Source organism: Gossypium hirsutum, chromosome D06 (genome assembly GCF_007990345.1).
Source record: "Gossypium hirsutum isolate 1008001.06 chromosome D06, Gossypium_hirsutum_v2.1, whole genome shotgun sequence".
Lineage (NCBI taxonomy): Eukaryota > Viridiplantae > Streptophyta > Magnoliopsida > Malvales > Malvaceae > Gossypium > Gossypium hirsutum.
In genome coordinates this window covers 9,027,568-9,099,656 of record NC_053442.1, presented here as the reverse complement: position 1 = coordinate 9,099,656, position 72,089 = coordinate 9,027,568, and the positions used below count along the sequence as shown (strand labels likewise).

The 72,089-nt window shown below is 32.8% G+C and overlaps 5 protein-coding genes and 1 non-coding gene across 13 annotated transcripts; 4 read left to right on the top strand and 2 right to left on the bottom strand.

The window, feature by feature from the left end:
* Window positions 1-4,850: 4,850 nt before the first annotated feature.
* LOC107901283 (F-box/kelch-repeat protein At1g55270) lies at window positions 4,851-8,733 on the top strand. Of its 7 annotated transcripts, none has more exons than XM_016827217.2 (4): window positions 4,857-5,147; window positions 5,820-5,955; window positions 7,147-8,308; window positions 8,432-8,733. In XM_016827217.2, the coding sequence occupies exons 2-4, from the start codon at window positions 5,929-5,931 to the stop codon at window positions 8,530-8,532; spliced, it is 1,290 nt and encodes a 429-aa protein (XP_016682706.1). In that variant the 5' UTR covers window positions 4,857-5,147; window positions 5,820-5,928; the 3' UTR covers window positions 8,533-8,733. The 7 variants fall into 7 exon arrangements, with proteins under 7 accessions (XP_040951184.1, XP_016682706.1, XP_016682705.1 ...); XM_016827216.2 differs by having other exon boundaries at window positions 5,223-5,955; XM_041095250.1 differs by having other exon boundaries at window positions 4,851-5,147; window positions 7,147-8,733.
* A 386-nt stretch (window positions 8,734-9,119) lies between these two features.
* Window positions 9,120-14,175, bottom strand: LOC107901286 (probable ethanolamine kinase). Its single transcript, XM_016827221.2, has 11 exons — window positions 13,933-14,175; window positions 13,630-13,721; window positions 13,221-13,327; window positions 12,748-12,853; window positions 12,270-12,392; window positions 11,895-11,986; window positions 11,127-11,211; window positions 10,189-10,294; window positions 10,011-10,077; window positions 9,523-9,615; window positions 9,120-9,427 (listed from the first exon to the last, which is right to left on the bottom strand). The coding sequence occupies exons 1-11, from the start codon at window positions 14,133-14,135 to the stop codon at window positions 9,311-9,313; spliced, it is 1,191 nt and encodes a 396-aa protein (XP_016682710.2). The 5' UTR covers window positions 14,136-14,175; the 3' UTR covers window positions 9,120-9,310.
* Window positions 14,176-25,730: 11,555 nt separating this feature from the next.
* Window positions 25,731-27,767, top strand: LOC107901287 (uncharacterized protein At2g34160). Its single transcript, XM_016827222.2, has 5 exons — window positions 25,731-26,128; window positions 26,356-26,404; window positions 26,913-26,975; window positions 27,088-27,152; window positions 27,358-27,767. Exons 1-5 carry the CDS (start codon window positions 26,009-26,011, stop codon window positions 27,451-27,453), a joined length of 393 nt encoding a protein of 130 aa, XP_016682711.1. The 5' UTR covers window positions 25,731-26,008; the 3' UTR covers window positions 27,454-27,767.
* Window positions 27,768-29,582: 1,815 nt separating this feature from the next.
* On the bottom strand, window positions 29,583-33,417 carry LOC107901288 (signal peptidase complex catalytic subunit SEC11C). 2 transcript variants are annotated; one of them, XM_016827223.2, is made up of 9 exons: window positions 33,036-33,274; window positions 32,852-32,962; window positions 32,641-32,753; window positions 32,476-32,544; window positions 32,356-32,391; window positions 31,738-31,783; window positions 31,316-31,403; window positions 30,244-30,301; window positions 29,583-29,828 (listed from the first exon to the last, which is right to left on the bottom strand). In XM_016827223.2, the coding sequence occupies exons 2-9, from the start codon at window positions 32,919-32,921 to the stop codon at window positions 29,778-29,780; spliced, it is 531 nt and encodes a 176-aa protein (XP_016682712.1). In that variant the 5' UTR covers window positions 32,922-32,962; window positions 33,036-33,274; the 3' UTR covers window positions 29,583-29,777. The 2 variants fall into 2 exon arrangements, with proteins under 2 accessions (XP_016682712.1, XP_040951180.1); XM_041095246.1 differs by having other exon boundaries at window positions 32,852-33,417.
* Window positions 33,418-39,411: 5,994 nt separating this feature from the next.
* On the top strand, window positions 39,412-41,355 carry LOC107901289 (NHP2-like protein 1). The gene is made up of 5 exons (XM_016827224.2): window positions 39,412-39,571; window positions 39,659-39,779; window positions 39,895-39,998; window positions 40,835-40,966; window positions 41,073-41,355. The coding sequence occupies exons 1-5, from the start codon at window positions 39,569-39,571 to the stop codon at window positions 41,097-41,099; spliced, it is 387 nt and encodes a 128-aa protein (XP_016682713.1). The 5' UTR covers window positions 39,412-39,568; the 3' UTR covers window positions 41,100-41,355.
* A 4,578-nt stretch (window positions 41,356-45,933) lies between these two features.
* Window positions 45,934-46,015, top strand: TRNAS-AGA (transfer RNA serine (anticodon AGA)). The gene has a single exon. It is a non-coding gene; the product is annotated as a tRNA-Ser (tRNA).
* Window positions 46,016-72,089: the final 26,074 nt, after the last annotated feature.

Sequence of the window (72,089 nt, the reverse complement as noted above, 5' to 3'; positions counted from 1 at the left end):
GATTTTAAATAAAAAGTTCACTCTCGAGAATTCGATACGTTATATCCTAACGCATTGAATACGACATGTTGTTTTCTCGAGACGAGAATTTTTCTAAATAATGAATAAAAATAAAGGCAATATTCGATATTTAGGAATTTTGTGAAATTGAACTCTAACTTACTGGGTTTTGATTTTCTCATTTGACCCAAATAATTGGAAATCCTTCTCAAAATGCATAGGTTTTAAAAGTCAAGAGATAAATTTAATTTTGAGGATTTAAAATGTTGCACTCTAACTTATTGAGTGTGACGATTTATTTCTTTGAAATAAGTGAGTCTCATCGTCCATTTCATTTTACTCAAAATTTCTTTTCAAAGGATCGTATTTTAAAATCTTTTCAAAATTTCGACATTAAGACATTAAACAATCGATTCGGTACCAATTTTGGGCGTTACGAGGGTGCTAACCCTTTCTCGTGCGTAACCGATTCCCGAACCTATTTTCTCAAAATTCGCAGACCAAAATTGTTTTTAAAGGTGAACCGATCACACCTCAATAAAGGATCGGTGGCGACTCCCATTTCCCTTTTTAAAAGTTGATTTCCGTTTTTCAAAATTAAAAATGGTTTCGACAGTCGATGTCAGTAATGTTTTTTTGAATGGTGATCTCACCGACGAAGTATTCATACAACAACCTCCAGGTTATGTTCATTGTGGTCTGACTGGTGAGCAATTGGTATGTCGTCTAACAAAGGCATTATACGGGCTGCATCAAGCACTACGTGCCTGGTTTGATAAATTGAAACGGTTTCTTGTTTCTACTGGGTTTCTCGTATCCAAATCTGATGTGTTTCTGTTTGTTCGAGTAACGATCGAGTCTGTCATCTATGTTCTGGTTTATGTGGATGATATTATTGTTACAGGGAGCACGATTGACAATATAAATAGTTTTATTCAGTTGTTACATAAAGAGTTTTCCCTAAAGGACATGGGGGATCTCCACTACTTCTTAGGTATTGAAGTCACTCGATCTTCCACTAGGAGTCTACACTTATACTAGCGTAAGTACATCAGAGATCTTCTTGACAGGAGCTCATTGACTAATGCTAAGAGTGTTCGTACACCAATGGTCAGTTCGTCCACGTTGTCTAAAGATGAGGACGAGCGTCTTGTTGATCCTACGGAATATCGAAGTCTTGCTGGTGCACTTCAATATGTAGTATTGACTCGGTCTGATATTGAGTATGCTGTGAATCGTGTGTGCCAGTTTATGCATGCGCCTACTTTAGTTCATTTTGTGGCTTTAAAAAAATTTACGGTATTTACGTGGGACTATTGATCATAGTCTGATTTTTCGTCCATTCGACCGACTATCTTTCGTCGAGTATACTGATGCGAACTAGGGGTTGGATTTTGATGATCGCCGGTCTACGACAGGATATTATGTGTACTTTGGCATTACGCCCATCTCATGGTGTTTGAAAAAGCAACAAGTTGTTTCTCGATCAACAGCAGAAGCAGAATATCGAAGTCTTGCTGCCGCCAATAGTGATATTACATGGTTAGTCTCCCTGCTAACGAAGTTACAAATTCATTCTGTCGACTCCCCTAATGTTTGGTGTGACAATTCTAGTGCAGTAGCGGTTGCTGCCAATCTAGTCTTGCACACCAAGTTCAAACATGTTGAACTTGACCTATTCTTTGTCCGTGAAAAGGCTGCTGACGGTTCACTTGTTGTTGGTGAGGTACCAGCCTATGACCAAGTTGCTGACATTTTTACAAAACCGTTATTTGTCTCTTTATTTACTCAGTTTCGTAATTTACTTTAAGTCTCACCTATTGAGAAGCTGGGTGAATGTTAAAGTATGTGAATGCATTAGGTTGTTAATTTGTTATCAAGACTGGTATATTGTTAGTAGGTTAGTTAGCAGCAATTAGCTTTATTTCTCATGTATATAAGCCCTATCTCTATACTGATACAAACAGATTAATAATACAAACTATTCAGTCATTCTTTTCAATTCTATTCAACTTTATAGAGTTACTAACACTACCAAATAAAGCTTAAAATTTTGTTTAAAGAGTAAGATGATACATCAAACTTCTGCATCAAAATAACATCAACTATAAAAGAATGTCAACAGATGAGCTTTGGGTGTCAGATTGGTCGGATCACTTGTAAATTTACAATCATTTCTTAGGTGTGGAAATAAAAGGAACCAATCAAAATTTAAACTTAATTTATTGATGGCATAATGATGATTTAGTTCTCCTACTTTTAAAAAAATTATTTTAATTTTTTAATTAATTTTTTTTGTCAGATCACAACAGTTTACCTCCATCGCTAACCCCTTTTATTTTTAGAAATTTTGGTGATGTAGAACAATATCAAACACTTTACCATCAACATGGCCACCTCCTACTAGAAAACATGCAGCCCAAAATTTCACTCCTTGCCTTTCAATTCAAGATCTCACCACTATTTCCATTCTACAACACAATATTAATACTTTGATAACTCAATTAAAAGGTTTTAAAGTTTAAAAAACAATTTAGAATTTGAGACATACGATGCAATTAACCCCAAACAACTATAAGGCAAAATATAGAGGGAGGGACCTTTCCCTTACATTAAGGATCTATGCCTTTTTATCCAATGCATTGCATCTTTATTTCATGAAGTGAATGATACCTTTTCATTCCTTGTTTTTTATTTACATTTACAAACCTATGAAACACTTCTACTTCACTCTTTTTCAATAATTTCCAAACCATGTAAGAAGGAAGGTTCATTGCATATAGTTTGGGATCTAATGGCCATAGTTTTCTTAAAGTCCAATTCTCCAAACCAAAAAGCAACAAAGCTAAAGTGCACTTCCCTCCTTGGAGAAAAAAACTAAAAGTGAAACTATTTCGGCAACCAATTTTTAATCATACGAGTTGATCATATTTAGGGTCTGTTTGATTGAAGGAATTGATTTTCCGGAAAATCATTTTCAACTTTTCCAGCGTTTGATTGGCGGAAAACATTTTCCATTTGGAAAATGAACTCCAAAACAAGGGAAAATGGGTTACATTTTAGGGAAAATGTCTTACCCTTTCAATTTCCATAAGACATTTTCCGTGCTCTCCTCTCTATCGCCTCCTTCATTCCTTCCTTCATTTCTGGTAGAAAATTGCTTCTATTTATCGATTTTCCAGTAACTTGTTTTTTTAATTATTCAATACTTATTTTTTAACACAATTACAAATAATTTATTTGATATTAATTTTTTTCAATTTATAACGATTAATATTGTGGCTTAATAATTGAATATTATTATAAATAAATCATTGCAATATATGTAAAAATAATTTAAAATATAAAAATTTATTAATATATATCAATATATGTAAAAAAATTCGAAAAATATTTCCAGGAAATCTGCCAAACAGCCGAAAATATTTTACACAGATTCAATCAAACACCAGAAAATATTTTCCAGTAAATAATTTTACAGAAAAGTAAAACATTTTCCCGAAATCATTTTACGAAAAATATTTTACTGGCAATCAAACAGACCCTTATTCTTATAATAATTAAAAAATTTTGAATTTAAATATAATTTTCTTTTGATTTAGAATTAAATTTTGTAGTGAAGAATTGAATAAGGAATTGGATAGAAATTAATGTTATAGTTACATTAATGTATCTAATTTATGAACATGTGTTGACCAGCTGACTGGCATTCAGTTTTTCTAACAAGCAATTTGCAAGTTCCCTAGTCCACCATCTTTAAATGCATTCAAAAGAAAAAACCTAACACTCTCAATTCTATATTCTTCATTAAAATTAAAAGTCAGAAAAGGGTTTCTTTTTTTTCCTCAGAAAAGAATAAATCACTGATTTTTCTTGGAGGGGGATTGAAAATAATATTCTTCGGAAATTGGGGTATGCCTGACTAATTATTTCCTATTCAAATTTTATAGAAAAGTAGTTTTTTTAAGTTGTCGGATTACATTTTACCTTCTTTATTAAAAATATTGGATAAATTAGACCTTATATATTAGACCAAAGAGCCGTCTATTAAAAATTTCATCTGTTTCTACTATTAAAAATTGGTCCATGTATGTCAATATGAGGCACACGTGGCACGCCACATATAATTAATTATTTATTTTATCAGCACTGTCATTTTTTTTAACGGTAAAGTGGATAAAATTTTTAATAAAAAAATTAGTTTAATTTTTAATCTAACATACACAGACGAATTTACTTTTTTTATTAATAGAAAATAAAAAAATAAAAAAATATAATTTAATTCTTACTACCAAAAGCTTCCATGATACATTTAGTGCCAAATAACCCATGGTTAGTTCTAATTCAAAATTCCAACCTACCAAGTTTACTTCTATAATGTAAAAGAAGAAGAAAAAGTATATTTATTAACAATTAATGATGAAGTAATTATTATTTTAAAATAATTTTTACTTGTATTAATTCAGAAGCATACATTAAACCATTAATTATATTTTTTTACATAAATATCATCTAAAGCACACTATTGAAGATTATCATTTGAAACAGAAAACATTGTGTATATGCAGAGTAAAAATGGCTTCAAATTAAACAGTCCGAAAATTGGAAAGAAATATGTGTACATACATATATAATATTTATAAAGTTGATAGCTCTGTTTGGCAATCAGAATCCAATCACTGTGATCTCAGATCTGAGTAAGAAGAACAACTAGGGGGCTGGACCCATTTTGATCAATGATCATGATTTTTAGACAAGATAGAAAAATGGCCCAATGCTCCTTTGTGGAGTAGGAACTAGGAACTAGGTGATGTGTAATAAATTTGGTGTAGTCGTCTAGCATGTACCATTTGCTGGAGTTGTGGAAGGTGTGAGACCCACTGTGTTTGTTTTTGAATCTTTGTCCAGTTCTCTGAAAATCTGTGAGAAATAAATAAATAAAATAACAAAATCTTTGTCTCAAAACTAGAGGGGGGGGGGATTGGATTGCTTGTTGAATGTTCAACAACAGGCAAGGGGCAACAGTTATATTCCTATTTGTGATTTGCTATTAAAGTTTCTCTTCTCTTCTCTGCTCCCCATTACAACAAACCACCAAAGTGTCATCATTTAAGCCTCATCTTTCTCTGCACCTTTTGATGTTTTAGGTTTGCTTTTCTTTCTTTCTTTTGGTCTCTCTTTCTCTCTCTCTCTCTTGTTGAATAAACTCTTTTGCTTGGTAGGTTGTGCCGTTGAGGTAGATGGGCCCTGAACTCCACTGATACATTTTAATGGGACTCTTTCTTCTCTTTCAGTGCTCTCTTTGCCCCCATTTTTTGTCCTGTCTCGCATCTTATGTTTTCTTTTCCTTTCCCTTTCCTCTTTTGAGTTCTTAATACCAAAAAGATAAGATTCTGGGGTTTCTGTTTTCTCCATTTTGAGTCCATGGCAAGTCGTTTTATGGGGCTTCTGTATTTGGTTTTTTGATTTCACGCATGGGTTTTGGAGATTACCTGTTTAAAATGTTGGATTTGGATGGTATTCAAAAATTTTGACTGATTCTGGTTTTTGAGCCCGACCTCCCCCTTCATATTGCAAATTCCCCTTTTTTTTTTCTTTTGATAGATTGTTGAGGTGTTTGATCGTTAAGCTTTAGGTGTGTTTATATTTAAGATTTTCATTCAAGCTGTGGATTTTGGAAAGATTAAAAGTTAGCCCCTTTTGATTTTGGTTCATAAGAAACGATTCCTTAATCTGTATAGATCTCTGAGATTGTTGTTTTGAAAATGGAAAATCTTTGAAGGGAAATGATGACGATAGTGAAACTTGTTTATTTGTAGTTGATGTTTTGTTGGGTGGAAGAATGATGATTGAGAGATAGGACTTGATTCTGGAGGTTGGGTTGTGGGTGAATTTGGTGTTGGCTAGTTGTTGTTGAACCAGGAAAGCATGGATAGAATGATTCAACCTCCATTGGTAAGTTAATTAGCCCCTTCCTTTCTGCTTTTCAATTCAATCTTATCATCTGTTTGAATAAATGCTATTTAAATGGTTTATGGTGATAATAGCTTATGCTTGCCTTTCTAACAACTTGATGCTATGCTGGTTAAGAGCTTTTCTTCAAGTATCCATGTCCAACACTCTAGTATGATGATCCTTCAAATATTGAACATACTCGATGTTGAAAACATACTTGTATCTGACTCTCATATTGCAGTGTCTCGGCGGTCCAATTCGTTGTTCTATATTTTGATTTTTAAACTTAGCAAACAACATGGACCTCATATTTCTTAGAGGCTGGAAAGTTAGCTCTCTCTTGACTATTGTGATTGATTTTGCACCATCCTTCTTTGATTGATGGTTTGACCATTCTTAGCTTTAGTCTGTCTCAAAAACTATTCTTCGGTAGACTCATTTTATTGTTTGGCTGTGCGTGCATTTGTGGATGAAGTGGTGAACATAATAATATTGGAAATATATACAAAAACTTGTTTGCCGAATTTACAGTCTTCATGGCTTTGTCTTAAACTTCCAAGCTCTTTTTTTTTTCTGAATCATTATGGACTGTAAGTACGTAAAATGTGAAACCAAAGCGTTAACCAACTCGAGGTTTTTTTATGGCTTTGAATAGTTGCAATAGATACCTTTAGGATGCTGTGAAATTAGGTTAGAAGGTGCATTACTATCCTCAATGTTGAAATCTGTTCTCTTTCAACATCTTATTTTGTGTTTAGGAGCTTTTCTATCAAATTTTGTTGCTCTTTTTTTGAGTTCAAGCTTGTATACTTGACTGTCTAATACTATCAGTATGACCCTTAATAGAAAAGGAATCCAAGGTGCCCTGCTTCCACTCACAAGTCTTGTATTCCTTTAGTATTATTGGAATTGTCTTTGATTCTTATGGTTTGGATTGTTAATTGGATCTTGAAATACTGTTCCCCCGCCCCCTTTCATCGTACTGACTATAGAAAACAGAGTGCAACATCTACTCAAGATGGTAATTGTTGCTTGTATGTTGGCATCCGGGGTTTACAATAAAAGATGTCATAAATCAAGTATTAAACATTGATAAGCAGATCATGCATGCTAGAAATGTCTTGATCATCATAAATAAATGATATATTCAGTAAGATAAAAACTCTCACTAATTGTGAATGTTCTTGGCAGGTTGATACAACAGCTTGTTTATGTAGAGTGGATGCTGGACTCAAAACTGTTGCTGGAGCCAAAAGATATGTACCTGGTACAAAGTTGTGTCTCCAACCTGATATTAAACCATCCATTCATCCGACAAGGAGCAAGGCAACACGTGGTGATAGGAGCCGTAACCAGTCTCCTCTGCTTCCTGGACTCCCTGATGATCTTGCTATTGCTTGCCTAATACGTGTCCCACGGGTTGAGCACAGAAAGCTCCGCCTGGTCTGCAAAAGATGGTATAGACTTTTGTCTGGTAACTTCTTTTATTCACTCCGTAAGAGCCTTGGAATTGCTGAAGAATGGATATACGTAATTAAGAGAGATCGAGATGGAAAAATTTCTTGGCATGCCTTTGATCCTGTATACCAGCTCTGGCAGCCACTCCCTCCTGTCCCTAAGGAGTATTCTGAAGCCCTTGGCTTTGGATGTGCTGTCCTCAGTGGTTGCCACCTTTATCTATTCGGTGGTAAGGATCCATTAAAAGGATCAATGCGACGAGTCATATTTTATAGTGCTAGGACAAACAAATGGCACCGTGCCCCAGATATGCTTCGTCGAAGACATTTCTTTGGTTCGTGTGTTATAAACAATTGCTTGTATGTTGCTGGTGGAGAGAATGAAGGGGTACATCGATCATTGAGGTCCGCTGAAGTCTATGATCCCAACAAGAATAGATGGTCATATATTTCAGATATGAGCACGGCAATGGTGCCCTTCATTGGGGTTGTATACGAGGGGAAGTGGTTCTTGAAGGGCCTTGGACCTCACCAACAGGTAATGAGTGAGGTCTACCAACCTGAAACCGATAATTGGTACCCTGTCTATAATGGAATGGTTGCAGGCTGGCGGAACCCATGTACTTCCTTAAACGGCCATCTTTATGCTTTGGAGTGCAAGGATGGTTGTAAGCTAAGGGTTTATGATGAAGTGACTGATTCTTGGGGAAAGCATATCGATAGTAGGATTCATCTGGGCAATTCTCGAGCTTTAGAAGCAGCAGCTCTCGTTCCACTTAACGGGAAACTCTGCATCATTCGGAATAATATGAGTGTATCTTTGGTCGATGTTACAAAATCCGACGATCTGAGGGGAGCTACAGCTGAACATTTATGGGAAACCATAGCAGGGAAGGGTCAGTTCAAGACCTTGTTTACAAATCTTTGGTCTAGCCTTGCTGGGCGGAACCGGCTGAAAAGCCACATTGTTCACTGCCAGGTTCTCCAAGCTTGATTGTAAATTTTGTTTTCCAATATAGGGTTGGGCTCTGTAGCTGAAGCCTCTTGGTATCTCTTGGAATGTGATGGGGTTGAAGATCCAGCAGCATTGTCAAAGTCAAAGGATCGGATACACCATTAAGGTATGAAGGTGATATTAATGAGGAATTGTGGTTTTGCTAGATTTGGTAGGAGTATAAACATTTATATAAATACATCGTTGTTACATTACATGTAGAAAGTTGAAAAAGCTTGTTCTTCACTTCTTTCACAAATTTTTCAACATAATCAACATGTATTTTAAATGTACAAGAGATCCTGAACCCACTATGGTTTTGTGCCATGATAAGGTCTTACTCTTCTCCCATGCTATGCTTATCTTCTTAAAACTTTAAACCTTGGGTCACAGCTTGAAACGACATTTGCCACCACCTCTCATAACCTTCACTCGTAATACAACTATTACATTGGTTATTATTTTTTCACTCAGTTTTAGTTACTTAATTGATTTGACCGCCCACTTTTAAAAATAATTGATCTTATCAAATTTATTGAGTTAAATTAAATTAATTTATATATTAATGTCTATTAATTCAATCATTTTGGTTATGGATTTCATTACCCATGAATTTACCCGTTTTAATAAACCTTAAATTGACACAACCGAATGCATCAATTGCACCTATTTTTGGTGATCTGTAACCCAATTTGAACTTGAATTTTGGATATGAACGTTTAATATTTAATAATCACTGTAAATCTACTAGTTTTCTTTCAATCTTGTTTTTCAACAGTGTGTCTCAAAAATGGGATACAAAACAATATTTTACAAAAATAAAATAAAAATAAAGTGCTCTTTCAAGTCCATGACATACATGATTTTGCTATTTGGGCATGACACTATACAATCTTGTGCTTTTTTAGACTGACAAGTGAGATTGTGCAAGTGAGACGCACATCTGCTTCTCTTTCTCGTATTGATTATACCGCAAGAAGAAATAACCCAGATAATCAAAATCTATGGCAGACATCTTTGCCTACAACAATTAGCAGGAAAAAACAAAAAAGATACGACTTAGATATATGTTATGGTTTGTTGGGTTTGGAAAGGCTAGGTGGAGAAAAGGAGTACCTGAATTAGGGCCCATAAAGCCCAATACAAGTGCGAAGCTAGCATGAACGTGTTTGTCTCGATATACAGAGCTTTAAGATCTTTTTCTGGTACCTGCGGTTAAACACAAGGAGCTTTGAATGTAGATATTTTTCCAAAATTGGATTTAATTTTAGAACTAAGTTACTCTAACTCTTCATTCTCTTAAAGTACTCGCATCCGACATGTGTCCGTAACATACTCAAATAGGAAAACTAAAAAAAATTGAGTGTACCCATAACAGATACACATATCCAAGACTCATCACCGAGTCCGAATAACATTGGTTTAAATGAATAACAACTCAATAGATACCCGTATCCAAGACTCATCAATGAGGCTGGATAACATTTTTTTTAATTGATAAACATGTTCTTTTCATACAAATAAAAGAAAGTTACATTCATGTCCAAGTTGAAACCTCTTATTGCTCAAATCACATATGCAACTAATCAGATACCCTTACATACCTCATATGGTTTTTCAGGTTTTAAATAATGCCTGAAAAAATGGTACTGCTCATCTTTACTAGGATACCTACATTAACACCATGTTCAATATCAGTAGGTATCAAGCTATTCAAATACACAACTTGGCTGCAGAAAAGAAACACAGAATTGTAAGGCAGAAAATATAGAGGAAGCATACAAGCTATAATCACATTCATAGCCTGCATATTCATTGAAGTGATTTCCGATGTCATAGCCTCTGTAACTGTATGAACCGTACTCGAAATCTATGAAGTAGAGGTTATCTGGGCATTGACAAGATAAACAGTTAAGTGAGCATACTAAGAAATTGAAACAATTTATAGGTTAGGGAAGCATAAAGAAACTATTCTTGGATTGAATCCAGCAATGAGGAACCAAGGTAACATCAAATTCTTTTGTTTTGAGGTTTTGATTTCTCATTACATCCTATCCTATGTGTTTATCATGGTGACAAGGCCAGTGTCTTTATTAGGAATTATAAGAAGAAAAAAAACCCTTATCATAATGATAAAGCCAGATTTTCAACCCAGTAATGTCTAATCGAGTAGAACACCATTCTATGTATCCATACATGTCATATTACACTCGACTATGAACATGTAGCAAGTTGTGTTCAAATCAGATGAAAACATAGGCACTACAATTTGGACGCTAGCTGGTGCACAGTTGACAGTGGCCACAGTTTCAAGTAAAACAATATGAAAATACAGACAGATGGCACTTTATGGTTCTTCCCTGTTCGTCTTTCGATTCTTAAATGCTCTGAAGTGTCTGATAATGACATCTCAATCATATTAGACAAACTTATTTTGGCTGGAAATAGGCAATGTTCAGAAATAGCAAAAGAAAGGTCCATGGGGATTTATTATCCATCTCTTGAATGTGGCCTTAGGTTAGGTTTAACAAGAAAGCAATAAAACCCAGTACAGATCACATTTTTTCGAGATATTCCACATTGCAAGCAGCCTACGCCTCCCGGCAACCTAAGCTGAATAGTATGTATGTATGTATGTTCTTCCAGTATCAACAGAACAAGAGGAAAGATGCCAGGGTAACAGATCATTCAAACTCAATATTATAAGTTCAGAGACATACCATGTTTATCATCAAGCATCAAATTTCCAGAAAGTAAATCATTGTGAGAAAACACTACCGGAGCATTAAGTCGATCTGTTAATTCCTGGTCCATCAAGAGATACTCTCATGAACTGGGATAAAGTTCTTGATCTTACAAGAATCAATATATAATAAAAAATAAAAGACAGAACAGCAAGACTTCCTGATAGGGCTGAGTATTATTTGGTTAAACCAAAAATACAAATCAAACCCATTACTTTCGTTTGGAGTGGTTTGGTTTCGGAGTTAAAATTTTTCAGTTCGGAAGCAAACCGAATTATATATTAGTTTCGTAATATTTTAAAGCCTATCCAAATTCCAAACCAAAAACCAAACTAAAAATAAATAATATAATATATACTATTATTTTATTATCTTATTTGAGGCAGTTTTTTACATATTTATTTATATCTAAAATATATAAGCATTATTTAGATTAGGATTTCCTCTGAGGAGAAGTTATACACACTCCAAATTTAAGGGATGACTTTTTCTTTCATTATTTTTTCATGTCATAATTTACATGATTTTGACTTTTGAGGCCAAAACCAAATAAGAAACCAAACCAAGCCAAATTCTTTCCGTTTTGTCGGAGATGATTCTTGTTGTAATTTGGATTGGTTTGAATTCAAAAATTTAGACACCAAATCACACCATAATCATCCTTATTTTCCAAGCCAATAAACATGTAACACCTTCCCTTCATCTGCATGAGATGAATAAACCATATATAAATAGAGATTTTACCTTCAGCTGTGTAACTTCCTCGTGCACTTCCTTAAATGAAATTGTCTCATATCTCCTCTGCATATCGGGAGCTTCAAACCGGAGAGAAGATGCTGCAACAGAAGGCCCCAAAGCATTAGATTACATCGTGTACTGCTAGGCAATAATCTTGAGAACAAACTAAACAAGTCCGCATTAGTGAGGACCATCGACAATAGCAGACTGTAATCAGTCCAAACTCCAGACAATGAATGTCTCTCTTAAAAGCCAAAATTGGAAAATAAATGAAAGAAAGAAAACGGGTACTGAAGTCACTACAATGGAAGACATACTTAAAATTTATTTTAGCTGTAAAAAACTAACATAAAATCATGTGGAAAAAGTTTGTTCCCAAACCTTTCTCAAAGAACTTGAAGATGTCAACCCATAGCTGAGGCTCTTTAGAACCAGGAATTTCCACTTGATGGAATCTACGAAGTTGCTTAGCAATTTCTGCAGCCAGCTTAGGCTTTTTCATGTCTGTCAAGGGGAAAGATAAAATTATCAGTGCAAAGATTGCAGGCCCAACGATAGCTAGCAGTTGAGTTAAAGAACAATTTCCAATATTAAAGGTAGTAATTACTTGCAAAGAAGTCAGTGTCTTCTTAAATTAAATTTAATATACTTTGAGACTATGTCAATATCAATAATAGTTATACAATAAACAGGGAAATAAAAGGCTTTAAGAGAGGAAGACAAATTTCTTGAGCATGCTTCCAGCGCAAAACATGAGATTAAGCTGCTCAAAGGCATAAATCTTCTCAAATTTCTGATTTCTAAAGAACACAATTTCAGGTGCAGTTTTACTCCCATGGGTGATCTCTCTTATGCTTACCTGCTGGGTTTAAGGTACGTGCATTTATAAAAGACTGCACCATGCCATTTCCAAAAACTCCAAGCAATTTAGCACCAAATCCTGCAGCCGAGAGGTATTTGATTGCCTAAACACAATATGAAGTGAGCAATTAAAAAGTAAAGAAAGGAAAGAAAAGTGTCATCAACTAGAAAGATGGTAATGAAACCAAAAAAATAAAAGATTGGGATGAATTAATAATTATAACTAGCTAGAATTTAGTTGAGCAGAACATCAAAAAGAATTACTAAGCATATCTTTGCCACCTCAATTACATGCATGCAAGAAACATATTTCAAAGGAAATCCTAAACCAAGTCCAACAATCCCTTTAAGCAAGGTTTGAGCATTATGAAGGTAATATTATGCGCACCAATATCATTCAGCTAAAAAATACGATATTTTCGAAGACAATATTCTACAGAAAGAAGCGTCGAACAAGTATAGCGGGAATACCTGCAACTCACGTTTCCGATCGATGACATATTCAGTATTAGGTCCATATAATCTAACTGTTACAGCCACATTATCTCCATTTCCTTCCTTCACAGAAACCTTTAGCACTGCATTAAATTTATTCACGCTTAGCAAATAAATTGCCACAAAATCAACCAAAAACCGCAAAAAATAAAATAAAAGAAAAAGAAAATATAAAATAAACACGAGAACAATCAATAAACCGATCTCTAGCCTCGTACTACGGACTTCTTTTAAAAAAATTCTAGTTCATATTCTTTTTCCCATCTGAAACACGATAAGAAAATTGTGCTAGAAAAATCGTTCTAATAACTACGAACAAATTAACTCTCTCCTCTACGTAGAACGAAAATTTTCCATAATAAACAACAAAAAGACAAGGGCTCACGAAGATTCGTTATGCCGCCTGATACTGTCTCGACGGAGAAACGAGAATTTTCCAACTTCTCCCATTTCCTGAACAGTTTCTTACACACGTCGCTGTATAAATATATAAACCGAGAAAAATGTCATTAAAAACAAAATAAATTCGAAATTCCAGGCGTTTGAGCTTGTCATACTTAGCTTAAAAGCAATGAAATAAAACTTGAAGATCCACCAAATAGAAAATGAAAATGAAACCATAAGACAATGCAAGCTAAGAGCTGAAAATTAAATTTTACAAGAAAAAGAGAACGGGGAAGAAAATAACATGACGCGATGAGACATGACGGGGAAAGAAAGAGCGGTATCGACGGAGAGAGGATGGTGAGGGATTGAATCGTGGATAGCTACGCTTGGTGCGATGTCCATGGCGGTCCAGATATTTTCCGTTGCCCCCATTGTTAATTCTTGGAGCTTAAACTTAAAAGTTTGGCTAAATTTCCAAGACATTTTTGGACCACTCCACTCCATTTATTTCGGGAAACGGCAGGCAGTTTCATAATAAATGAATAAATAATAATAGAAACAATTGGGCAAAATTAGGAGAAATCGATGGAGTCTACTAAATGGGAATTAAAAATGGGTAAACTTACGTTTTGGCCCTCGAATTTTAATTTATTACGAAATAGTCACTAATATTATCTATTTGTTACAATTTGATCATTGAGCTGTTATCAAATTGCACAGTTAATCCCTACACTTCTCTTCTAAACCTTCATCAGCATTTATATAACATGGGTTACCCAAGTTTGAAATCGTTGTTGATGATACATTCAAGTATATACTTGTGACAATTATGGTGGGTTTTGGGAAGAAGTTGAAAGAGTCTGGAATTCAAGAATGACAAGGGTATGTATATACACCCTGATGAATGATTGGTAGTTGATTTACTTTGTAATTTCTTGAAGTATCCCCAAAAAAAGTGTTTTTTCTAGGTATTATATAAACTACAAGTTGTTGAAGAGGAAAGCTTGCCGATATGCTCAACAACTGGAAGTTGGAGCGCAAGATCACCATTATGTTCTCAGGGACTTCTCAAGAATGTTAGATAGTCAAGTAAACTTTAACAAATTGATTGAATGCAATGACAAGCTTTCTTTCTATGTTTGTTGGGTGGCAATTCCTTTTAGATCTAAAACATTGTATTGTTTTTGCTGGAACAACAAAGAATAATTAATTATCTTATTTTAGGGAGAAGAGAGAAAAGGAAAGAAATGAGAAGAAGAAGAAGAAGAAGAAGAAATTAAATTGTTTCGAAGAAAAGGTATAGGGATTAGCTTTGTAATTTTACCTAAAATTTTAGTTTAAAATGATGATTTAGAACGTCATGTCAACTTGTTACCCCGTTAAACCAAAATGCTATAAATTGACAATGTTAGTGACGATATCATAACAAATTAAAATTCGATGATCAAAATTCAAAACATAATTTAAAATATAGATAAGGAGTTGATTTTATAGTTTACCCTAAAAATATTTAGGATGCGTTTGAAAAGCAAAATCCACTTAGTAACTAATTTGGGCTTCTTTCTCCTTTGGTGGATTGTTCAGACTTGTTAACCTACTTCAGACTTGGGTCAAAAGGATTTATGAGGTCCAATAAACTTTTTTGGGTATTCAAAGATGGCAACATATCAGCCCAATTCCGTAAGTCTTTTGTTGTAGAGATGTTGCAACATTGAGCATCCTTAAGTGAGTTTTAAGTCATTTCCTCTCAGTGCACCAACTACCTTCAAAACTGCAAAAATCATGCATTTCGCATATAAATTAATTAAGATAACAAATTTACCTTAACATTATCCAATAGGTTAGAATTATAATAAAAACTACGAAATTTGTTATCAATCACTCAAATTTTGCATGAATTATTAGTATAAAAGTATTGAAGATAACTCTACATTCTAGAGTTATCAAGGGGATAGGGGTAACATAATTCAAACTCATGCCAAACGAGTGTCTGACAAGAGCTTTAACTAACGCTTCGTTCAAGTCAAGACATTTATTATAAAATATTTATACTACCTTTAACTAAATGACATAGTTTTTATACTTTGCTAAGAACCAATAGATAATGTTAGAGAGGGAATAACCTACCACATATAAAATGCTAAACTAATTAAATAAAATTGTATAGGATGTTTGTTTTTATTGTTAATTTTACTAGTAATTGTAATGTCAATTACTTATTAGGTACAATCATTTGGTTTTAAGTTTTTTTATTTGTTTAGAAAAAAATTCTCAAGTATTATTGATATTTTTTATAATAATTAATATTCATTTTTAGAATATAAAATTGAATAGTTATGTAATTACAATTTATACTATCAAACATGACATGAGAAATTATTATGCAAATACATTCTATCAACTAAACACGTCTAGAGTGTGCTTGGACACAATAAAGCAATTGGATGAAAGTGTAATTGTTAGGGTGTAACTAGTAATTACACCCTCTTGTAATTATAAGGAATTTTAATTTTCTAGATATGTTTGGTTGACATGGTATAATTACATCGTAATTCCCTATACATGATTGGCAATACAAAATATAATTTATTTTTAAAATATTAATTAATAATTATTATTAGTAATACTTAAGAAAAATTTTTATACAATTAAAAAAATTAAATACTAATTATCATATGCAATATATTAGTTCAAAAAGAGAAAGAAATAAGGGGGAAGTCTATCAAGCCAACAAGGAAGAAAATTAAAATCTAATTATCATACTATGTAGATTTTGTGGAAAGAGCAACTCATGGATGAGTTCAAGCCAACAAGGGTTATCCCACAAGGTGCCCCTTGTCTTCGTATCTATTCGTATTATGTATGGAAAGATTGTTGGGCCACAAGATAAAGGAAAAAGTAAGGGGGAATACATGGAAGCCTACAAAGCTCTCAAGGCGAGGGCCACCGATTTCACATCTATTTTTGCAAATTACCTCATCTTGTCCTGTAAAGCAGAGTTGAAGCAAGTATCGGACATCCGACAAGTTTTGGACACTTTTTGTCTTATTTTTGGGCGCAAGGTTAACCTACAAAAAAAACTAAAGTATTTTTCTTCAAGAACACAAATGGGGAGCTAGCAGTGCAACTAAGTGAGCATTTAGGTTCTCGTAGAGTTCACAATCTAGTTAAGTATTTGGGCATTTTGGTTTTTCATAGGAGAAGTAGGCATTAGCATTTTTCTATTTGTGGTAGAAAAGGTTTGCTAACAATTAAATGGATGGGACGCTAAACAGTTGTTGATGGAGGGTCGGATCTATAACACCCCTTACCCAGTTTGATCGCCAGACCCGAGTTATAGAATGTCACGACAGTCAACAAAACAGTACATGCAAAACTTAGTTCAAAAATTTCAATTACACATGCAATGATTACATATATCCAACATCACAAATGAAACCAAGTCTAAATCAAGCTTACGAAAGTTCTAAAATTGACCCGGGAATGAACAAGGATCAATCAACAACATTTTCAAAAGATAAGAGCACTCATGCAAATTAGGGGATACATAGGCGTGTGTCCAGGCTGTGTAACAAACTGAAGTCGTGTGGATCAAACACTAAAAATTTTATCAAAAGTCACACAGCCACACAGTTGGGCCGTGTAACTAACTAAGCCCATGTGAAACCTAAATGACCAAATCTACAATACTCACACGGGCATGTGGTCAACCCATTTGATAATTGGGAATTGTGTGATTCAAATGCTTTCAACTTTCCAATGGACACATGACCGTGTCATTAGTCCGTGTGTGACACATGGCCGTGTGGACATGCCGTGTGGTACAAAATATGTCATTTGATGCCTACTTCATGTCAAACTAAATCAATAGCATATTTGATGTCCCAATGCACAATTAAACCTACTCAAAACTTGCATAAAAACTAATTCAAATCATGCCAACTTTACCACATATCATACTTTTATCAATTAACAATCTGTTATGCCATATTTGCTAACTAACAAGTATCTTGCACACGCATCTATACCAACTTGAAGATGTACCATTGGAAATTGTACCATTCACATGTGAACCAATTCATTGATCAACATACAAGTACCTTACCAAACATCTTAACCCATGAACCTTCAACTTTTCAATCTTAAGATACTACTCAAATACACCATTCAAATTATCTATTAAAATCTTACCAAACAGTTCATCCCTTGAAAATCATTAACCAATCAATTTATAATATGGTTTAATTGCAACATTAAAAATCAACCATTTCACTATCATTTTGATCATCTACATGTCACAATTACAACTAAACACTTAGCCTAAATGCACACATTCATCCATACCATATAGCCATTTATGCTATAATAGCCCATTTTTCAGTAGTGTCGAAAACAGTGGTTTCGAGACCACAACTCCGGTAAGTGAGTTTGTAAATAGTATTATTTAATAGTTACGAGTCAATTATAATATTATATTGGATTTTGGTTTATAATTTTTTCTAACTGAACGAGTAGTAAAGTACAAGTGGTTTGTCCTTAAAGTTAAGTAGTTTTAGAAAATAAAGTTTCAGGACCTCGTTTCTGTAAACCAGACCTGTAAATATTTTTATTAAATATTTACGGAGTTACTAGATAGGTATATTGAAGTTTGGTTCAGAAATTTTAGTGATTTGATTGTTAATTAAGGAAAAAGGACTAAATCATATAAGTTACAAAATTTAATCGCTATTAAATTTAATTAATTAAATGGCTTATATAGTCAAAGTGAGAGGATTAACATAGTAAATTGACCATAATTTAGCATGATGGACGGTTTATGAATGGTAATTAATTAAATTACATGTTATTTTAATTATATATGTTAAAATGTTAATAATAATAAAAGTAAAACATAAGTATAATGTTGTCATTTTTCCCATTTGAAGTCTCCTTCACCGAAACTCCATAGTTTCAACTTCTCCAAGCTTTGGTCTTGCTTTATTTTATGCATATAAGTCTTTTGGCTATCGGTTTTTCGTAAATTTTATATTTTTTAGATCATTATAATTAGGTCCAGCTAACCCGTATCTCTTATTTTAAAATTGTTAAAAAATTTAAAACTTGCCATTAATGAATATTAGATGTTTTTGATAGAAATTGATATATTTGGAAGCTATGAAATGTTTTAGGACTATTTTGTTAAGTAATTTTAATTAGTTTTAAGTTTAAGGACTAAGTTGTTAAAATAGTAAAATTATATGAAATTATTGTGAAAAATTGTTAAATATGGGCTGTATAGGAATTATATGAAATTTGGATAACATGAATTGGGATTAAATGTGGTTAATTTGAAAGTTTTGAATTTAGAGTCTAAATTGAATAAAAAGTAAAAGTTTAGGGTAAAAGTGTAAAATGACGATATAACTGTTTTTTATTGTAGGAAAGGGAAGTCAGAGGAGAAATCGTTGGTGTTGTGTCCGTAACTGTTTTTGATTAGGTAAGTTCGTAAATTGATTGAATTAATTTTTTTGTGATTTAATACATATCTATTTATGTTGTAATTGAGTTTAACTACTTGAGATTGGCATATGATGAGTTGGACTAAGTTGTGATGATATTTAAGTTGAGTACTATGTTTGGAAAATGTGAAATACATGAATGTGAGTTTGAAATGGTATAATGGAAAAAAAGTTAAAGGATTCAGATATAAAATGTGTCCCATTTGAACCTTGTGAATACTTAGGATACAAACGACATGTCATTAGGGGGTTATTTACAATTTTGAGTGCTAGTATTAGATGTCCTACCAATGGCTAAGGTCCTACATTTATTGCGGATTCTCCACAGCTCGTGTGAGCAGCATTGTGTAGCCTAACATCCCGACCCATAGCTCATGTGAGCATATACGGTTATATGTTGCAGTCGCAGCTTGTATGAGAATTTCCCGAGTATCCGATGTTATTTCATTTGATTCAACAGGTGATAAAAGCTTAAATGGATATGAATATATATGAAATGTTATATGGCTAATACATGTGAATTGGAAAATTTTGATATAAATACCTGAAATGGAAAGCTATGTTATCGAACATATGATGGATGTAATATGTACTTGTTGTGTTATTATTACATGTTCCATTATTTGTTGGAATTATATGTTTCTTTGTGATACCTACTAACATTGTAAGGTTGTGTTGTACAGGAAAGAAATGTAAGTACAAGATTTAATGAATGATTATGTGTTAAATGGTAAAATGAAATGTTTAGATGAAATGGTTATACGAAATATTTTTATGAAAATAGACATATGAAATGGTTATATAATGTGTCTATATGAAATATTTATATGGATATTGATAAATGTTAAAAGTAACATGTTTTAGCCTCATTCTTAATGCATTTTTGGATAATTATTCGATTTAAAATGGTCAATTTTATGCTCATAATCCTTTAAATTCATGTTTTTATACTTAGGAAAGCATTTGGGAGTAAAATGAGCGAAAATCGAAAAATCGAAGCAAGTTTCAAGAGCCACACGGCCATGTGCCAGACCGTGTGAAAATCACGAATTGCACCCCAAACCTACGAGAAATGTATTTTTTTAGATTTTTCGAGCATTCTAAGACCTATATATGACAAAAATAAGAAGATGAGAGTGAGCCGTCATAGAATACTCAAGAAAATAACTCGAAAAGCACCATTGAAGCCGATTTTGAAGTAGATTTCCATCAAGATTGAAAATCTCCTTTTGATTTATTTGAAGTTTATTATAAATTTCTTTATTTCTTGTGGTTATATTGTCTTTGAGATGTTTTTATTTGTTATCATGAACTAATTTTCCAAGTACCTAGGGAGATGAACCCTAGGATGGATTCTATTATTTGATTTCTATTTTTACGCAATAAATACTTGGATCTTGTTCTCAATTATGTGTGCTTAATTCTTAGTTTAATAATTCTAGACTATTAATCCATGTTTTATGTACTTGAATAAGAGGAGGAATAGACCCTGTTTAATAGTAAATCTAGTATAATTGAGTGGAGTTGCATGCAATCCTAGAAATAACACAACATAAATATACTAGATTAGAGTAAAATCTAATAGGGTGATCTATAGATCGAGTTAATGCGACAATATGGGTTTTAATTAGAAAGAGATTTCAATTAATCAACCTAGAGTCAGTTGCTCTTAGTCTTGAAGAGAGATATTAACATAATTTAGGGATTTCTATGGATAAAGATACTAAGTGAAGAAATTGCGTAATTTAGATTGATAATAACAGATGAAATCTAAGCGTTCTTTCTTAGGTATTGTCTCGCTTCTTGGTTGTTAATAATTTATTTTCCTGATTTGTTCTTTGTCGTGTTCTTTAGTTAATTAATTTAGTTAATTTTAGTTTTAATCAATCACTCCAATTTATGGGTTAAATAATAGAAAGACGGTAATTACTAGTACTTTAAGTCCTCGTGGGAACAATATCTTTTCTCACCGTAGTTATACTATTAATTCATAGGTGCACTTGCCTTCGTCGAATTTTTAGTTGGTTTACGACTGCATCAGATATGAACATGTGGAAAGAGACATTTGAAATGAATACTTAGAATGAAGATGTGAAATGTTAAATGAATATGTGATGGTTGGTTTATATACCAAATGTGTTTTTCATGTTTATATTTGAAAACCTGATAAAGTTATATGTTTTATATATGAACTCACTAACCTTGTGAGACTTGTGATGTGTATAGGTAATGAATGAACTCATGACCATGATATTGAATTATCTTGTAAAATGCTTAAATTACATCCTTTTCGGTAAGTTAAAGTTAAAGTTTATTATGAACTTACTAAACTTTAAGCAAGCTTACCTCGTTTTGGTTTTTCTTTCTTATAGATCGTCAAATTCGAGTTGTTGATTGGATTGCTTTTGGAGATCACAATATCTGGCAACTTATTCGGTGATTAATTGTTTATTTTGGTTTGGTTATAAGTGGCATGTAATTAGGATGTGATTTATATGTGTTATAAGCATTATGGATATGTTTTGTGTTATTTGAAGTATGAGATGTGTATATTGATGTAAATCTCCATTTATATTTTGGTTGATTGTGGTGTGTGATGGAAATGGTATGTTTTTTTGGTTTTAAATGCATTTTGAATGGTTGATTTGGAAGGGTTGAATTGATACAAATGCTCATGGAATGTTTTTTTTTGTTTTAAATGCATTTTGAATGGTTGATTTGGAAGGGTTGAATTGATACAAATGCTTAGGTAACTTGGTAAATCTTAGTTGATGATTTTGGTCATAAAAAATGAGGTATCTTTGATAGTTGAAGAAGTATGAAATTCTAAGTGCTTGCACTTGAATGGATTATGTTTCAATGTTTGAATTGTGGTGCCAAGTGATGGCATATTGGTTAGGCTCATAAGATGAATAATTTTGGCATGTTTTAGGCACATTTGAATGTGTTTTAACCATGTGAAAGTGATCGGGAAATGTTTGGTTTGGTGTCCAAGAAATGGATGTTGAATTAGTTTGCATTAGAGATCATTTTGGGTGCACATTGTCTGGGACACGAGCTACCACACGGCCGTGTGCCATACATAGACGTGTGTCTTATTAATTTTAGGTAAAATTTTTCACATGGTCACAGTTAGTTACACGATCTGAGCACACAGATGTGTGGGGTAGCTACACGGCCATGTCTCTAAGCCACACAGGCTAGCCTTTGTCAAACAGTCGTGTGACCCCTATTTTCAGTTTTTTCCACATTTTTCTGTTTTGTTTTAGATTAGTTATTGTTTGTTTCCAAATTGTTTCTAAGGTCCCATAGGCTTGATTTAAGGTCGCTTTTGTATTAATGATACGATTATTGATTGGACAATGATTTATGATATTTAAATTGATTTTTGAATTGTATTTAAATATTATTGGATATGTTAATTATTTTAATATCCTGTGACCCTATTTCGTCGACGGAGACTAGTTAGGGGTGTTATATATGCTATTTACCTTTTTTTATTCAAAATCAACATCATTCAAAATAGGTACACATAAACATATCATTGCCTATATACATGCCACATAACCGAATTCTAGAATGATTAAAAGACTACCGAAATAAAAGATGGATAGTGTGAGTTTCAAGATGATCTGATCTTTACGCTCTGCAAGAGACCACTTATCATTATAACAATTAAAGTATTTGAATTACAAGGCACGAGATGACATATCCTTGGCATCCTTACGTGTTCGTATATAGTTTCACAAGATAACCAGTAAGTTAATAATTCACATAACATGATCATAGTATTTAAATCCATATACATGTAAAACCAAACTTCTTTACGTCATACCATTCAACCTTGTTCGATGTGTAAACATATCAATGGAATCCACATTCAATTCATGCTCATTTTTGCAACATAATAATTATATTAATGATTGACTTTCCAATCATTTCGTTACTGTTTAATTAACGTTTTCATTTGGAGAACTATAGTGATTTAACTTCGGATACACATAACTACTTTGCTACTGCAAGCTATAGAGTTTATCTATTTAAACAAGTTTTATTCAATGTTACTCACTCAAGTTGTCGTTAATCCATAACATGTGCTACATCTCAGCCATCAATAAAGTATAATTCGGTGTTGCTCACTCAAGCTGTCGAGAATATGCAACTTATGCCGAATCTCAGTCATCGTTAAAATATAATTCGATGCTGCTGACTCAAACTGTTGAGAACCCGCAACTTATGTTAGATCTCAGTCATCAGTAAAATATAATTCGATGCTGCTTACTCAAGTTGTCAAAAATCCGCAACATATGTTGGATCTTAACAATCGAATAAATCCCTGAACATAACTTCCATTTTCCTTTTTAAAACCCTAATGGTTTGCCATCCATATCCAAGTTGTTTATTAAAAAATCACACGGGTTTTATTACCAATTTCTTATCATTTCAAACCTTGTAATTGTATACACACTTTTTATATTTCGTATAACGATATATATACATTTTAACCCTGTAACATCATCATATACATATTATCTAACCACATAACATTTCCACATCCATTCAATGTCATATACCTATTCATATTTATCAAATATTTCATATTTTACATTTCAGTCCATTAGATGTCAAAAGTCATTAATTCACAATAAACCTAAATTAATAAACATTTAATATTAATCAAACATAACATAAAACAACATAGTATACTTGACAAAAACGACAACAGAAAAGGTGTCAGGGACTAATCTACAATTTTTTCTTTTTCTCGATTATCTTTTAATTTATTCAAATCCCGATCTATAATAGTATTTTCTTTTATCATATTTTATTTAATAATTAAATAAAATTTTAACAATAAAATATTTTTAAAAAATAAAGCATTAACAGTCCATTAACTTTTAAAGTGGTCTAATTATCACTTAGACCCTTGAACAACTATTAATTAAGCATTTTAACTAGTAAAAATCAATAGCGATTAACTTTTACAGTTTTTATGATTTAGTCCTTATACCTTAATTAATCACCAAATCAACAAAATTACCTATCCAAAATTCAAGTCATCTATATAATAACTCCATAAATACTTAATAAAAATATTTACTAGCTTGGTTTACGGAAACGAGGTATCGGTACCTGATTTTTTGACACCATTGACTTTAGGGTCAAAATACTTATACCCTAACTAACTATCCAATTGACAAATTTATCAGACTAAAATTCAATATAATAACATAATTAACTAGTAAATATTAATTAATAATATTTATATACTCGATAGTTGGAGAATAGAATTTTGAAACTACCGTTTCCAATACTCTTAGAAATCTAGTTGTTACAGAATCAATTTGTCCAAAATTAATTGTTTTGAGCATCCCTAATTATTTTATGCAAAATGTGTGCATTCATGTCAATATTTGCACAAAGATTGCAATGTTGGTGAGAGGATTCATTGGGGCTCGAGCAATGACTTGCTGACTAAAATAAAGCTTTTTTATGAAACTCCGGTTTCAACTCATTGTCAATTTAGAGGCTCTTTAGGTCCTAGTGCTGAGATCCAAGTATAATATGCTTGGTGAATTTCAAAGGTATAGATTAATGTGAGTGAAGTTATTTGTTGGTCTCTTCGAAATAGGATCGTTTAGCTAATTTTTGATACAACACTTGGATTCTAGAGATTTAGTATTGACTCAGTTTATTCAATTTATGGTTAAATGGTTGTGTCTCATATACATGTGATGTGTGATAGCATGTATGCCAAAATCGTTTGGAAGAGGATTGTACCGAATGAATCTATGGTAACCTTTTTGCCCTTGTCCCTAATTAATTGGGTCGAATGGAACATGTCTAATAGTTGACATAGAGATCATGGATGGTGATTGGTGCATCCTCCTTGCTATTGTTTGCTGGAAACTATGGTAGGTGAGGAATGAGTTGATTTTTAGTCGAGGCAACTTTTGAAATACTGATGTTATCACCACAGGTGTCAGTTGGATGAGGAATGTTATGATGGCCAGGTCGACTGCCTCGTTACGTTAATTGCAAGTTGCGATGGACACCGCCGCAGGAGGGGTAGCTTAGGCTGAGGACAAATGGTGCGGTCAGTGAGAGGGAGCAGTTGGCAGCTGCAGCGGTCTTCTCATTACTTGGCAGGAGGTATAGGAAAATTGAAGTTGAATGTGATAATGCTAATCTAATTCATTTGTGGCATATTAAAAGGCTTTGCAGCAGGCAGTGGGATGTTGTATTCCGTCATACGTTTTGAGAGCTCAATGATGTGGCTGACTTTATGGCGAACTTTAGCATCGGTGCTGCACTGGGGTTGCCGTTGTTCCGAAGGCCGCCTAGTGAAGTTCTCCAGCTGCTATAACAGGATCTGTCGAATGTTTATGTTGGTGCAACTTAGTGCTTCAGCTTCTCTTTGTAATTAAATATATATATGTAGATAAAAAAACAAAATTATATAGAAAATATATTTTAAAAATAAAATAAATGACAAAATATGATGCAATTCAAATCATATATTATTTTTCTAAATAAAAAATAAAAAATAAAAAAAATAATTTCAAAATAATACAATTTATCTTTTATCATTAGATGGAAACAAAGTCAGTAAAGGATTTAAAAACAGTGAAGATAAAAAATCCGAATCATGACCGGATTGAGGTGGTGGACAACTCTGCCAACTATTACTATTACTTAAAATTCAGTTCCCAAGACAGTGATAAACCCTAGCTAGTGAGTAGCCACCACCAAGTTTAAAACAGACCTCACAAAAGTCGGAATTGGTTTGTTGGAAGGATTGATTGACTACTACTCTGCAGATTTCGTCCGATTTGCAGAGTCAGAGGCTGAGATTTAGGGTTTAGCAGAAGTCTGTAAATGGAAGAAATCACCCAAGGTGTCAACAACATCAACTTGGTCGCCGATTCCCACAAGAAGAATCGGATTCAAGTCTCCAATACCAAAAAGCCCTTGTTTTTCTACGTTAATCTCGCCAAGGTTTCTCCTTTGCTTTGTTTTTTCCTTTTCTCCTCTTCTCCAATTACTATCATATTCTGTCGAAATAAGATGCTATATTTGAATAACACTGGTAAAATTTTGGTGCATTTTAGATTCTTCGCCCTGTTCTGGGAATTTGTTTCAACTATCGTTCTGCAACATAAGATTTAATTCTTTGTTCATGCATTACATTATTTCTGATATTCTTCCCCCCCCCCCATTTGCAGAGGTATATGCAGCAGCACAATGAGGTGGAGTTGTCTGCCCTTGGCATGGGTACTTTTACTTCTTCAGTTCTATATTTCCATTACTTATAATATCATTTGTCTTTTTCTTTTGCAGATCTTATCATTAATGAATTATTCTCATAAATGAATTTTTATTTGCTTTTGTATTATCATCACAACCTTTGTTTTGCTGCATGGATGCTCTTGAGGAATAGATGGGGAGTTGATAATGATTTTTCCTTATTGTAGTTGTTTGATCTTTAGATTATTTGTATTCTACAACATCTGATTTGGAGCTGTTTGATTCAGCATTTTACCTACAAAATTGTAATTATAATTTCCCTGAAGGAATTGGTGCTAGATATATCAATATTATGGTGTCACTCTTCCCCTAACTTTGTGCAGTGAAAATGCTCAAAAGCTTTTATCAACTCTGCAAATGCTTTGAACCTAGTTATTCATTGGTGAAACTTAAAACCGGTTATGTAAGCTACATTTTGAGAATTTTTGTAACTCGTTATTCTTTCTTTTCTTTTTTTATCTTTTCGTATTTGCAGCTATTGCAACGGTTGTCACAATTGCAGAAATTCTGAAAAACAACGGTTTAGCTGTTGAGAAGAGTAAGATGTCTTCTTCTTCTTATGTATATACATATGTGTATTTATTTTCAAAAAATGTGTTAATGTACCTGTGCAGCCAAATAATCATGAGAAATAACCTACACTTTTCCAGAGATCACAACCTCAACAGTTGACATGAAGGAGGACTCAAGAGGGCGACCAGTCCAAAAGGCAAAGGTAAATCACTTAATAACTCCTCGTATTTGCAAGTAGAGATGCATTTGTTATCTCCATTTCAAGTTAAATTTTGAAGTTTTCATACACTAAACATTCCCTGTTATTGGTGTTTATCTAACCATACTGTAATAAGGAGCATTATAAGACTGAGTTATGTTGTTTGTTAGAATGGGTATTGATAGATACGCATATATGTGTTTCTCAGATTGAGATATTGTTGGGGAAGACAGAAAACTTTGATGAATTAATGGCAGCTTCTGCTGAAGAAAGAGAGCTTGTGGATGGAGAAGTGCAGGGTTGAAGCTTGAAGAAGTTTGTTTGTTAGTTTGTGGTGGTCAGTTCCTATTGTCACTGTATGGTTAACTGTTAAGGCAAATTTGGTTTCTTACACATCGTAGGTGTTGAGTTATCTTGGTTGTCCTAGGATTTTTACTTTAAAAAAAAAAAAGATGTATGTTTTGTTTCAAATGTTCAATTTTTTTATCTGATTAATTTCTGGCTTCTATTTTCCCAAAATATATATTGATGCGAGGTTGGTGTCATTGTGAAATTTGTAATCATTTGGACCATACCTTTACTGTCCAGCTCTATGATGGATCACTCTTTAGTTTTTTATTTAGGTTTGAGGACGTGTGTTGGATTTTTAATCTCATTTTTTAAATTAAAATTTTTTATACAACGTTTAAAACTATTCGTAACTTTTTTCATAACCCATAGGAAGGAAAACAAGCTTTAGTATGTTCAACACAATAATATCAATGTCAATTCATCGGCTTAAAATTAAAATTTATTAGCAATAAAAAAGATAAAATATATATATTTTTAATATAATACTAGTTTTGGACTCGTGTTATGTATGGGATATGTTAACATTTAAATATTTAAGCACTTAATAAAAACTTTAATAAAGAAAATTAAATTTAAAAAAGAAATAAAATATTGCAGCATGAGCTTTTAGAGACAATTTAATTATTTCATTAAATGGTGAGAAATATAATAACACTCGAATGTCAATTCGGGGAAATTGTGCTTGGCGGAGCCATTTCAAAGAGCAATTGGGACGATACAGAGTCAGTCATGGCAACAAATTTGGAGATAAAAAATGACAAAGAGCTGGAGAATTCATGATACTAGGTGGCTTTATCCGTGACAATGAAGGGAATTGGGTGGTCGATTTTGGGAGGAATATTGGCGAAGTCTTGATTCTCGCGAGTTTGGTGGTCGTCCCCTGTAACACATTTAGTCTACCTTGCTTATATCGCTAAAGATAGGCGTTGAATATTTCCTGCATATATGAGGTCTCATCTAATCCACATGAACCCCGTTGCCACCTAGTTAGAAAAGTTATCATGTTCCCTATTAAACCAATAATGACAAGATTAACGCGAATATGTGTCAAGACTAGTGAACGTCTATTTTTATTATTCCATTTTAGTCTTGCAATTTGTATTAATACGAATTAATTATCTTGGTCAAAGGCTTCTTGTTAAAACGAGTCAAGATGGGGTGATGGATCTCTTTAGATCACTCTATAGCCTTTATCTGCCTTATTTCATTTCATAAACATCCTACTTTAAGAATTCATCAATTCGGTTTTGTTTTGTAAAGAACTGAAGTAAAACACTCAAGAGACTAAGAGAGTTAATGTCACAAGTCTGAGTATTATTTACACTACCAACACACTTGAGATTATTTCTTTAGACATATAAATGAAATACCAAACGAAACTCTCATAACCAATTACGTTCAATGTTGTTATTCTCATAACAATTACCCACATGTTTAGTATTATCTGTTGCATGCATCCCATAGATAAAAGGATTAATATGTGCTAACTTTTAAACATTATCGATGTTCTATCATGCTAATACAAGAGTCAAAAACAATTTAGGATCTCGACTTAGTATAAAAATTTCATAATTATTGTAATAAATAAGTTTTATTTACACAAATTCTAAAATGATATAATTCAACCACAAATATTATCGTGGTTTAGGAGCGGAATGGTAGGTTGGAGCTGCAGCGGCAACAATGGGGTTTATTCGTGAGACACCACATTGTGATTTGTTGCACAAGTTTCAATCGGCAGCTTAATGGCTTCCATTGAGGTCATTTCTCTTAACAAATTATTATTTGCATTGAGGCAGCATTGGTTTTATACAATAATATTTCACTCACATGGAAATGTTGTTCTTACACCCCTCTAGGGTTTTTGAATAACACCAACTTCATCAATTCCAGATTCAGATCATGTAATTTATAATACTATATGCAGTTAACTAAAACAAAATGTTTAACTATGATTAAATTACATAAGACTGCAAAAAGAGAATACATTTATTTTTATATCATAAATCTATTAATTGTAGTATATATATACATATTAAAAAACAAAGTTTAAATAAAAAGACGGATCAATCACACAAGTACTAACAAAATTCCCAAATAAATTTATTATTACTGCGCCAAAATAATAGTTGTAGTTATTTTCTTTTTAAGAAAAAAAAAAAGGAAAAGTTTTGATATTTTACATTTCCAGATGTTGCTAATTACCACTGTTCTGAATTCCTAGACAGAAATCTGGTGTATTATAAATCATATCTCCAAATCTCGTAAGCTTGTCCTTCACTCCTTTGAGGTTATGACCAGTAATCCCAATGCACCCAGTAGTATGTACTGCAGCAAGATGAAGCGGAAACACTGAGTGCAAAAGAAATGAATATGACTAAATTACAAATACAACACTAGTATGTTTCGACTCCGTAAATTACTAGGGTAGTAATTACACCCTCTTATAATTATAAGGAATTCTACTTCCCATGTTTAGTTCACAGAATGTGATTATATCTATAAAAAGAATAATTTTTTGTTAAAAAAAGTTTGAAAGTCATCATGATTAATAACCTATTCTAGTTCCTTCAATTCTTACTCTCAACCTTACCTAAGAATAATTGGGAGAGTATAATGAAATGCTCCAATTACACTCAATTCAATGGGATCTACTCATTACAATAGTTACTCAAACATATCACATATGTTATACAAGAATAAAAAAAACCCTTCTCAGGAAAACTTTAAACTACATTCAAACCTTGATTATTGGCTTGTCTGTCATGATAATTGTCAACCAGCCAACATAAGGCAAGAACCTGTACAGTAAGAACATATTTTAATATTGTCATATAGTTAAAAAAAAAAGAAGAAGACCGAGATAAATGTCATCCTTCAGCCCAAGTATAATTTTACCATTGTTCCAGGTCAAACCTGTCTTCAAGTACAATTTTCCCATTGCTAATATCTATGTTATTTTGACACCGGAGCTTGTCAAAGAGCTCAACACAAATATGTTTAATTTTTTCCTAAAAACTTTCATATATTCAGAGGGAAGATCATATTCTCGTATTCATGTCCGTCCACATATGAGTTGGGCACATATGAGTTGGGCACGGATGTCAAACTTGAGTACTTCAAGAAAAATGAAGTGTAAGAGCAATAGAGGCTACGGTGAACAGGAAATTATGAGAAAGACGTATGGATAGACCATCAAAATCTGTCGACTAAGAATGAACACCTTTGATTTGATAAACCAGTATTCAAGGAACAAATGTGCTTTGACAGATTCAGCCATTCATATATGCATTTGGTTTCAGGACTCATTACTTATGCACAAAGACACTCCAAATTAAGCATATCTAAAAGCATATGGACAGAATACTCACGACGTTAAACCTAGCCTTTGCTTTATTATTTGAAAAAAAAGTACTGAGAGAAGACCCCAAAGCAAAGAACAAATATGCTTTATTCTTGGCCAAATCTTTGGTTGATGATAATTTGACAAATGCCAAATTGATAGGGGCTGATGATAATACTAAACCATCAAATTAGCATGAATAATAGATAATCATTTCACTAAATTCTAGTTCATGAAATTTCAGATGCTCTGACAATTTCATCAATGTTATGTGCTTATCATTCTTGAACAATAATATATAGCCAAAACACAATCCACTTATGCTAATTTTGACAAAGAAGTGTGATGAACTTGAAACTCAAAGCATACAGCACAAAGGTGATGCAAGAAATTCCTAATCAGAGTGTTCTACAAATGTTTTCACTTCTAGAACTTGTTAACACTTTGAGGAATATATAGGTGTTTGATTTACCCAACAGCTCTGCCCATGATGTATTTTTGTTGCAACCAACGATTACTAGGTGTGTACAACATTCTGTCATCGTAAAGATTAGCGTCTCCTGATGAATATGTCCAGTCAAAAGATTAAAAAGGTTAGCATACTCAAGCAGTAGCTGTACATATGAAGATATTTAAAGAATGATCAACCACACACATACACACATGAAAAAACGAGAAGAACTTGGAATGTATTTAAGACCATTCCACAAGTAAACAAACAAAACTATTTGGAAGTGTCCACTCTCCACTTCATTGGTGGGGAAAGAGATTTTAATAGTCAGAAAATATTTTCATGATTGATAATAAAAAGTTTAAAGTTCGTTGAAAACAAACAAACAAACCACAACTTGTATTTGCTCACATTCAACTAGTTTGATATCAAGGATATGCTACCTTTAGTGAGTATATCAGCTTCTTTGTTATCTCGCTGCTCATGAACCTGACAAAGCATAACCAAACATGCAAGGTACTAAATCCAGCATACAGAATAACCAGGCGGGGACCGGTTACTTCAAATAATTTACAGCCATAACACCTATATAAATTTCAGAAAGAAAATGTTCAACCACTAGTACACAGCCCATGAACAAGACTCTTAGAGTTGACCATGGTGTTAACCTTATCAAAACTATTTGTTTCTACTTTCTAGAGATTTTCTACATCAGAACATGACAACCTTCTGTCACTTGTCGTTCAAGCAGTTCAACATTTGGAAATAAGAAACTAAACAACAAAGTGACTCTAGGCTACCAATATGATATGATATGATATGATATGATATGATATGCCCTCGTCTCTGGAAATTAGACAGTTCCTTGTATTTAGATAGTTTCCGAGTAACATTTGAAAAACCTTCAAATTTCCAAAGTTCAATCATATCTGTTGACTGGACTCGTACATGTAACCAACACTCACACTTGACTAAAAGTTACATAGACTTGTTATGCAATGTACACAAGTAAAAGGGCACAGAGAAATAAAACACACATAAAGGTCTCGACAGGATCTAACCTCAATCACCCGATGAACAATCGGAACATCACGTCCCTATTCAGTATAGAAAAAAATCGAATTAATAGAAACAGAATATAGTTGAAAAATAAGAAAACAGAACAAGTATATATTATGCACATCATTGAAGACAACGATTTGTCCCGCACGAATAGGATCCTTGTTCATGTATAGGAACAATATATCTCCCTGCATTTCACAAGTTTAAATTTATATGACTATCACAAATCAAAGCTCAAAATTTTTAAATACTTAATTTTAAATACGTGTAAAAAATTGACTCACTCGTTTGAAACCGGGTTCCATACTCCCAGATAGCACAACCACCAGCGGCGACTCGCTCCCAGTAATGCAAATCAATCCTTTCCATATTATCAGTGCCGATGAAATAACCATTCCTTAACGAGATTTAAACTAAAAATTTCAATCATTATCCGATGGAATTTTTTGAAGTATAAAAGGTTTTTAAAGAATTAAGAGAAAAGTGGAAACGCACCGAGGCTGATGGCTTGAGAGACAATTTGTCTAATATGAGTTGATTTCATATTTTCTTCAATCCACCCCATTGGAGACCAATGTTTTTCTTGTCTTAACGATTTACAACACGCTGCAGGCCGCAAAATAAGAATGGAAATAAGAAAAGTAAATTAAAAAATAAGGAGTTCGGAGTTTGACTTGACCTGCGATGGCCGATGGTGATGTTTTAAACTGGAAAATAAGAGTTTGGGTGATGTGGCGTCTCAAATCCTGTACCGGCACGTTGGACGCTGATAGAACTTTCTGAGCCGATTTTCAGGGTCGGGCGAGCCGGTTCCCTCAATCCGATCTGGTTTAGAGTATTTTTAATGAGTTTTCATATTTGACCATCATTACCAAGTAGTTGAAATATTGTGTTGGTTTAGGTAAAGAATTGGAGGTACGGTATGGCAATTAAGAAAAGTCATCAATGGTTTCCGCCAATTAAAACCACCAACTTCACCCATTTTCAATACTTGACCCATGCTTCAATATCAATTTCCCCGCCCTTGTGTCTTGCTTTTTCAAATCCAAGCTGTTTCCGCTTTCCTAACATTCCCTTCCAACTCTCTAATCTATCTTCACTTTCATCTTTCATGATTTGCATTTTTTATATTCTTTTATGTATTTTTATAGAAAATTGTTTTCAGATTTTTTAATATTTTTATTTTATTTTATTGAATCTTTTAGAACAATGATTAAATTAATAGAATGTGTAAAGTTGTGAGCTAAACTTGTTGATTTTTTAGAGTCAAGACCTAACTGATAACACATGCAAATATTGAAGGGTTGAATTTGTTATTATACCAATAAAAATATCAAATGTCAATAATAGGTAAAAGTACCATAAATGTCCCTTGATTGCATTTTACCCTTTTGACTAAAAAAAATGACAATAGCCTTGTACGTTACCTCAAAAAGCAAACTCGTACTTCTCTTAAAAATTACATCTATTTCTATTGTTAAAATTGGTCACTGAAGTAGATGCGGCATATCATGTATCACATTTTGATTATTTTAACAAAAAGACCAATTTGTTCTTTGATCTAATATATAAGGATTAATGTCTTTTTTTAAGTAGAGGTGACAAAATGCAATTCAACTCTTAATATAGTAACATTTACTATACTTTTACCGACAATAATGTTATTAACTAAAATAGATTTTTTAACTCTTTGAACAACAACAGTACTAATCTAATTTGCACTTGGTATGCTTGGGCTAGAAGTTTTTCACATGCGAAGCTGAAACTAAATTTTGATTGCCGAAGGCGGATCATGGCCCCCCAAATTTTGGAAATTTGTTATTTGGCTCTTTAAAATTTATAAAAAAAAATTTACTTAAGCCCTTTAAAATTTTATAAATTATCATTAAACTTCTTAAAATTTTTGAAAATTTTAAAAATTTTAACTAGGCCTTTCAAAAATTTTAGAAATTCTTATTAAGCTCCTAGATTTTTTTTTTGAAAATTTTTAATTAAACTCCAAAATTTTAATTAAGCCCTCCAAAAGATTTAAAAAGTTTAATTAGGTTTCCAAATCTTAACACCAAGATTCGTCGTTGTTGATTGAAGAAACTTTACTCGTGTTTGTTAGTAGCCACCATCAAAAGGATGGACTAAACTGAACGTGGATGGTTCCTTCATTAGTCATTTATTTCAAGCGGCAATATGCAATGTAATAATTTAAAGTTTTAAAGTTGGCATTGATATTTAATTCGATACCATATTAAATATTGATACCAAATCACGATTTTGTTTGTTATGCAAAACAAGGTTATCAATATTTATTTTTTGGTACCGATACTCATATAAATATCGATACCATTTTGGCATTTTGTTTGTTTTAAAACTATTCAAGTGGTCAAGTATTGATATCAAATGCAAAATATTGATACTTAAGTTTAGAAATGGTAAATACCAATCTTTAAAATGTCCATTTCATGCCCAAAACACCTAAAACTCAAATGGTAACCATAGATATAATTATAGACTTTGAAAAACATCAACCAAGGGCATACCACAAATATCACTTATAATAATCATCCTAAGTGTCTAACTAATATGCAACGATTGGCACCTCAATCAACAATTCAAATTCAAACATAACACTATATTCAAAACAATCTAATATGCCCTCCAAGGCACCTCAAAATAATTAACATGGCATGCCTCATTTATCCATTTATAACACCTTACAATAATGATTCAATATCAACCATTCAAGCATACACAATACCTTACCAAATTCATTCAAACCTATCATATACATATCATTCATTTATTAAGCATATTTCAAACATGTTATCTTATCACCACATAAGCATTATAACATACATACCTAAACAATCAACAAAGATTACCAAATACCAAGATCATTACCAAACTTATAGTGTTATATATATTCACATAACATATACAACCACATAACTCTCCTAGGTGCATGCCAAATATTATATACATTTCTTTCAAACCAACTAATTCATATCATGACATCATATTACCTATATAATTGCATACTCAAAATGCCATTTCAAATACCAAATACACAATTCAACCATTTACTAATGCATATGTTTTCAACAAGCATATTCTTTGTTATAATCAAACCAGCAAGGATTTCAAGTCATACCACTATATAAGTAAACCAAAACAACTCCTAAGTGAATGCCACACATAACCAAGCCTTAATATGGTTAAAAGACTACAGAGTCAATATTGGGATAGTGTGAGCTTCTTGATGATCTGCCTAACACGTTCCACAAGTTTACACTACGGGGAAAAAAGAAATAAGGGAGTAAGCATTTCAAATGCTTAATAAGTTCACATGTATTTAAAACCAAGTAACTTACCTCAGGTTATAATTATACACTACATGTTACTTAGCTTGGTAAAGTTTGTCTATGATGGCAAATCAAATATAAAAAAGGTGAGTTCAACATTTATCATACTATATAGTAACTCAATCATATAACATTTCAATTCACTTAATTCAACATTTCAATTCACTTAATTCAACATTTCATCATTATTCATAAAACAAATAATCATTTAATCAATTCATTATCTTAATCATATCATACAATCTATTTACCTGCAATACATCCCATTTCAAATAAATGTTAAACATTATAGGGGTGTTACATTTAGTGGTATCAAAGCTATAGGTTTAGTCAATTATAGGATTGAATGTAGTGCGTATTGAGTCTATAAATACATGCCACAATAACTTGTAATAGTGTGATGTCTTCAAATCCGGATTGACTCTGTTTATATAGATGTATCTTGATGGTAAAGTTAAATCGTGTTGTATCTGGTAAGTAAATAGTGATGTTCCTGATTCCGATTAGGGAATTGTTCTGGAGTGTTCGTTCCTCAAATCTTAGGGAATGAGGCGAGATATGCCTACTCCTAGTTGTTAAACCAGTTATTCACCATATAATGACCCGAAAGTCAGTGGTATCGGAAAGTTTGGTTCTAAGACCTTGTTTCCATAAACCGGACTCGTAAATATTTTTATTAAATATTTACAGAGTTATATTATAAGTGAATTGAAATTCTGTTAGATAATTTCGTTGAATTAGTGTTTAATTTAAGTATATGGACTAAATCATAAAAGTAATAAAAATTAGATTATTAAGAATTGTTAATTAGAAATAAAATAGGGAGCAAAGTGGTGATTATACCACCTTGGAATCATTATGGCCGGTTGGTAACTAAGGTATATATATGTTATAAGATTTTAATTTAAATAAAATTGAAAGAAAGAAATGAAATGAAAATTTAATAATTTATGATAAGAGTAGTGTAAGGAAAGAGAAAGCATTTCCCTCCATCTTCCTCATGCAATTCAAAATAGGAGAAAAGATGGAGAGGAAACATTGGGCTATTGGATTTTAATTTTGAAGCTTAATTGCTTAGTGTAATTTAGTTCTTTTCTTGTAATTTTTATGCTTTCAGAATCTCGATACTATAAGCTAGTCAACTCATGTTGAATTTTTCGGTATTATTAAAGAATTAAGAAGTTTTCATTGTTAGATAGTTGAAGCTTTTAGTAATATTTTGATAGGTTTTAAGTTTAGAATTGATAAAGGACTAAATTGTAAAATCAATTGATGATTTTGTGAAATAGAGACTAAAATGCACGGATTTCAAAATTTAGTGGTAGAAATGTGAAATGGATAATTAAATTAGGCTTAGAGTGAAAATGGTATAAAAATTAGAGGTTAAATTTGAAAGTTATGTTAGTCTCGGTTTTAGGGACTAAATTGAATAAAATGAAAGAGTTGTATAAATGAGAAATTGAATGTGAAAGTGACTGTATATTGATAATTTATTATGTTTTTTTTAATCCACAGCTAACGTCAACTCGAATTCCTCGAAAAATAAAGGAAAAGACAGTCATTAACGAATAGCTCGGATTTTACGGTTTGTGTTTCTATAATCCAAACTGCATGTAAATTACTGCATTTTGAACTATATGTGAATGGTGAGAATATAAGGTGAGTAAATTTGTGATAATGAGATGTTTCAAAATGATTGATGTTCTTGAAGACTAAATTGCATATATGTGAAAGATGCGAATGTATATATAATTATGAAATTTAATGCATAATGAGATGTTTCATGTTGTCATATGATTTAATAAATGAATTTATGATATAATTGATGTAAACTGATATATATTGATTGAGCATGAAATAAGCAATGAAAACCCTATTAACTGTTCACGCTGAATTAGATATAGATGGCATGCTATAGGATAGGAAGAGTTTAGGGTTGCTTCGACTATGAGTCGGCGAGGCACTGTGTGCCAATTTACTTCGGTTTAATCGATGAGACATTGGTGTCAACTTATTTATAGCGCTGGGCGTAACTATTTGCTTCGGATTCGGGTGTCAACTATTTATAGCGCTGAGTGCCAAACTGGTGTATTAGTTGGATCCGTGTATTAGTCCAAGTCCGAGTTGTGTTAATAGGGATATAAACGATAAAATGAGATATATGATTTCAATATGGCAAAAGAATGAGAAATGGAATTGAATGGGAAATAAAATGTGAACGTGTGGACTTATTTATGAACATTAATATATCATGTTCCATGAAATCATGAGACTAAAAATTGAAATGAAATGAGCCATTACAGGGATTTTGTTATAAAATGACTTGAGAAATTTGATAGTCACGTACTAATATCATGGAAATGATTTGGTTTTGAATCTATGAATATGTGAATTGATATTTTGAATTTGTTAAGTTGCATAACATTTCAATTTTAACTCATACATCTTTATGATCTATGTTTTGCTTTTATGTCCGGATTATAAAAATACCTCTGAGTTAAACTCAACTCATGAACAATTTTACTCTTAATCGAGTCACCAACTCAATTATAAAATTATAAAAATATAATTATACATTTATTTCCCGTATAATTAATATTATACATTTATATTATTTTTAAATAAAAAAATTAAAATTTTTAAATAAAAAAGATCAAACACATGTTCAATAATATTAAAATACCAATTCATTATCGCTCTACCTATATTCCTTATTGAATAAAATTTAAAAAAACCTACAATATTTTCTTTCAGCCACATTATGTGTGATAAAATCTTGTAATATTTATAATTTTTAAATTAAAATATTGAATTTTATATTTAATACTATAATATTTTAAAATTTTTGAACACTAATCTCATTATAGGTTCTTATCATATCTACTCTTTTTTATATAATGTTTAAAATTGTCCATAACCTCTTCCCAACCCTTAAATAGGAGGATAATATACTTCAGCGCACTCAAACCCACGTCCTCCTACACTAAGAAAAATATTGATACCAATTGAGTTAAGACCCAATTGACATATTTTAACTTATTTTAATTAATTTAACTTGACTATTTGAAAAGTGTTAAATATTAAAAAAGCCTTGGGAAAATAATTTAAAAATCAATTGAGTCCCTTGTTCGAAAGGGGCAATCAATTAATTGAGTTCTTAATTAAAAATTAGCAATTAATTGAGTTGTTAATTAAAAATTAGCAATCAATTGAGCCTTATAAAAGTCAATTTAACTTGACTATTTGATGGACCATTAAGTGATTATGTAAGCTCTGACACGAAAAGTTTGACGATATTACTACTGACATGTCATCTAACATTAAAATTTTAACTTTGATTATTTTAAAAAATAACTTGACTCAATAATTATAATATTTCTTATTACTCTCAAAAACCATAATATATATTTTTTTAATTCCAAAAAAATAAAATTATATCATACGTGGGATGGAAGCTACAATGAATGCTGAATTACATTAGGCATCTCCTCCCATTTGTGCACATATAAGACAGCAAACCTTTTTTCTGGGAAACAAAGTAATAGGCAAGATGTGCTCCAAAGGCATTTATTAGCTCTTCATGGTGTTGACTGTTAACCTCTGTTGCCTTGTTGAAGAAAAAGAAAAAGCTTTTAAGGAGACATTGGAATATGTTAAGCATTTAAAATAGCGGTACCATACCCGTTGGGTTCCTAGTACAGTCAGGCCCATAGATGTTTGGACCCGACCCGAGTTGCAATATCTATTAATAACTTAGCTACTTTTTTTCTCTCATAAACCCTAGCGCCCCTTTTGTTATATCGACAAAAACCCTAGTCGCTTGCCTTTTCCTCATCTGCTTTCTCAAAGAAAAATAATGGTAATGGCTTTTTTTTTTCTGTTTATTAAGGTAAAGTGTTTTTTTTTATCTTCGTATTATATGTTACAATTGGCTGAATTTTTGCAGACTGGAGAACCAGTGAACCCCAAAGCATACCCACTAGCGGATGCTCAGTTAACAACCACGATTTTAGATCTTGTTCAACAAGCTGCCAACTACAAGCAGCTCAAAAAGGGAGCTAATGAAGGTTAGGAAATGATGCTCGTTTTCATAAATTTTTCGTTTATTGCTATTATTGTTATTATTTCCATATGGGTTTTGCTTTCATTTTTTAAAAAAAATTGGGTTTGTTTGGGATTCAGCTACTAAGACCCTGAATAGAGGTATCTCGGAGTTCATTGTGATGGCTGCTGATACCGAGCCCCTTGAGATTCTGCTCCATCTTCCTTTGCTTGCTGAAGATAAGGTAATTCCTTTATGGATATTTTGCATTTCTCATTTAGACGTTTTATTCACTTAATTCTATTGGATTTTGTTCAGTTTTCTCTATTTGAGTATTTACACTAGGCAAAGTAATTGCTAGGGTAGTTATTCTGAATATGTTGCTAGGTGGTATGGCTGCGAAACTGCTTGTTTGAATTGGATGGAATATTCTTTTTATGTTCTCCTGTACTATTTGGAACTGCGTTTGTATTCACGTTTGTCTTCTAATTGCCAAACTCTGCTATAACTCGCTAATTATGTGGCAAATTGCTTGTGCCTTTCATTTCCCTTGCATAAAGCCATATGAAAACATATAATTTTGAGCAGTTTCACAGTTTCCCCTTTTTGTTTATAACTTTTGTTTGATATTATGCATTTTGTACATGCTGTTCCTTGATACAACTCTAATGTGCTAAATAGTCATATCACTGTTGAGATGATTAGCTTTGGGAGTTTTTGTTTTTTTTTTTTTGAGAATTTGTCTTTGGGGTCATTTATAATTTTATTGCTTCAAATCAATGTTGTCCTTCCTAGCTGTGAATTTAAAACATCTAATTCTAGTGCAAAATATAAGAGGTCATTTAAATAAGATTATGCACTTTCTATTTAATACGAAGATTTTACCTCTCTTGAGCTAATGGTGAATTCCTCAATGTAAATTTCCTCATGGGGAACAATCTTAAATGCAACGCCTTGATTCCTTGCCATGGAGCAAAAATATCTAGGATCAGTTGCTAGATTTCTATTTCCAATGGTTTTTGTTGAAATATTACAAGGCGTTCATAATCACAATAATGAATTTGTATTTGAGTTCTGCAGAATGTTCCCTACGTATTTGTTCCTTCAAAGCAAGCACTTGGACGTGCATGTGGGGTTACAAGACCTGTAATTGCATGTTCTGTCACATCAAACGAAGGAAGCCAATTGAAATCCCAAATACAACAACTCAAGGTACTTTGCCTTGTAGTATCTTACCATATAAATCTAGTCAATGTTTTGCACTTGTTGTGGCTGACTTTGCTCCTGCATTTTATGTTTTTTTTTTTGTGAAATGTAGGATGCTATTGAGAAGCTCTTGATCTAGAATCTTATGAAAACACATATTCGGTGTGATGGGCCTCTCGGATTGTGGTGGTCGCCCCTTTAGAGGCTTTGACTGATGAAGTTATGCCACATGCGAACCACTCTTTTAGAATTTGACCTTAAATGTGATTGTTGTGACTTATCACATTTTCTTATGAATTTAGAGAAAGGATAATGTTGAATTGATGCATACCGGAACTTAGTATGAATGGTATGCTATTAATTAATGTAGCTTGCTTAATATGTTTTGGTTTTTCTGTTATAGTTTTCACCATTCTTAATTGCTTTTGGCTGATTGGTTGAATGCAAACAAGCTGCTCTATATGGTTAATCTGGTACAGCTCCAGAGTCTGGACTTCTTGTGTTGACTTCTCTCCGGGAGTGAAACAGTTTCGGCAAATCTTGCGTTATTAAGATATTCATTGGTTTACATTTCATTTGTTAGGAAGGAAATGAAAGATGAAGAAAAGAAGTAATTTAAAGGTCTGACATGCACTATGGAGGTTTTTGAGTTTCAAAAAAATGTGCAAACTAATTCATTATATTAAAAAAGTAAATTGGTAGTTTTTTTATTAAAATTTTGTTTATTTGTATCATTAAACGTTAATGTTGATGGAATAATTAGACAAATGTGGTATATAATGTTTACTTTATAATGATGTATGGGGTTGGAGATTTTATTTTTTATTTAATGTATAGTAATTAAATTGTTTAAATTTTTTAAATAGAGAGATAAAATGTAATTTAACTTTTAGACAACTCTTCAGTATACTTTTACTTGTGGCCTATTCATTTATTTTTACAAAATGATTTTTCGGTACATTTTTTTGAATAAGGTTTTCCTAATTGGGTTGATATTAAATTAAAAAAATTCTTAAAAATTCATAAATAATAAAAATATTAAAAAAGTAAAAATGGGTTGAATTGATTAATCTTTGCTTTTGGATCAAGGTATTAATTTAGATTGATTTGAAACCTAGAGCTTAAAGTGGTAACATAGAGCTCTTAACCACTGGTTTGATAAGAGGGTTGAGCATGAACAACAAACCAACTAAAACCTAAAAGAAAGGATAGGCTCGTTTTCAGCTGGATTCTCCTATGCTATTTGTCTTTCAACCTGACATTGTTTTGACAAGACAAGACACTAGATGTATCTCACAGTTTTTGCCATCATCTATACCCACCTTTGTATCTCAGGAGTACAATTCTTAATAATTATACTTGCTAGTATAAATTATAATTATATAATTATATAGTTTATAGTTTTAAAATATATTAATTACTATAAAAATTATTAGTATGATAAAAATAATTTCTAAATAACAAATTAAAATTAAATTATCGTATACATCATGTTAGTTTAAAAAAGTAGTAGATAATACGATTACTAATAAAAATAATAAGAAAAATATACATCATATATAATTTTATCTAATTGTTTCAATGCATATTTGTTGGGTTACTCCTTTAATATTTGACATATGCTCCTTATCATCATTTGTTGGTAATTGATCGAGTTCATCACCATCTGAATTTGAATATGCATCATTAAGATTATCAATATCTCTTTCTTTCATTTACTCTTTGAAGTATGGATAATTTCAATTTTACCTATGATTCAAGTTATAAAATATGCAACATGCTAGTACGATCGAACCTTCTATTTTTATGCTATACTAAGGTGATGCTAATATAGAAAAAAAAATTTTAGAACAACAAATTCAACTACATTACGAAGCCTTAAACTTCTCGAATTAAAGAGTCTTGTGAGATGTCTATGACACTTGTGTCTAACGCCATTCTCTCAAATGGTATCATACCCCACGATGTAGTGTAAGAAAATCTATTATATTTGCATAATTAACATTGACATTATAATATTTGGGTTCACAATCCAAATAGTCAGTAGTTCCCAAACATACCGCTATATTGTAATTACAAATAATTACACCAAAGTTTAATTATTAGATAACTTTCCAAATACTACTTTACTATATAATTAATATAAAATTTGACTTTATATTGAGATTGGATATATAATTAAATATACTTAAATTTCTTTATAACAATTACCTTTTATGATAATAATTTATTAAAATAGCCAAGTCTGTTATAATTTTTTTTATGTTTTATTTTAAGTCTCTACAATAGCTTTCCACTTGTAACAACAATCACCGTAATTATAAATATTTTCTTTACTAAAATAGCTTTTTTATAATAGTATTGAGTCTCAAATTTTAAAATAAAATGCATATTTAATATAAGTGAGAATATTAATTATATTTTATTAAATAAAAATTATCTTATAAATTAAATAAAAATAATAAATTTTAGTTAAGCTATTATTTTAACAAAAAATTTTTGCTATTATTTTAACAAATTTTTTTTTACTTTTACATAAAAAATCTATTAATAATATTTTATTAAATAAAAAATAATATTTAATAAGTGGAATTGCATCAAAAGGTTTTATTAAAGATATCAACTTAATAAATCATTTAAGTTTCGTACATTTAAGTATTCTGCTACGTGTATAAAAAAATATTCTTCTATAAATCGGAAACTCAAATTAATTAATTAAACTTTACAATTCATAAATTGGTTAATTGAATTTAACTAAAATATAATAATTATCTCTTTATAATAACTAAAGAGAATTAGTGTAACTTAAAATATTAAGTTTTAATCCTTACAATATGCTCAAAATATATATCTATATATAAAAGGAAGGTCCAACCTTCTTTGATTGACACGTGTATCAACCTCTCTTATTCTTTTTTCATTATATAGAAAAATTGTCAAATTTCAATTTTAGTCCCTATGATATAATCAAATTTAAGATTAAATCTTTATACTTCAACTTTTTGACATAACTTGGCACTCTTTTTTACAATGTTCATTGATTAGCCCAAATACTTTATTTTGATAAAAAAGTTGATGTAAGAGTTGTTAACGCTATTAAAATTATTTGTTAAATTCAAGTCAATTGCACTGTTTTTTTTGTTACATGGCTACTAAGTAAGTATTTTTTTTTAATTTCAAAATATCACACTAATGAATTTAACAAAAGAAATTAATGGTGTTGTGTTAAAAATTAGATTTGAATTTTTAAATTCGAAAAATAAAGGAATTGAATATCTAAAGTTAAAAGTAAAAAGACTAAATTTTAGACATACAAAAAGTATGGAGACTTGAAGTATATTTTAAGATTCAAATATTTACACTATAAATTGATCCAAAAGTAATTAATCATTTAACTATTCAAATGGTCATCCAACTATACTTGTGTTCCTATTTTGATTATTCAACTTTAAAAATTTTCAATTTAGGCACTAACGTTTAAAAGTATTTTTGTTCCAGCCACCCGCCGTTAAATTGATAGCATAAAACCTTTTTCTAATTGGTGTCATAACACATTTAGTCCTCAATACTTACTTATTCTATCCATTTGATCATAATTCTAATTAATTCAATAAATTTAACCCATCATATTTACAAATTCTATCAAATTGATCCTCAAACTTTCTAATCAAAGCTTTCAGCTTGTAAAATAGAGTCATCCCACATCTATAAATTTAAAAAACCCAAAAAAGAAAAAAAAAAGCTTCTCTCAACTAACGAGCTGTTTTCCGAGCCAATTCTAGATACCAATGAGTTTATATTGAAACTTCATTTCATTTTTTCATTAGTTTTTTTTTCTAAATATAATATTTTATAACTGTGAGATTGATAAAATTTTGGATAAAGAAAATAGAAAAACCTTAAACAAAGTACTTCAGATTTACTCTTGTTGTTAACAATATGATATTTTCTTCAAGGTAAGTAGAAATAGTTCTTGAAGTGGGTCTTTGAAATTGGAAATTAAATCCAAAATAAAAAAATTATGGCTTTAAAAAATTCAATTGTTCAATCAATAATTATTTAAGAAAAAATTAAGAACATTTAATTTTTCATAATGAAAAAACTGTGAAAGAATTAATTGAATTTCCTTTTGTTACATTGATAAAGGTTTTTTAGAAAAAAATTATAAATATATTAAGAGATTATTATGTATTCTCTTTATTTTTAATTTTTAAATTCACAATAAGCAATACGTATTGCTAATAATATGATTTACTGGCAAATCATTTACCAAATTAATTAAAAACTAAAATTATGCTAATCAAAGTGAAAATTTATTTTTTACAAATATTAATTTATTTATATAATTTTATTATATACTATATTTTTAAAATTTACTTTTTTATTATTTTTAATGGTGTTTGTTAATTTCTAACACCAACTTCTTAAAAATATAAACAAAAAGGTTTATGTACTAAATTGGATAATTTCAACCATAAATCAAACAGTTAATAGATGTGGAATGCCTTGTTAAGTAGCTTGAAAGTTTGAGGATCAAATTGATAGAATTTGTAAATGTGAAGGGTTAAATTTATTGAATTATTAGAATTAGAATCAAAATGATAGAATATGTAAGTATTGAGGACTAAGTGTGTTATTATATTAGTTAGAAAAAGACTTTCCGTTATCAATTTAACTGAAGGTGACCAAAATAGGAACAAATTCAAACATTAGTGCCTAAATTGAAGAATTTTAAAGTTAGATAACTAAAACATGAACACAAGTATAATTGGATGATCATTTGTGGAATTTACCCTTGTAATTATTGGAAGGAAAAAGGTTTTGGCTGAATAGAATTTTATGAAGTGAGGGACCAATTGAGTGTGAAAAAGTTGGAGTGGGCCATCACTATACAAGCATGCATGGCATGATGAACATGCTTCTTGTTTTTTTGTTTTAAAGAATTAATTGGCTTCTTATAAAAATCTTGTCAAGTGGGCGTGCCGGAGTGGTTATCGGGCATGACTAGAAATCATGTGGGCTCTGCCCGCGCAGGTTCGAATCCTGCCGCTCATGCTTTTTTTGAATTTTCATCTCTACTTTCTAAAGCAACGCACGGTTTGTCTTGGGATAAATGGTGGATGAGTATCGAATTTTTTTTAACATAATAATTTTATAAAAAGAAAATCAAGTCATAATTTTTTGAGACAAATCTTAAAATTATATACGAATAATTTAATATATGAACTTTGATTTGGTGCAATTATATGCATTCAATTGTGGTTAAAAATATATATATAACTTTCATTTTGATTCAATTATATTAGATTATTTTTATATTGGATAAATATAATTATTTGTATATGCAATATATAAATATAAAATGATGTTATATAAACAATTATGTTAATTTATGAAAATTGAATCAAATCAAATCAAAATTTTATATATAAAATTACAGATTAGACCAAAATTAGTGTATTTATTTATTTATCTTTTCTTTTTAAATTAAAATCAAAGCTTATATTATAATTTAGGGTAAGTGGATGTTAGTAGTGTTAACACAGAGTTCTAACCATTTACTCTTTTGGTTGTTGACATTTTTAAATCACTTTTACCATATTGAATATATACAATATTATTCCATATAATTAACACAAAAAAATATTATTCAAAATAATAATTAATATAGTGATTATAAAAAAAAAACTACTCATTATTAAAATATTTGTCCAACTAAAAAAATTGATATATTGTAGGTTAAACTCTTCACTATAAGATTTTTAATTTTCACCTTTTCTTAATCATCAATAAATTGATCATAATAATTCATAATTAATAAATAATTAATATAATTATAATCTATTAAATTAGATTATAGAAATGTAGTGCATTACTTATAAAATTTATATATAAAATATAAAATTATTTATTATGTAAATAATTAAAAATTGTCATTTAAAACTAAAGTACTATAAATTTTTTCCTTTTCTTTTTTTACTTAATGAAAACATAATAACTTAAATATAATATTAAATTTAATATTGTCTTGATTTATATCAAGCTAAGGTTAAAGTTCTTATCAAACACCTAATATTAATATTATTTATTATATATAATTTGGTTTAACAAAAGCATTTTAATAATTTCAGAATTCATATTTATAAGTATGATAAAAAATTTTATCAAGTAAATTTATTTAATCAAAGCTTTTATGATAAATTTTATAAATAATAAAATATTTAAAATGATAAATTATATATATAATAAAGCAGAGTGTTGGCTCAAAATAAGCAACAAAAAATTTAAAATTACTTGAGCATGTGACATTTGTCACTTATAATATGCTGAGAAATCGACAATAAAATTGACTACATGTGCATGCTCTATTTTTCATCCAATAAGGACATCTTTCCAACTATATATTTCATCTTAGTTTGAATAAGGAAAATTTATTTTAGAGTGTGTTTGTGTAGCATCTCGATCGCTTAACCAACCGACTGGCTATATCGGAATTGCTACAGCACAAATTTTTAAATGAGACATTAACAAGCGTATTAAGAGTGATTAACAATAATAACTTTGCTAAATTATAACAATCAACCCCCGTTGGAATAATAATAATGTTATTCAAATTCAATTATAGAAATTTTGTATCCTGGGGCTTAGCCTGTAGGTTGCCTCCACTATATACATGTTATAGTTAAGAAGAAAAAGCTCACACAGGCTCGACAGATCTTGGCTTAGTCCTTCTCCAACGTCTCGCATAGTCCTTTTTACTTGAAAACATAATAAGAAGCTAGATAAGTTCAAATGAATTTAGTGAGTTATTAATATAACGTATTTGGACATGATGTTATCATAAGATATGACTTCAATGGCCTGGTCTCATGTTGACATCACTTGCATAAGGGCAAATCGAACGTCTTAATGGTGCACTCTTAACATCCTTTGCATTAGAACAACTTGCAAACGGACACATTTTATACATTGGCACGATTATCTATTTTTATCGTTTGTGCGTTAGTTTATCTTGTAGGATGGTTTCGCTTACGCATTTACATTGGTCTCATACAAACAACTTGTTATCAATTTTGGTTGTCGATCATGTGCTGGGTATCTTGGAAGATAATATTGTTGCGGACTAACATTCAGTAGTTGGTCCCTGAAGGTTCATGCATGAAATTTCACACTTAGAGGACCCTTAAGTGCGGACTCACACACGACGACTTAAACATGCGAGTTCAAACTTGGCGGGTTCATATATATGAATTCATTCTTGGTGGACTTAGATTTTCAAAATCATGCTTTGGCGAACTTAAACTTGTGGATTCGTACTCGTCGGTTAGTCCTTATGGGCTCCTACTTAAAGAATAGTCCTTTTAGACTCTTTCATGTGGGTTCATGGATGCAGAATCACATATGCAGAACTATAGATACGAAATCATATATGCAAAATTATAAATACGAAATTATATATATTGATTTATAAGTACTGATTCATATATGCGGACTCCTAGATACAGATTCATATATATGGATTTATAAGTACGGAATCATATATGTGGATTCATAAATACAGATACATAAGTACATATTCTTATATATGGATTCATAGATACAGATTCATGCCTGCGGACTCATTCACGCAGATTCCTTGAATAGATAGTCCTGTGGACTTTCATATTGTGGAGTTCTGTGTATAACCTTTGCATGGAAACCTAGAGACAAGTTAGCGGATTGTCTTAATTTGAAGTATGAGGACAAGTTCAATAGACCGTAATAACTTGAAACATGATGACAAGTCCAACGGATCGTCATAACTTGAGTATGCCCATGGCTATGGGACTTGTTGTTGGATATGGTGCCCTAAGTGTAGTATTTTCGTCAAATACACACTTTTAATTTTTTCGAATTGATTGGTTAATAAAACAAATTCATTGATTACATTAATATACTTTGTATAATTTTCCTTACATGGTTTTTGCACACAAAACAAAATGGAAGCAAATGTTGCTCATTGGTTGTTTACTGTTTAACTATTACTAAATGGTATTATGTGGTTGGATCGTAGTACGAAAAGACAACTTGTATTAGTAGACGAACCTAAACATGTCTTTAGTTTAATTTAAAATGAGTAAACCGATTAAAAGGCTAATATGTTTTTTATTAAGTCCAGTTGGGGAGATGCCTTGTCTTGGGCATCAAAGCGGATGATTCCCAATAGATAGAGATATAGATGTGACTAAATGGACTAACAGTACATCAGACAAGACCCAAGTAGAATAGATCCTAAATCCATTTATAGATTTATTCAATTTTGACGTTCATAGTGTGACATGCCTAAATCCTGAGTGGATGGTGGACTATGTATGAGTGACTCGTACATTTTGATGTAAGTAAAAACCTGAGTTCAAATAAATAAGGAACCAATGTTACACCCCAAAATAGGACTTAGGAGTTTCAGGGATATTTTAGGGATTATAGCTTTAGTGTGTTTGAGAATTTTGTTAGCACGATATTCAAAAATGTTTTCGTTTATGGTATTTAGAAAATCTAATAAAATTTTGAAAATAATGTTAAAAAGCTTTTCAATTTTGAAATAGGGACTGATTTGTAAAATGGGTAAAATTCTGTGTGTTTATGAAGCAGTTAAACCAAAGCTTTAAAATCAACTTAATATATTCCCTTACCTATAAGTTTCATGTTATTTTTCTTCCTATTCAATTGTCTTGCCGTCCATTGCTCTCCCAAGTCTCCCCCATTCAATTTTCCTTTACAAACTTGATTCCTTTTGATTTCTATCATCACCCAAGCCATAAACCTTCATAGAATTTCAAGAAAAACACCAAAAACACCATAGATTTCTTTATTGTTAAATTTTTAGGTTTTTCGAGCTTTTGATTAAATGCTCAGGTTTTCATCATCTAAGATAACGGTTCAACTCCTAAATAGTTTTAAATGTTATTTAGTCTTTAAAACTAAATTTTTAGCCATTAAATCACATGTTTTGAATAAAAGCCAAAAATTGGCTCGTTATTGGTGGATTTCAGAATTTTGGGTAAAAATGTGGTTTCAAAATTTTTTTCAATTAGTTTTGATGAGATTAAAAGGTTTCTAAACTTGGTTTGAATTTTTGTTAAGTATTTCTTGGATTTTAAATTAATTTCGTGAAAATTTCCATGAACATGTCGAAAGTTTTAATACCTTGAATTAAGTAGTTTTGTGTAGTTTAAAGGTTAAAAATTTATCGTAGGTGAATAATTAGATGAACATAATCAATTTTAGACAAAAAAGATTAAATATAGACCGAGATATTTGGAATTTAAGTTTGTTATGTTGAAGGTTTCGGTTACTTGAGAACTTAGCGTATGCTTATGTTTTTGATTGCTTGAGTTGAATCCTTAGCTAATTTTTGAATATGTTGTGTGATTTATTGTGTCAAAGCTTTGGATTCATTAATACCATCTACAAGTTAAGGAAATGTTAGTTTGGGCTTTTGACATTTCAGCGAAAGCATATTTGGTAAGTGTTTATAATAGTTGTTTGTGGACACAATTCAATACGTTATTTGAGAATTTAGTTGTAGCCTAAACCCCTACTCTAAATTTTGAGTGTAAGCTTTCTCATACTCATGCTTAACTAGAGAAATATGTGTTTGTGTTATGATGAAAATGTGGATTGAGATGAGATGCTATTACATGAGTTATGTATTTATGATTACTGTTGTGAAAGTGTATATGTAGGCATGTCTTACATGCTAAGTGACAGTAATAATATTGTGCTAATGGTGTAAATATGCAATGATAGTGAGTGGATAATCGGTAAGTAATATGTGTGTTTAATAATTGATATTTTGGCCTTGTGAACTTTGTGACTGTTGGATATAGTTGGTATGCCATAGGATTATGAGAACTCACCTATATGTGGTATGTGATTTGGGCGTTGAGGCCTTGAGACATGTTGGAGAGATAAGGGAATGTGAGCTAAGCTCCATTCAATGGGACATGTTTGGTGTGATGGAGAGTGTTAGTTATATGCTTCACTTTTTTAGGATATGTTAGACTCTATGAGTCTTTTGGCGTGTTAGAGATCCGTGTATGTGATGAGTGGTGATAGAGCCCATTGTTACGTTTCGTAGCTCAAGTACCAAATTATCTAGAAATATGTTTATAAGTATTGTGATATATGCTTAAATGTTATGTGATATATGTGTAATGTGATATATGCTTAAAAATGAATGTGATTACCATGTAAATGAACTAATAAATAATGCACGAGTGAAGTGTAATATGACAATAGGGTTGGAACTGTTTAGGTTGTGCTATATGGTTGTTTCGTTAATGCTTGACGAATTGTTTGCATGGTAGTTATTCTAGGTATTCACTAAGCTTGTTAAGCTCACCCATTCTTTTTAATCCATTGCAGATTAGAAGCATTCCGGTGTGGTTCCAAGGGGTGATCCAAGCAAGTCTTTTACATTAATTTGTAGGTGTTTATTATCCGTTTATGATTTGGGAAATAAAGGCAATGTGGTAGAACTATTGCATAAATGTTGCCATGACGTTTTGGTTATTTTCATAGCTTATTAATTCTTAGGATTTATGGATATTATTCTTGTTATATCCCTTGGTTTCTCGGACATGTTTTCGATGATTGAACTGTTGTTGTGGTCATTCTGATATTTATTTGACGAGGTATTTGTTACATGTTGAATTGTGTATGATTGGGATGGATTATTAACCTTATTATGCTATATTTTTGGTGCCTAGAGCAGATGTATCGATATTCGAGTTTTAAAAATGATACCTTTGTGATATTTCGTTGTGTAGAAAGTCAGTACTGTAATTTGGTATCAATACCTTATCATGATTATCGATACTCGGAGTAGAATAATCGATACTTTAATAAATGTACTAATATTTTTTGGGATTTGATTTTTAGACGAGAAACATAATGCTGTTTTGGTACCAATTTTTCAATTGATATCGATACCTTTTAAAGGAACTATCGACACTATTGTTTCAATATCAATACCTACGTGATTGTGTTGGGAAATTCTGCTATGTGGTCCTTATGCATGTCTAACTATATTTATATGATTAATTAAAGTGTGAATAGTAAGTTTTACTAATAATTAGGAGTATATTTGACTTAAAAACTCATGTAAATGGTAGAATGGAAGATGTTTCTTTAATAATGAGCTTATTCGTACTGTGTGTGATGTGATACGGTGGTGTGGTGTCTTGATATTTGGGCTCGATGACCGGATCAGGTACAGGGTGTTACAGTACGAATTCAGTAGTATGTAGCATCACTCACAACAGTAGAATTCATAGCCCAAAACATGGGTAAATGATATCCTTTAATTGGCATTACATGGTTGATGAAAAGGAAACGTGGCCACGGGTCGTCTGTCTGTGATGGATGACTTGATAGCTATTTAATATTGATTGACTTTTCATGAAGGAAGATGAAATGGTTATCATGAGATAAAATATGATCATATTAAGAGAACGTGTATTATCCCAAAAGAGATCAACGATATCCTATGAGGGTAACACATTTATGACGAGGTTATTGGACGAGCACTAAGTAGTTTCTTTCGTAATGGTATGTCATTGAGAAGAACTTAATTATAAATCATTTGAGCCTCAACTATATATGTCAATTGGTCCCTATGTTAGCTCGTTGAAACCAGAATTGAATTAAGTGTTTGAATAGAAATGAACATAATGAATATAAAAAGAGAAATGAGAAACTTTTAGGAATGATTATGGTTTTCTTCAAAATGGAAAAATGAAATCATTTGGAAATGAATGTCGGTTTCCAAAAATAGAAATGAAAATTAAAATTTGCAATTTTATATAAGGTTATTTAAAAAATAATAGAAGAACGAGTTTATATTTTTGGATTGTTTTGAAGCCTAAAAATGAAAATAAACTATTCGGATTGAATGAATTTTCTCGAAATTTTACCGGGGGTAAGATCGTTAAAATTTTACCTAGGGTCAAATCATCAAAATTTTACTGGAGTAAAATTGGGATGAAAAAATTATTTAATATGTAAATATTAAAGTTTATTTTGGGAAACAGTAAAGCTGAATCGAGTTAGATTGCATTACAGAGTATTAGGTCAAAAAGTAGGATATTGTAGAAATACAATACAAGGGGCAACAACCCTTGTAGAAATACAAGGGTGAGTCGTTTACGCCTCTCCTACTCTAAGTAGGATATTGTTTTCCTATTTAAAATAAATTTCTACAACTCTACAAGGGTTCTACATTCTCTTCCTATAATTAGATGACACCTGTAGAGTTATAAACAAAACTTTTGAGAGATTGTTATTTTTCCAAAAAATAGAGAGAATTACCAGTTTCTATTAAAGAAGAGAAAATTTTCATTTTCACCCTAAAAGAAATTTTTTTCTAGTTTTGTATTTTGATTCAATTGGTTCTAGTTCACACTCGAAGTAGTTCGTGGTACTAGAATAATAGAGAAGATCGTTTGGTTAAAAACCAGAAAACATCAATGATCCACTTATCCAAAAACACAAGTACAAATTTGGTTAATGTTATTGCTAAAAATACCATAAACCGGGTCGATTTTCAAAATTTTAATTTTTCGCTGTGCAAGAAAACTGTTTTCAAACCGATTTTTATCCAACACTTTCATACATACATGAGACCTAGAGCCTTAGACTCTGCAGAGTCTCATGCTTAAGAAGAACCCTCGTAGAGTTATCATATACTTGTTCACATATATCTCAGTACAGTCCAATCGAACCTCCGCAAAGCCAGATAACAAGTGGCACAAAGTGCACAACATGAAATCTCTTTATTCTTTCATCCATCATTACATCCCTATATAGTCCGCATATCAATTATTTTCATCAAAAGAACACATATCAATCATTCAAAAATATATTGTAATCAATAGTAATTTACCCAGAAACCATTTATAAATACATCAAACTTATGCTTACAACATGGCATGCATTTGCACACCAATTTAGCATGCATCAACATTATAGCAAAAAACTCCTTAAACCACAGATATGCAAGGTAACTGGCGGATAATTTAGATATCATCGTACACCAAAACTTGAGCTCACAATAACATGCACCTTATCTCATAACATACTTCCGTAATTTTGGTAACTTTACCACGACAAGGTATCACTTCCTCATAAGCATAACACATAATCAGAACAACACAGTACAAAGGTATATAAGACAAATACTGAAGATTTGAGTTTAGGAACTCACCGACATAATACCTCAAGGATGCATCACTTGCTAATTTGCCTTTACCATTGCAATCTGGTACGTTTCCGTCTTCGCAGGCTAAATAGTAACAACCATATACAACCGACCGTGAGATGTTTATGAGCATGATAATCGATCTCTAACAACATGCAAAGTAAATTCTCTACTTAACATGCTTCTTTTCCTTACAAGCAATATTTAATCAGATATTCATAGTTTTTTTCTTTCATACAAAATCAAAAAGATAAAGAAGAGTATAGGAACGTTACCAATTCATAAATTTTGTATTTGATTTAGCTAAATTGTTATTTTTCACCCTTATGTAGCTTGATTCCTTCATTCCCCTATCTCTGGTCCCAAAATATCTAGAGAGAAAATGATAGTTGAGAAGAAGTTGGAAAAAGAAAAAATATATGTTCACCGAAAAAATATATGTTCACCGTTTTCCTTCTCCCCTTATATAGACACTCTTATATTGATCGTTCAACACTTTCCATGCAAGCACTAACCCGATTTAAAATAAAATATTAGAAATGAGCCATTATTCCCTAACAGGTCTCTTAGAAAATTTGACAATCCTCATTAATGAGCAATTCAACCTCCAAGTTTTACAATTTGGTAAAATTGAAACATATAAAATAACTCAGGGTCTCCAGTCCAATATGGCCAAGTCTTGATTAAAAATTAATCTGTGATAGTTTTGATGAAAAATTTTAAAATTTTTGAGATTTTTAAAATGCTAGTATTTTAGAATTCATCAATTCAAAATGTTGGGATTTGTAATTGCTTTGTTTGGATAAAAATTTAATTTAAAAAAATTAGGTTATTGAAAAATTACAAAATTACAAATAATTATAAAATAGGAATAATTATATTAAAAAGAAGTAAGTAATATAAAAAATATATACATATGCATATTATTATATTGGTAACAATTTATAAATAGTTTTAATAAAATAAAATTTAAAAGTATATATTATAATTAAATAAAAATGATTTTTGAAATTTAAGTATATTATAATTAAATAAAAATGATTTTTCAAATTTAAGTTTTTTATCTTATAGTGAGACCATGTCTATTAAATAAAAAAAATATGAGAAATTTTGAAAAACCACCTATTTAGGTGGAATTTGAAAAAGAAAATTGAGCTATTAAATTCTCTTTTTAAATTATTCATAAATTTTGAAATTCTTCAATTTATTTATTCAAACAAGTAAACTCACTTTTAAAATTTTAAAAAGCTTGATACAAATAAAATCTCTTTTACAAATTCCTCACTCCAACCTTAATTTAAAATTCATGAAACTTTTCCCTATTAAAACATTGTTAAGATTAAGTGACCCGAATCCTTATTTAAATAAAATACTGTGGTAAAATAAAATAAAAGTAAAATCCCTATAGAATTATACTTCTTTTATTTTATTTTAGAATAAGGTTTTTTAAACATTATTAAACTCCATCTATTTGATATTGATTAGAATAAGGTGTTTCAGTTATATTAGAATATGGTTTTACAAGCCTATAAATAGACATAGTCTACTCCTCTTGTAATTAATTCAAATTCAACGTAGTGAATTTTCTTCTCATCTGCCTGTGGTTTTTTCCCGAAAGGGTTTCCACGTAAAATCTGTGTGTTTTTTTATTTTTATTTTTATTTCTATTTTCTTTGCGATATATTGTCATTACCGATATTCTATTTTTACAAATTGGTATCCAAGCTTCCGAATTGTTCATCTCAATTACGGTAATGACGTTTTTGAAGTATGAAATTCCACTGTTGGATCGCAACACTAGACTCGCGTTGTGACAGATGAAGATGCAGGCAGTTCTTGCACAGATGGACTTAGAGGAAGCCCTCCTATGGGTAGATAAGATGTCTTCAACATTGACGGAGGAAGAGAAGAAGCGTAAGGATCGAAAGGCGTTAACACAGTTACATCTGCATTTGTCTAGCAAAATTTTGCAGGATGTGATGAATGAGAAGACCACCGCTGGATTATGGAAGAGGTTGGAACAAATATGTATGTCGAAAACTCTAACTAGTAAGTTGCATATGAAGCAGCGTCTTTATGCTCATCGTTTGGAGGAAGGTGTGTCTTTGCACGAACACTTGACAGCGTTTAAAGATATTCTCTCAAATTTGGAGGCTATGGAGGTTTAGTATGATAAAGAAGATCTAGGGTTGATTCTACTTTTTTCGTTGCTCTCGTCTTATTCAACCTTAAGAGATACAATTTTATATAGCCGAGAGTCTCTGACAGTTGATGAGGTTTATGATTCTTTAACTTCGTATGATAAGATGAAATATCTTGTGGTTAAAATTGACTCTCAAGGAGAAGGTCTCATTGTTTGTGGGAGACAAGATCGGAATGCTAATGATGATCGTGGAAGGACACTGGAATGAAATCCTCGCGATAAATCTAAGGGTAGATCGAAGTCTTCAAACAAAGGTAAAACTTGTAACTTCTGCAAGAAGAAAGGACACATTAAATCTGAGTACTATAAGCTATAGAACAAGATCAAAAGGGAGGCTGCGAATCAAAATGGAAAAAAAACCAGAAAATTCTGGTAAGAAGACTATAGCGATGGTGAACTTCTAGTCACTTCTGTCAACAATTTTAAAGTGAGCGAGGAGTGGATCCTTAATTCGGGTTGCACCTTCCACATAAGTCCCAATCGGGATCGGTTTACAACTTACGAAATAGTGTCTGAAGGTGTTGTTTTGATGGGAAATAATGTTTCATGTAGAATTACAGATGTTGGAACAATTAAAGTTAAGATGTTTGATGGAGTTGTCAGAACACTTAGTGACGTACGACATGTTCCTGAATTGAAGAGAAATTTACTTTTGTTGAGTACTTTTAATTCAAAAGGAAACAAATACACAGTTGAAAGTGAGGTTTTGCATATTTCCAAAGGTTCCCTCGCTGTGATGAAAGGGCAGAGAAAGACTGCCAAGTTATATGTTTCGCAGGGTTCTACTGTTACTGGTGATGTAGCTGTCGCATCCTTTTCCTTGTCAAATGATGATATTACTAAACATTGGCATATGCGTCTAGAGCATATGAGTGAGAATGACATGGTAGAATTGAGTAAAAGAGGACTTCTTGACGGGCAAGGAATTTGCAAACTGAAGTTCTGCGAGCACTGCATTTTCGGGAAGCAAAAGAGAGTTTGATTCACTAGAGGAATCCATAACACGAAAAGAACGTTGGAGTATATTTATTTTGATCTGTAGGGGCCATCCAGAGTGCCTTCGAGAGGTGGAGCTAATTATATGCTAGCTTTTATTGATTATTTTTCCAGAAAAGTGTGGGCGTTCTTCTTACAGCAGAAAAATGATGTGTTTTACGCATTTAAGTCTTGGAAAACCATGATTGAAAAATAGACGAGAAAGCAAATAAAATACCTCCGCACAGACAATGACTTAGAGTTTTGTTCTGATGAGTTTAATAAACTGCGCAAGTCAGAAGGGATTGTGAGAGACTTGACAGTTCGTCATACTCCACAGCAAAACGGCGTTGCAGAACGAAAGAACAGAACGATCATGGAGAAGGTTCAATGTATGTTTTCAAATGCCAACTTACAAAAGTCTTTTTGGGCCGAAGCAGCCTCTACTGTATGTTTTTTGATCAATCGATCTCCATCCCCTGCCATTGAGAAAAAGACTCTACAAGAGGTACGGTCTGGTAATCCTGTTGACTATTCTGATTTAAAGATCTTTGGTTGTCCTACGTATGCTCATGTTGACAATGGAAAATTGGAACTGAGATCCATTAAATGTGTTTTTCTTGGTTATAAAGCTGGTGTAAAAGGGTATAAGTTATGGTGTCCTTAAAATAGAAAAGTTGTGATTAGTAGAGATGTTATTTTTGATGAAACTGCTATACTACCTAAATTATCTCTTAAAGACTCTTCTAATAAAGAAAATCAAAAGTAGGTGGAGCATTAGATTAATACAAAATCTACAATAGAGTCGACTACTGAAGCTAGTACAAAAATTCAATATAGAGTTACTTTTTCACCACACTACTCTATCGCCAAAAATAAAACTAGAAGAGAAATTAAACCTCCAAAGAAGTAAGCTGAGGCTGATCTAGTTGCTTATGCTTTAAATGTGGCTGAAGATATAGATGCAAATCCAAGAGCCATCTAATTATTCTGAGGCAGTTAGTTATGAAGACTCAGAAAAGTGGATGTTTGCTATGCAAGAGGAGATGGAATCACTACACAAATAAAATATGAGATCTTGTGAAACTTCCTAAAGGTAAAAAGGTTGTTCGTTGTAAATAGGTGTTTAAGAAGAAAGAGGGGACTCCAATAGTTGAAGAACCCAGATATAAAGTAAGGCTTGTTGCAAAGGGTTACAGTCAAATTTCAAGAGTGGACTTCACATATGTGTTCTCTCCAGTTGTGAAGCATAGTTCGATTCGAGCGTTGCTTGGTATTGTGGCCATGCATGATTTGGAGCTTGAGCAGTTAGGTGTAAAAACTGCATTTTTGCATGGAGAACTTGAGGAGGATATTTACATGCAACAACTAGAGGGTTTTATAGTCTTAGAAAAAGAGGACTATGTTTGCTTGCTGAAAAGTCCCTTTACGGTTTGAAACAGTCACCAAGACAGTGGTATAAGAAGTTTGATTCCTTTATGACTTCTCATGGTTTTAAAAGAAGTAGCTTTGATAGTTGTGTTTACTTTAAGAAAAACAGTGATGGTTCTTTTGTGTATCTACTGCTTTATGTTGATGGCATGTTGATAGCAGCGAAAGATGAAGAAGAGATAAGAAAGGTCAAAACCCAACTAAGTGAAGAATTTGAGATGAAATATTTGGGACCAGCAAAGAAGATACTTGGTATGGAGATTCTCAGAGATAGAAAAGCAAGTAAATTGTACCTAAGTCAGAAGGGGTACATTGAGAAAGTTATTTGCAGATTCGGTATGCAGAATGCTAAGCCTGTTAGTACTCCTTTAGCAGCCTATTTCAAACTTTCATTAGCTTTGTCTCCATAATCAGATGATGAGATTAAGTACATGTCACATGTTCCATACTCTAGTGCAGTGGGATCTCTCATGTATGCCATGGTTTGTTCACGTCTAGATTTATCATATGCAGTTAGTGCAGTGAGCAGATACATGGCGAATCCCAGTGAATAACATTGGAAAGTAGTTTAGTGGGTTTTAAGATACTTATGAGGTACTACCAATGTTTGCTTACAGTTTGGAAGAACTAGAGATGGAGTCATTGGGTATGTTGATGCTGATTTTGCTGAAGACCTCGATAGAAGAAGATCTCTCACAGGTTATGTCTTTACAATCGGAGGTTGTGCAATCAGTTGGAAAGCCACTTTGGAAACTACAATCGTTTTGTCTACCACTGAAGCTGAGTACATGGCGATTACTGAAGCTTGTAAAGAAGCTATTTGATTGAAGGGACTCTTTAGTGAACTCAATAAAAACCTTCAAATCAATACAATATTTTGTGACAATCAGAGTGCCATCTTTTTTACAAAAGATCAAATGTTTCATGAGAGAACAAAACACATTGATGTTCGATATCATTTTGTTCGTGATATTATTGCTTGTGGTGATATTGTTGTGAGTAAAACTAGTACTAATGAAAATCCTTCAGATATGATGACTAAGTCACTTCCTATAACCAAGTTTGAGCATTGCTTAGACTTGATTGGTGTTCATTGTTGAAGATAAACCCTTAAGGGGTTTTATGAAAGAGATGGAGAACTTGTTCGTTGAGAGTTCGCGATGAAGAACTTGTTCATTAATAATTCGTGTCAAGGTGGAGATTGTTAGAATTAAGTGACCCAAATCCTTATTTAAATAAAATACTATGGTAAAATAAAATAAAAATAAAATCCTTATAGAAATATACTTCTTTTATTTTATTTTAGAATAAGGTTTTTTCAACCTTATTAAACTCCATCTATTTGATATTGATTAGAATAATGTGTTTCACTTCTATTAGAATATGGTTTTACAAGCCTATAAATAGACATATTGTACTCCTCTTGTAATTAATTCGAATTCGACACAGTGAATTTTCTTCTCCTCCGCCTGTGATTTTTTCTCGAAAGGGTTTTCAAGTAAAATCTGTGTGTTCTTTATTTTTATTTTTATTTCTATTTCTATTTTTATTGCGATATATTGTCATTACCGGTATTCTATTTCTACAAGCATAATTTTTCCAAAAACTAATTATTTTTAACATTATTTTCAAACTGTTGCAACATTAATTTTTATCTAGAAAAGATTCATGATTATTATTGCCGAAACCACTTTTTTTGAAAAATAAAAAATTTAGTTATCGACTTATTAAAAACAAAAATTTAGGAGTCGCCACCGATCTTTTATTGAGGTGGGATCGGATCACCTTGAAAATAATTTTAGGTCTGCGAATTTTGAGAAAACAGGTTCGGGAGTCGGTTACACACGAGGAAGGGTTAGCACCCTCGTGGCGTCCAAAATTGGTACCGACTTGATTGTTAATGTCTTAGTGTCGAGAATTTTGGAGAGATATTAAAATGCGATTCCCCCTTTTTTTAATGTTAACTTTATAAAAGATGCGTGGATAAGTCGATGCGAATACCAAAGACGTCCTTGTCTTAGAGTAATGAAATGACACCCAATACATTAGGGTACGACATTTTAGTCCTCGCGAATAAGTTTGTCTTTTGATTTTCAAAATTCGTATGGTGAAGTTTAAAAAGAATATTCAATTGCCTTAAGTCAGATGAAAAATTGAAGCCCAATACGTTAGGGAACGATTCCTCAAAATTCCTAGCATTGAATATGACCCCTATTATTTTTTAAATCTTCATTTCGAGGAAAATGGCATGTCACATCCAATACATTAGGATGCGACGTGTCGAATTCCCGAGAATGAGTTTTAACTTACGTGTTTTGGTTTAAAAAAATTTTCGATCGATTAGATTCAACGAGGAAAATTGGAACCCAATACGTTATGGCTCCAATTTCTCGAGGATTCCAAATTTCGAGTATGGCGTTAATTCGAAAATATTTTGCATGAAATAGCTTTGACTTTTTGTAAACTTTTGAATGAATAAAACGATTGAATAATAAACAACATAAAGAGTGATACACTAAAGAATTACAAATAATCAATAGGCACAATAATCTCAATCATACATTATATCAATACCAATAATATCGACATTCAAAGAATAGATGAATTATCAATACCAAAATATATGTAACATTTTTAGAATAAACAATAAACATATAAGTTTAAAATAAGCAATATTGAAGAAAAAATAAAATATCAAAATAGAGTTTTAAATGAATATTACATATGAAGATAACCCAAAATACATGAAATAATATATACAAAAGAAATATTACACATGGATTGGAAAATTCTTTTTGATCGTATGTATAGCAATATGTATAAAGGGTAGATATGAATGAAGTATAATAAAATAAAGTTTTAAATGAAATAAGTCATGTATATAATAAGTAGAGAAACGTAAATATGAAATCAATGACACACTAGGTATATTCGTATAATAACACTTAATACAAGTTATATATACAAAATAATATGATATAAAGATGTTATTGATTTTTTAGCACAAAAGTGTATATGAAAAGAAAAATTTAAGAAAAATGTATTATTATTATTTTTTAAAACAGACTCATTAAAACGTATAAATAATAATAATTAACACAAAATATGTACTAATGTATTAGAATAAAAAATTTAAAGCAATTGTATATAACAATATAAAGTCATGTATAGGTATATATATATATGAATAAATGAATATATAAACTAAGGTGATAATAATACCAATAACAACCATGGTAAAGGTAATAAACAAGCCCAGCAATAATAAAACGGAGGACGAAATCGACGTCAAAACAGTATTTTAGGGACAAAATGTAAAATAAATGAAAAGAAAGGCCCAAATTATAAGGTGCGAACGACATGGGGGACTGAAAGGGGAATATTCCCCACCCTCCAAAACGCGACACTACAAAATGGACCAAACCGAAACAAAAGCAGAATGCAAGGTTAAAATCTAAAGAAATGAAAAGGATTAATTTGCATCACCCCGTAAAGTTACGAGGGTCATTTGCGTAATTTTCCCAAGCTAAATGAAATGTGCGGATCCTTTCCCGGGTCGGGTCGCCGCTCGGTTTGGCCATCAAACGACGCCGTTTTAAATCCAGCAGTCAAAACTTAAAAAAATAAAAAACTTTAACCTAACACTTTGCCTTTTTCCCTTTTTTTTTAAGAAAAACCTCTCCACTCTTTGGGCGCCGCTCGACAGTTCATCGCCTCACTCCGAGGCTCTTCGAACCACCCCAGTCTCCGATGACAACAGAGAAGGAGCAACAGGTCTGATCGAGAGGCACTCCTTCCTTTCCTTTTACTTTTCTTTATTTCGTTAGTAAACACTTAACAAAAAAAATAAAAATAACATGATCTGCGAGGAAGAAAAAGGAGAGGGTGAACCTAGAAATCACCTTTTTTGGTGTTTTTGTATTCTGATTGCGAAAAAAAGGTAAAGGTTACAGCCTATTCCTGTCTTTTATAGTCTCTATTTACAAAATATAATGACAAAATAAAAAATATCACCCCGTTCTGTCCCTTTTAATTTTCTCTCTGCTCCTTTTTGTATGTGTTGGAGTCTGCTGCGTTGCTGGTTTTTGCATCTTTTGCAGGTACGGAGTGCAGGGTTTGGAGCTTGGCATGTACTGATGGGCGCGGCCGCGTGCAAGTGGTGCTACGTGCGTAGGGAGTGGCTCGGGGAAGGCGGCGGCTGAAGACCCCAGAAACCCTAGGGTTTTTGCTTGTTTCAATTCTGGGTTAGGGGTATCAGGCCACTGTAATTGGGCCGCTTGGGTTTAGGCCAGTTGGGCTATCAGGTGTTTAGACTAGGATTTGGGTTTGTACTGGGCCATTTATTTTTTGGTAAACTGATCTGGGCCAATTGTAAATGGACTGTTTTTTGGACTGAATTTATTTATTATTTTTTTGTTTTTGATTTGATTTTCTTTTTTTCTTTTTTTATTCAGAATAGGCCCCGAGCATATTGGGCCTATCACAACTGCCCCTCTTTGCTCATTGTCGTGTAACAAGAATAGAGCAAAGAGTAAAGAGGACCAATTTTGCCCGGTTGTGCTTGGACCTCGATGCTCTTTTTCTTCAAGTAGCTTCACTTCATCCTACTGCATCTTCAGAGGTATTGGAATTGGTCTTCGATCCTCTCCACCTCAACGTCGGGGAGATAGGATTTGTAACTCGTAACTTTATAAGAACAAAACTTGCTATCTCTAATCGGCAAGACTTGATGCGATCTGCTCTACTACAACCTCAGGGAGATCAAATTATCGACTTCAATCTGCTCCACTGCAACCTCAGGAAGATAAGATTTGCTTCCTCAGTCTGTCCCACTGTGACTTCAGGGGGGAGACTTGTTTTCTCAGTCTGCTCCGCTGCAACTTCAAGGAGATAAGACTCAATGCGATCTGCTCCACTACTGCTCAGGCTACTCCGCTGCAACTTCAGGGAAATAAGACCTGCTTACTCAATCTGCTTCGCTGCAACTTCAGGGAAATAAGATTATCGGTTTCAATCTGCTCCACTGCAACCTCATGGAAATGAGATTCGCCATCTTCGATCTATCCCACTGCAACTTCAGGGGAATAAGACCTGCTTACTCGCTGATTTGTTCTCTAGGGAACATAACCCTTTGATAAACTTAATTATGCCTAAAGCTTAGGATGGTATGATCAAAATGAATCAAATGCTCCTAACTAGACATGTGAATGATGTTTGCATGGATGCAAGATGCTGCCGTATTACTCAAAATCTATTAAGGCCTTTGTGACGATCGTGCTTTAACACCTTCCTTCCTGGCTGGTGCCTTCAATGAAACACTTGATTAAATTGCCCCCACTGTAAACTTCCAAGTTTAATCCTCCGGGATGCAAAAGTTGTATCTTCATTTTCCAGATGCGACTCAAAAATGAGGAGATCTGACTTTTCAACTCTTTCCCATCGCCATTTGAAGGATACCAAACGTGTAAATCTTGGTTTTTTGTACCATTCTCAAAATGCCATACCAAATGCTTGTGTACGAAGAATTTTCCTCCAAGGAGATCTCTCTTGTCTAACTCATGATTTGTTGTTGACACTTCGTTCAGTTGACGCTTCTGTCAATGAAATCCGAAGGGATTGTTTAAAATCAGACTTTTTCTTAGATTTCTGACCTTTAAACCTGATTCATTCTAAACAATAGTCCTGTATCAGATTACTATATTATTTAGAAATTTTTCAGAGTAATGTGCAAAACTTACTTTGTGAAAGTTTTAGTAGTCCATTAATCATTATTCTAATGCAACATGTTTTTCTGAAAGATTATGAATATTGATAAATGTTGGTTCTGAGCATAGCTCGAAAGAGATAAAATATCGACAATAGCGAAAGAAGAATAACAAATAAGTTGATTGAGAATGTGTATATTAATAAGAAAGGAAAAAGGTATTAACACACTCAATACAATAAGAACTAGGTGCCCAGTTATCGCAGCCTGAATTTCTCTGTACAAACTTCTGAAAACTATTCTGAGTTTGGCATGTGTTTAGGGGGTCTGCAGTACTCTGTCGATGCTCCAAGATGTCGTATGCCCTTTCTCGTTGGTTCAGGTATAGCAAGATCATCGTATGTCCCTATCAAAATTTGAACAGTTCCAAGCTTCTCATGCCCCACTCTGACTAATATTTGAACCGCCCTTTTCGAGTTTTCGACTCAAATCCCTTTCGATCTCAAGGCGCCATTTGCGGGTTTTTACCTTGGCCTCTCCAAATCTCTCTTTTTTTTAAGAAGCAAAGCGCTCTTTGCGGGTTTTCACTTTGGTCCCCTTCTTTCAAGTGAAGTCTTTCTTGACGGAATCTGCGTTTACGGGGTTTGGCAAACTTTTACCGTCCATCTCACTTAGGATCAAAGCTCCACCAGAAAATGCCTTCTTTACAACATAAGGACTCTCCTAATTTGACTTCCATTTCCCTCTAAAGTCCTTTTGCATAGGAAGAATCTTTTTTAGCACCAAGTCTCCTTTGCGAAATTTTTTGGGGCGAACCTTTTTATCATAGGCTCGCATCATTCGTTTCTGGTACATTTGCCCATGGTGAATGGCTCTTAACCTCTTTTCTTCTATTAGGTTCAACTGGTCATATCGAGATTAGACCCATTCGGCTTCGTCCAACTGGAGTTCAGATAATACTCGTAGAGAGGGAATCTCAACTTCAATGGGTAATACTGCCTCCATTCCATAAACTAGAGCAAAAGGTGTTGCCCCGGTAGAAGTTCTAACAGATGTTCGATAGGTAAGGAGAGCAAATGATAACTTCTCATGCCAATCTTTGTAAGTCTCAGTCATTTTCCCCACAATTCTTTTAATATTCTTATTGGCCGCCTCCACTGCACCATTCATTTTTGGACGATACGGCGATGAGTTATGATGTTTGATCTTAAATTGGCTGCAAACCTCAGCTATTGTGCTATTGTTCAAATTCAGCGCATTGTCGGATATGATTCTCTCAGGCATTCCATATCGACAAATGATCTTCTTTTTTAAGAATTTACAGACTGCTGACTTCGTGACATTTGCGTATGAAGCGGCTTTTACCCACTTGGTGAAATAATCAATGACAACGAAGATGAAATGATGCCCATTAGAAGCCTTTGGCGATATCGGCCTAATGACATCCATACCCCATATGGAAAACGGCCATGGAGAGGTCATAACGTGAAGTAGCAAAGGGGGTACATGCATCTTGTCTCCATAAATCTGACATTTATGGCATTTCTTGGCGTAATTAATGCAATCCCCTTCCATAGTGGACCAATAGTATCCAAATTTTATTATCTATTTGACCATGGTGAAACCGTTGGCGTGTGTCCCATAGATACCCTCATGGACTTACTCCAAAATTTTATTAGCTTCCACGGCATCCACACATCTTAACAGTACTTGATCTTTCCTTATTTTGTATAACACTTCCCCGTCTAAGACATATTCGATGGCTATTCTTCTCAGAGTTCTCTTGTCGTTCTCCATTGCTTGACTAGGGTACTCCCGATTCTTCACAACTGTAGGATACTCTGATACCAAGGGTGTTCGTCTTTTCCCTCATCCTAAATACTGTAGCAATGAGCTGGGGTTTCATAAATACTCATCTGAATAGGCCTCATTACTTCAAGCCTGTTCACTTGAATCATCGAAGCTAGAGTAGCCAATGCATCAACCATTTGGTTTTCCTCTCGTGGGAGATAACAGAAGGTGATATCATCAAACTCATCGACCAACTCGAGGACCAGCCTTCTATAACTGATTAACTTAGGGTCTTTAGTTTCCCATTCCCCTTTGAGTTGGTATATCACCAATGCGAAGTCCCCATATACTCTTAGCACTTTGATGTTCCGCTCGATGGCTGCACGAATGCCCATAATACATGCTTCATATTCTGCCATATTATTTGTGCAATCAAAGTCCAACTTGCTAGCCATAAGGTAATGATCTCCACTCGGGGATACCAAGACTGCCCTAATTCCATTACCTATAGCATTCGATGCTCCATCGAAATTTAACCTCCACTCATAATCCCTTTGAGGATTTTCTTCAGTGCTTGCCATACACATCAAGTCTTCGTTTGGAAAATTGAAATTTAAGGGCTCATAATCCTCCAAGGCTCTACTAGCCAGGAAATCAGTTATTGCACTCCCCTTTATGGCATTCTGATTTACATATACTATGTCAAATTCAGATAGTAGGATCTACCATCTAGCCCTTCTCCCATTTAAAGCAGTTGATTCCATCATATATTTTAAAAGATCTAACTTTAAAATCAGCCAAGTCGTATGATACAACATATACTGCCTTACTCTTCGTGTTGCCCAGATTAAAGCACAATACAATTTTTCGATTGACGAGTATCTCATTTCACAGCCAGTGAATTTCTTGCTGAGATAATATATTGCCCTTTCTTTCTTTCTCGTTTCATCGTGTTGGCCCAATACACATCCCATGAAATTCTCAAACACCGTTAGATACAATATCAATGGCCTATCTGGACTTGGCGGTGATAGTATGGGAGTATTAGCCAAATATTGCTTTATCTTGTCAAAAGCCTGCTGACATTCCTCGTCCCAATCACCCGGATTATGCTTCTTTAAAAGACGGAATACTGGATCACATTTCTCAGTCAATTGTGAAATGAATCGAACAATGTAATTCAATCTTCCTAGGAAACTTCGGACTTCCTTTTGAGTGCGCGGAGGAGGCAGGTCTCGGATTGCCTTTACTTTGTCCGGGTCCACCTCAATTCCTTTCTTACTAACTATGAAGCCTAACAACTTTCCTGATCTGGCTCCAAACGTGCATTTTGCGGGATTAAGCTTGAGCTGAAATTTCTTCAATCTCAAAAATAATCTTTTCAAGGCTTGAACATGCTCTTCTTCAGTTCTAGATTTTACAATCATATCATTAACATAGACTTCGACCTCCTTATGCGTCATGTCATGAAACAAGGTCACCATAGCCCTTTGATATGTTGCTCCCGCATTCTTCAATCCGAAAGACATTACTTTGTAACAAAATGTTCCCCATAAAGTAATGAATGTTGTCTTTCCCATATCTTCAGGGTGCATATTTATTTGATTGTATCCAGAAAAGTCATCCATGAAAGAGAATAGTGAGTAGCCCGCCGTATTATCTACCAAAGTATTAATGTGAGGCAACGGAAAATTGTCCTTTAGACTAGCCTTATTCAAGTCCCTGTAATCTACGCACATTCGTACATTTCTATCTTTCTTGGGAACGGGGACGATGTTAGCTACCCAATCTGAATATTTGATCTCCTGTAAGAACCTAGCATTGAACTGCCTTTTGACCTCTTCTTTTATTTTTAGCACCACATCAGGTCTCATCCTTTTGAGCTTCTACTGAACTAGTTTACAATATTATTTTATGGGTAGACGATGTACCACAATGCTAGTACTTAGCCCGGGCATATCTTGGTATGACCATGCGAAAAAATCTCTGAATTCTCGGAGCAATTCAATGAGGTCTTGTTATGTCTTTGCGGCGATTTCAGTTCCAATTTTCACCTCCTTTCCCTCCTCTAGGCTCACGATTTCTAATGACTCCCTATAAGGTAGGATCTGCTCATCCTCTTGTTCTACCATTCTCGACAAGTCTGGAGATATACCACAGTCTTCATCATTTTCAAAATCATGAGATCCCTCTACACACATGTCTTGCTCAAAAAGAAGCTCCGTGTCTGAAACAGCGTCACTCATGTCATTGATATCTGAGGACCTATGAGGGCATATAAAAGAATATACCAAGAATATATAAATTTATGAATAATTATTTGTACAATAAGGTTACAAATGAAAAAATTATTTGCAGGACAATTAATTAACTAGAAAATATTTACTTGTATGAAAAGAAAAAGAATAATTGCTCGAAATGAATGTAAAGATGTATTTCATTAGAATAATGATATTCAAGCTCAAGCCTTTTTCACAAAGGATTTTCCTATCATTTCCAGGCTAAAACAACAAGAATGTTCTGAGCATTACTCTGAATAAGCCCTAAAGACTACAAGGATTTCTTCTGCAGTCCAGTTGTTTAGCTCGCTTCCAGGTTCGTAAGGGCAGATCTCCAACAAGACCCTTTTTCAGATGTTTCTATAGCATTGATATGAACATTCTCCAACATTTCTTCAATGTCTTCACTTCTGGACACCCCGCGCTCAGGATGAATAAATCCACTCGATACAAAAAAGGTAAATATGTGGGGAGAGGACATAGGCTCCCACTTGACCTCTTTTCCACTCAAATGTGCCCTTCTTCTCTCTTGTCTTTTCTCTACTTCTTTCTTCTTCTGCTTCATGTATGGCTTGTATCCTAAGCCATAACTGTCAAACTTTTCCTTCAGCATCAGTGCTTTAATATTTTATTGAAGATACTTTCCCAATCCTTTCCCGGGTGAAGCTTCTCTTCCAATCATCAATCGCAGCCCCATCTCTGTGCTCTTGGATATTTTCGATACCAAAATTCTACTTCCTTCAGCAATAAACATCGCTTTCACAAATTCTAATGACCGAAAAGAGCATTCCACTGCCTCATCATCAATCTCCACATAAGGTGCATCACCAGTTATTGTTGCGATGATATCTTCCTTCGCATATATTGTTATCACCCGACCCTCTAATACTATCTTCACCTTCTGGTGTAGCGATGAAGGTACTGCTCCGGCTGAGTGTATCCATGGTCTTCCCAGTTGACAATTGTAGGAAGGCTTAATATCCATCACCAAGAAGTCCACCTCATAAGTAATTGGGCCAATCCTTAATGGTAACTCAATTCTCTCCATAACCCTCTTTTCCGTTCCATCAAATACCCTTACTATGCTCTGGCACGCTTTCATGTGTGAGCTGTCTACCGATAACTGACTAAGAGTAGATAAAGGTAATACGTTCAGTGCAGATCCGTTATCAATCAGGACCCTCGGGAGTGTGTACCCTTTGCATCGGGCAGTAACGTGCAGCGCTTTAGTAGAACCCCTTCCTCTAGATGGTATTTCGTCATCACTGAAGAAGATAAAATTGTCAGCACTTATATTGTTGGCCAACTGATCCAACTTGTTCACCGAAATATCATCTGCCACATATGTTTCATTTAGTACTTTCAATAGTGCATTTCGATGTGCTTCTGAACTTAAGAGCAAAACTAATATAGAAATACGGGCCGGCTATTTGCGTAGCTGTTCCACAACGTTATATTCGCTGTGTTTCAAAAACTTTAAAAATTCCCTTGCCTCATCCTTTTTTACTGGTTCATTAACCAATGGCTCAACTTCCACGGCCTTCCCTTTCTTCTGCTCTTTCTCTCAATTCTCTTATCTTGACGATTCTGCCTGAGCGTCATATCGCTTCCCATTGCGTGTGTAAGAACCTATTTCCTGATTTCTCTCTGCTTCTTTTCCCAAAATTGTCACGTTACATCCATAATTCCACGACACCATTTTGTTATCTTTGTATGAGAAATTTGATGGTTTCTGGATTACAATTTTTGGTGTTATCTGGACCCCACACTCATTGCTCTGAGGGCATGAAATGATGACCACAGGATGGTTAGTTTCCGTAGTCTTCATTGCCAATTCTGATGCGTAAATATTTCTTTTATCCTCTACTTCTTCATAAAACCTCATCTCTTTACTATCTATCATGCTTTAGACCAAAGCCTTAAATCCCTCACATTCTTGAATCTCATGTCCTACCTTACGTCAGAATTCACAATAGCTTTCAGCATCATACCTTTCTTCAGAACTTGAAATAACTAGTCCCCTCTTCGCCATCTCTCTCCAAATTCATTTCAACGGGGCTTTTACTTCAGCAATGTCGTTCTTGACTTCTTCTCTTCTGGTTTCGTTCATCATATTCACCCCCTTATCAGCATGATTAGGCAACAGATTTTCTACGTTAGGTGAGTCGTCAAATTTGACAACACCCATGCTGATGAGCCTCTCAACTACCTTCTTGAAAGCCGTACAATTCTCTATTGAATGCCCTATAATTCCCGCATGGTAATCACATTGTGCATTCATATCATACTATTTGGGATACGGGGGTTGCAAAGGGCTTAAGTAAAAGGGAGAGACAACGTATGCATTGAACAACTTCTGATACAGCTCCTTGTATGGCATTGGAATTGATGTGAACTGGGGCTTCTTAGTACCCTGTCTTGTGCCAGATTCTTGTCTTGCTGAACCTTGTTGATTAGCAGCCACATTTCTTGGCTGATTCACTATAATTGACTTGTTGTATGCATTCACGTTGTTTACTTCATTTTCCTTTCTTCTCGGGGCCGACCTTTTGTTACCCTCTCCTGCTTCTATTTTCCCGTTTCTTATGGCATTCTCAATCATTTTGCCATTCATTACTATATCTGAGAAACTTTTTATTGCACTTCATAGCATATGCGTGATGACCGGGGCTTTTAAGGTATTGATAAATAGCATCGTAGTTTCTCTTTATAGGAGCGGTGGTTGGACTTGAAGAGCAACTTCCTTACATATTTGTGTGTACTACCTGAAACTCTCACTTGGTTTCTTCTCCATGTTTTGTAACGTCATTCTATTGGGGGTTATATCCGTTACATGGTTGTACTGCTTTATGAATGCCTGTGCTAGGTCCCTTCACGAACCAAATTTGGTACGACTCAATTGATTGTACCATTTAGATGTTGCCCCTACCAAACTGTCTTGGAAACAATGGATTAACAACTGATCGTTATTAACGTAGCCAATCATCCTTCTACAGAACATAGTGATGTGGGCTTCGGGGCAGCTAGTTCCATTATATTTCTCGAATTTAGGCATCTTGAATTTGGGAGGGAGTACTAAATCTGGGACTAAGCTTAGATCTTTTGCGTCGATTCCCTGATTACCATCAGCACTTTCCAAGGCTTTAAATTTTTCCTCCAACCACTTATACCTGTCTTCCCATTGTTTCGATAATTTCGCGTTTGTCTTTCCTTCTTCAGCTACTTCATCAAAATCAGGAATGATGGGGTTAATTGGGTTTTCTCCCAGGTTTAAACTCGATCGTCCTTGAAAAATTGTGGCACCAGTTTGTAATTGTTACGTCCTAATTGTGACAGACGGTCCTCTTGGGTACATTTCAGTTTGGGTTAGTACATTTGGTGGCGTGAAACTCGGAGGATATAATGGATCCTCACTACCCTCTCCATGATCAGCCATAAGGCCCTTTCCTTTATTTACTCCTCCCGTCAATAGATGGGTCAATTCAACCATGGCATCCTTTTGAGCT

What these genes read in the sequence shown, in the direction of transcription:
- LOC107901288 (XM_041095246.1), bottom strand. Translation starts at nt 32,921, where the DNA reads ATGGGGTGGATTGAAGAAAATATGAAATCAACTCATATTAGACAAATT. An exon ending in TGGAACCCGGTTTCAAACGA is followed by an intron (nt 32,545 to 32,640) that starts GTGAGTCAATTT and finishes TGTGAAATGCAG; the next exon opens with GGAGATATATTGTTCCTATA. An exon ending in AAATCGTTGTCTTCAATGAT is followed by an intron (nt 32,392 to 32,475) that starts GTGCATAATATA and finishes TATACTGAATAG; the next exon opens with GGACGTGATGTTCCGATTGT.
- LOC107901289 (XM_016827224.2), top strand. An exon ending in CAAAAAGGGAGCTAATGAAG is followed by an intron (nt 39,780 to 39,894) that starts GTTAGGAAATGA and finishes TTTGGGATTCAG; the next exon opens with CTACTAAGACCCTGAATAGA. An exon ending in CTTTGCTTGCTGAAGATAAG is followed by an intron (nt 39,999 to 40,834) that starts GTAATTCCTTTA and finishes TGAGTTCTGCAG; the next exon opens with AATGTTCCCTACGTATTTGT.
- LOC107901287 (XM_016827222.2), top strand. Translation starts at nt 26,009, where the DNA reads ATGGAAGAAATCACCCAAGGTGTCAACAACATCAACTTGGTCGCCGAT. An exon ending in TCTACGTTAATCTCGCCAAG is followed by an intron (nt 26,129 to 26,355) that starts GTTTCTCCTTTG and finishes CCCCATTTGCAG; the next exon opens with AGGTATATGCAGCAGCACAA. An exon ending in GACCAGTCCAAAAGGCAAAG is followed by an intron (nt 27,153 to 27,357) that starts GTAAATCACTTA and finishes TGTGTTTCTCAG; the next exon opens with ATTGAGATATTGTTGGGGAA.
- LOC107901283 (XM_041095247.1), top strand. Translation starts at nt 6,017, where the DNA reads ATGCTATTTAAATGGTTTATGGTGATAATAGCTTATGCTTGCCTTTCT. An exon ending in TATCCATGTCCAACACTCTA is followed by an intron (nt 6,125 to 7,146) that starts GTATGATGATCC and finishes TGTTCTTGGCAG; the next exon opens with GTTGATACAACAGCTTGTTT. An exon ending in GGAAACCATAGCAGGGAAGG is followed by an intron (nt 8,309 to 8,431) that starts GTCAGTTCAAGA and finishes TTTCCAATATAG; the next exon opens with GGTTGGGCTCTGTAGCTGAA.
- LOC107901286 (XM_016827221.2), bottom strand. Translation starts at nt 14,135, where the DNA reads ATGGAGTGGAGTGGTCCAAAAATGTCTTGGAAATTTAGCCAAACTTTT. An exon ending in AGGAAGTTACACAGCTGAAG is followed by an intron (nt 11,212 to 11,894) that starts GTAAAATCTCTA and finishes TTGATGGACCAG; the next exon opens with GAATTAACAGATCGACTTAA. An exon ending in TATGAATGTGATTATAGCTT is followed by an intron (nt 10,078 to 10,188) that starts GTATGCTTCCTC and finishes GTGTTAATGTAG; the next exon opens with GTATCCTAGTAAAGATGAGC.